The sequence below is a fragment of the Diuraphis noxia genome, unplaced genomic scaffold (assembly GCF_037042655.1).
Source record: "Diuraphis noxia isolate RWA-SAM2 unplaced genomic scaffold, SU_Dnox_SAM2 contig0001, whole genome shotgun sequence".
Taxonomy (NCBI): Eukaryota; Metazoa; Arthropoda; class Insecta; order Hemiptera; family Aphididae; genus Diuraphis; species Diuraphis noxia.
This window is the reverse complement of record NW_028301711.1, coordinates 6,523,043-6,594,482: the sequence shown is the minus strand read 5'-3', so window position 1 is coordinate 6,594,482 and position 71,440 is coordinate 6,523,043. Positions and strand designations below refer to the sequence as shown.

The 71,440-nt window shown below is 27.7% G+C and overlaps 5 protein-coding genes and 3 pseudogenes across 5 annotated transcripts; 3 read left to right on the top strand and 5 right to left on the bottom strand.

Moving 5' to 3' along the window:
• Positions 1-1,392: 1,392 nt before the first annotated feature.
• Positions 1,393-3,276, bottom strand: LOC149059380 (zinc finger BED domain-containing protein 5-like). Its single transcript, XM_089223905.1, has 2 exons — positions 2,172-3,276; positions 1,393-1,889 (listed from the first exon to the last, which is right to left on the bottom strand). Exons 1-2 carry the CDS (start codon positions 3,274-3,276, stop codon positions 1,393-1,395), a joined length of 1,602 nt encoding a protein of 533 aa, XP_089080031.1.
• Positions 3,277-17,501: 14,225 nt separating this feature from the next.
• On the bottom strand, positions 17,502-24,169 carry LOC149059379 (uncharacterized). Its single transcript, XM_089223897.1, has 10 exons — positions 24,030-24,169; positions 21,976-22,173; positions 20,602-20,944; positions 20,334-20,531; positions 19,694-19,896; positions 19,469-19,614; positions 18,513-18,749; positions 18,234-18,416; positions 18,064-18,132; positions 17,502-17,998 (listed from the first exon to the last, which is right to left on the bottom strand). The coding sequence occupies exons 1-10, from the start codon at positions 24,167-24,169 to the stop codon at positions 17,694-17,696; spliced, it is 2,022 nt and encodes a 673-aa protein (XP_089080023.1). The 3' UTR covers positions 17,502-17,693.
• Positions 24,170-25,238: 1,069 nt separating this feature from the next.
• Positions 25,239-26,943, top strand: LOC107171820 (uncharacterized). The gene is made up of 3 exons (XM_089223892.1): positions 25,239-25,526; positions 25,585-25,846; positions 26,291-26,943. Exons 1-3 carry the CDS (start codon positions 25,239-25,241, stop codon positions 26,941-26,943), a joined length of 1,203 nt encoding a protein of 400 aa, XP_089080018.1.
• A 3,382-nt stretch (positions 26,944-30,325) lies between these two features.
• On the top strand, positions 30,326-40,193 carry LOC149059377 (uncharacterized). Its single transcript, XM_089223886.1, has 4 exons — positions 30,326-30,466; positions 39,039-39,137; positions 39,227-39,461; positions 40,093-40,193. The coding sequence occupies exons 1-4, from the start codon at positions 30,404-30,406 to the stop codon at positions 40,191-40,193; spliced, it is 498 nt and encodes a 165-aa protein (XP_089080012.1). The 5' UTR covers positions 30,326-30,403.
• LOC149059378 (uncharacterized) lies at positions 30,952-33,910 on the bottom strand. The gene is made up of 8 exons (XM_089218087.1): positions 33,709-33,910; positions 33,414-33,629; positions 33,228-33,326; positions 32,819-33,034; positions 32,673-32,726; positions 32,325-32,557; positions 31,672-31,834; positions 30,952-31,132 (listed from the first exon to the last, which is right to left on the bottom strand). The coding sequence occupies exons 1-8, from the start codon at positions 33,908-33,910 to the stop codon at positions 31,002-31,004; spliced, it is 1,314 nt and encodes a 437-aa protein (XP_089074213.1). The 3' UTR covers positions 30,952-31,001.
• Positions 40,194-46,120: 5,927 nt separating the features above from the next.
• On the bottom strand, positions 46,121-50,887 carry LOC149059376 (uncharacterized; annotated as a pseudogene).
• A 14,495-nt stretch (positions 50,888-65,382) lies between these two features.
• LOC149059374 (uncharacterized) lies at positions 65,383-70,353 on the top strand (annotated as a pseudogene).
• Positions 67,891-69,591, bottom strand: LOC149059375 (uncharacterized; annotated as a pseudogene).
• Positions 70,354-71,440: the final 1,087 nt, after the last annotated feature.

Here is a 71,440-nt window from a genome sequence, read left to right as displayed (position 1 = left end):
TAATCTCCCCAAATGAATATCGATTAACATATGTGCAGCAGCTTATCAGGTAGGCAATCCACCTGCGGTGGATTGCAGACCCTCTGTTCCACGGCAATAAATAAAACTGCGCTAATTCGGTAGTAGATATATATCTATTTTGTTCACGAAAAATATATGAATAACAAAACGCATATAAATGCATTTAATCTGATAAACCAATAGCATTTGATCATATAGACAGTCAATTTTATAAATAACACGCAATTTTTATATTATAATATATGTGCACATAGATATTGTGGGATCATTTAATAAACAAAATCGAATTAAAATAATAATAGATAAACTAATTTACCGTACTACAAATTACAATTCACAAAGTAAAAGGCCTTAAGAAAATTCGTATGGACTTTGAAAAATTACGAAAAAAAAATCGGAAAAATGCAAACAATTCGGGCGGCAATGTTATTTTTATGGCACTGCACCGATTGCGCAGATCGGCGGCGGACGCCTATGAAATCGTTTATGTATTTTTTTATTATAATATAGCTGCCATCGGAAACTCGCTGTCCTAAAACTCGGGGGTCCGTGAGACTCGCTGTGAGTGATTGGTGTTGGCTGGAAACGATAATGTCGTAGTTTATTTTTTAACAAAAAAAATGAATTGTTGGTTGAAAAACAAAAATTGTCTATGTGATAAGGAGTTTTGATAAGACTCGGTGTTGGTGATCACGTTCCGAAGGCGGGAAGTTTGAATTTCGAGTTTGAGTGTCTAGATTTCTCACATTGCCCACGGAAGTCGGCAATTGAATAATACGGCCTCACGTCACATGTCCGGTGCTTTTTCGTATGTTAAAAAAAAAGTAATATTTTGAAATTCATTTTGAAGTGTCTAACAAGTCAGTCAACACAGATGAACATCGATTAATTTTAAAGTAAGCTACTCAAGTTGGACAATGTGCTACATCAATTCAAGTATGCAGACACGACGATAAGTGGAATTAATATTTAGTGAATAGGTATTTTAGTATAAATGTTATAGCCATATTACATCAACAGTAATATGGATCGTGTACGGTCACTCGGTTGTCAGTGCAAGGCGGATTTCATAGACATTCAAAAATCATGTTATACGTGTATAGTCGTGTAGATCAGTGGTTCTCAACCTTTTTTGTACGACGACACCTTAATTTAGATCCATAAAAATGGCGACACACTTAAAATTTTTTTTATGGATTTTTGAAAAAGTAAAAATTACAAATCTATGTAAATTAATACATTTAAGTTCATGTTAGCACTTTATTTGAAAAAAAAACAAATCTTTTAAATTTACATAATTAAAATATAAACAATTTAAATTAGGTAGTAAAAAAATATTATTATAAAAACAATGTAAGTTTATAATGGAAATTAGTGCGATACTTGTGATTGGCGAATTGAACATAGGTCTTCAATTCGTGGGCGAATTGTTGACAAACTTACGCGTAATTCGCTTTCAATATCTTTAAGCGTTGACCTTTTTTTGGTTTTCGTCACTTCTAATATCGAAAATGCTGATTCACACATATATGATGTTGAAAAAGGAAGCAAAATTTGCAACGCTTTTTTGCTCACTTCTGGGTATTCGTTTTGCAAAGAAATCCAAAATGAATCATTTTCAGACATATAAAATTTAGATTTTAACGTGGTATCTAATAAGTGTTCTTTTTCCGTAGAAGATAAGTTTGCATTTTTAATATTTTCTTCTCCACATGGACCATATAATGAAACTACCCACTGTATTTCAGTTGTTAGAAGTGATGGAAAATAACTCTTTAAATTTCGAGAAAGTGTCAATAAATGTTCGTACATTATATTTTTTAATTCCGTTTTTTGATTTATGCTTAAATGGATTTTTGATTCTTCAACTGAAGAAAAGCATGAAAAATCATCATTTTTTATGCATGATAACCATAAATTAATTTTTTTTTTGAAACTTTCCATTTTATCACTTGTTGAAATTATGTTTTCATTACGACCTTGCATACTCGAATTTAAAACATTTAGTTTTTGAAAAATATCAGCAAGGTAAGCTAATTTAGCACACCACATTTGATCATCAATTTTATTTGCATAATTATTTATGTTTTCAGCTTCAAAAAAAATTTGTAATTGATCTTGAAGTTCCAATACACGATTTAATATTTTACCCCTTGAAAGCCAACGTATTTCAGTATGATACAACAAAGTAGTGTGTTCTGTACCGATATTTTTACATAATTCTTCAAATATTCTACATTTTACTGGTCGTTTTTTAATATAGTTAATCATTTCAATGACAGTTTTGAGAACATCACTTAATTCTCCCCCATCCGAACTTTTTACCATAAGAGCTTCACGGTGTAAAAAACAGTGAATTGTTATTAAGTTAGGTTTTTTATTTTTCGCGAGAGTCAGAAATCCTTTAAATCGGCCAGTCATCGCCGCTGCACCATCTGTGCAAATTGAAATGCAGTTCGACCATACCATATTATTTTCTTCGAAATAATTATCAACAGCATTGAAAATATCGACTCCAGTTGTTGTAGTTTGCAATTCACGGCAAAACAAAAATTGTTCAATTATTTTTTTCTCATTGACTAATCGTATGAAAGAAATTAATTGAGATTTACCAGAAACATCGGTACTTTCATCAAGTTGTAATGCGAATTCTTTATCTTTTTGTAATATCTCATTTACATTTTTTACAATATCCTCCGACATTGTTATTATTCTTCGACGAACAGTATCATTTGACAGTGGTATGTTTGAAATTTGTTCAGCTGCTTCTTTACCAAACATGACATCAACAATTTCTTTACAAGCTGGTAAAATCAATTCTTCTCCGATGGTATATGGTTTTTTTTTCTTTGCAATTAACTCAGAAATTTTAAAAGAACATAAAAGAGATTTATCAGATATTTTTAAACGTTTTTCCATGAACGTTGAATTTTTTTTTTGTGGTGACAATAAACGCGTAAAATAGTCAGAACTTTTTTTACTAATATGACTATGATTTTGCTCTAAATGTCTTTTTAATTTATTTGGTACCATAGACTCGTTTGATAAAGTTACGCCACATACAATACACTGAGGTATTTGATTATTATCATCACCAATAAACGTAAATCCGAAATTTAAATAATTGTCTTTATACTTACGACGCTTTACTGTTTTGTCATTAATTGTTGATGAAGACGGTAACGGCAAATCAGTGGAGCCATCAGTGCTCGTGTTAACCGAAGTTGAAACTTTTTTAATTATAAATTTGTCCATACTTAATGTACCTTTTTTAATATGGTATGTATAAGAAAATATGAAAATATAACGAAATCACCCAGATACAACGCGCACAACACGGTGATCACAAATGAGAATAATGAGAACGTGCTTATTTACGTACCTACCTATAATACACATAATCCAAATTTACCATTTATCAGTTATGATTACGTCGAAATCATTACGAGGTAAGAATATCTTCATAATTGTTTTTCTTATCTCTGGATTTTAGTATTTCATCATAATGCCGAAATAATATCATAAATGTCAAATGAAACTATATGTAATATATTAATATATAAATAACATAATATTTTGCGACACACACCACGGTAATACGTGACACACTAGTGTGTCGCGACACACCGGTTGAGAACCACGGGTGTAGATAGTAAAGTTTTATGGTATAATAGCTGCCTGTGTAACTCGATTCTGGGCATTGTGGAAGCCGCCTCCGGCGCCTTCGTGGTGGTCAAGCGGAAATCGTGTGACCGGAAATTCAAAAAGAAATTAAGCCAAAACGAAATCTGTGACTTTGAGTGTCTAGCGGTCTTTCCTCTTCTGGTGTAATACACTAATACCGTGTCCTGTCGCATGCCCTGTTCTGTTTTGACTGTATAAGCAATTAGGAAATGCGATTAGTTGTATATCGAGAATTTTGGAATAAGATTTTTGTGTTCAGTGCTTTAAAACACACATTTGGGGGGGGGGGGGGGGGGGGGAAATCGCGTGGGAACTAAACTGTATTTATACCGACTGAAAATTTGTTACGTTTGTCTGCTGCATTTGGTTGTTAAAAATTGTAGAGTCGATAGCTGGATTTGATTGTCTAGCTATATCAGTAATCAAATCACTTAGGTAGGCAATCCGATTGCGTCGGATCGCAGACGATGTGCGAATCCTATAATATCCGGTAGGCAATCCACTTGCGATGGATTGCAGACACCGTTACGTGCGTAGGTATAAGTGAAGGAAGGAAATAAAGTTTATGGTCAATATATATTATATACCTAATAATAATGATAAAATCCGCGCGAAAACACGAAAAGTGATAGCGGTAAGAGAGAGAAAAGAGAGCGACGTTACGAATATAGTCGTGGTGGTCAAGTGAAAATCGTTTCACCGGAAATTCAAAAAGTTAAGTCATACCGAAAACTGTGACTTTGAGTGTCTAACGGTCTTTCCGCATCTGGTGTAATACCGTGTCCTGCTGCATGCCCAGTTATTTTTTGAATGTATATACAGTAAGGAAATATGAATAATTCAAATAATTGTAATCGAATGTCTAGCTATCAATCATCACTGTATGCAAATCTGTGCGGGATAGAACATACGCGTATGGCGGATTGGATGCATGTAACGTCGCATGCCCGGTTCTTTTGTGCGTGCAAAAAGAATACACGCATAACGTAAAGTACAATATTGTGTGTCTAGCTTTCAGTTATCAACTGGTAAAAATGTATACGTGTGCTGGGCATACCTCCTAACGTCGATAGTCTGATATAGTATTATTGTAGGAGAAAATGTTAAAGCCGAATCTCAAGTGAATAAAAAGGTTAAGGCAACCAGGTAGGTATGTAGGTGTCTGGTTGCGAACGACGTGTTCGTAGTAAGTGAAATTAAAATGTTCCATAAACTTGATAATAAATGCTATACATTATTTATATAGACACCTGGTTTGGTGTATCACAACATTATTATTGTTTATAGATAATTAAGTACATAGTTGTTAGATGCATATAATATGTGTAGCCTATAAAACATCAATTAAATGTAATGTATCCTATTGCTATTATATATTATATAATATTATATGTCAATCACAATCTTTTACAATTTTAGTTTTAATAAGTAGTACCTACTACCTAATAGAATAACAATAATAATAATGATAAATATGATCATTGATGATTTGATAGACATTTTGAACAATATTAAAATACATAAATTAAACGCTGTACTTAACGTTGCAATTCTTATACTCATTAGTTATATTTAAAAAAATAAATAATGATTCTAATTAATTAACCAATTTGTGCATTGACAGCAATACATAGAAATCAATCATAATATTAGACATATACAATGAAATTGAAAATCAGTTACATTGACCATAGTAGGTATGTGCTTTTGAAATTATAATAATTTGTGTATGAAACTTACTATATTTTAAGATAACAAAAATTAGTTATTTAATCAATTTGAATTTATATATATATGTATATGCATGTGTGTGACATCAGTTAGAAATTCACGATGAATAATAATAAAGTATTAAGTGAATTAAGAAATTAATGAATATCACAAATAAAATGGTGTGCATGCCGTGTAGAAATTCTTATGATTAACCGAGTATGGTTTAGTCACAAATTAGTAATAAGTATTAATACAGTGATGATTTATTTTATTGTGTTTCTGTTACATTTGCATTGATGAAATGAGTAATATAAATGATATTCCTTTTATATATGTGTTTTTCTTCAAGGTGTTCCTATATAGTAAATTTTTTTTATATACCTATATAATCGAACCTAACTTATATTACAATTATATATGTCATCATAAGTTTGAACAAATTACTGCTGGAAGTTGTGTAGCCTATAGGTTATTGAATAATACTGAAGACAACATATTGTATGTTTTAAGGAATTGGAATTTATTTAGTGTAACCAATGGCTTATTTTATATTATATACTATTTTGTATACTATACAGTATACACACACATAGCTTAATTAAATGGTTTTTTTTTTTCTTGAAAACGGTTTATTATGGAAGACGGTAAAAGATCGTAAATGGTTAGGTACCTATCAATTATCATTTGTCGTCGTTGTGGGATATCCAAATACCTAAAGGCATATAGCTCTAATTGGTGTTCAGTGATGGTGGAGCAACCTTCACTAAAAAAAGAACTAAGTAATAATATAACAAAAAATAATAAAATAAAATTCGAAAAAAATGCAAAAGATCTCAGGTGGCTATGTTATTTAAATGAGCCACCGTAATAACTTAGCTAGTCCTACAACTAACAATTTTATTATTAATAATAATTAATTAATAATATGATGTACACATAGATATAAGATGCGGAGTGATTAACGGTACTAAGCGATATCCAGAGACCACAGTTTTTCAAAAACACTTTTATCGATATCAATAAATAAAATAAATGCCTAACGCCTAACCTACTGGGACATACTACCGAGGTACTGGCTAATGGAAAAACTTCAGCATTTAAACCGTTTTTATGTAGCGGCGATTAAAATATTAATACTAAAAACGTTTAAACGTGTGAATTATGTGTCAGTTAACCTTATAATATAGTAGGTATGTTTGTTTTTAATTGATGTGTTCATACTATTTGTCCATCTATGATTCTGTTCATATTGTACTAAGTTATGTTTCTATTCACTGCTTAGTCATAACATTTAGTAAACCTACCATTATTTTATTGCATATTGTAATTAACAAAATTAATCAAGATTCAAGAAGTCATGTGAATACACAGCAATTTCTTTTTTGTTAGGTATAAAATAAAATAAAAACATATATTGTAATATATACAAAATCATTGTGTATATTTTAAAAATATATATACACAGCTAAATAATTAAGTTCTAGGTAAATGTTAAATAATTTACAATTAGTCGTTACTTCTAAATGTAGTGTAATATCAATATATTATTTTTTATTTATTTTGATAGTCTATGTTTGAATAATTTTATTATAAAACTATTGAAGTTGGTTTAACTAAATTTGCTTATTAATTTATTCTAATTCTAATGATTTTTACACAATTTGTCAAAATAAGGAAGTTTAACATATGCATGTATGTATACTATTTAATAAAAATACCATTTCATATTGTCAACACTATGTTTTGTGACTATACTATTATATTACATTAATGTACATTTGTGGGCTTGGTTAAATAATTAACCTAACCAATATAGATAACCTACTTACAGAATCTACCTTACCCATCAAAAGCATAATTTAATACTGTATCCGTTTCAGTACATATAGACTTTCATAACTAACACCGTCAATGAACTAAAGTGTTATTTAAATCTATCAAATATTTAAAAACAATAGGCTTTTCACAGTAGCTAACTTACCTATAAACAGTAATATTTAATAACACGCTGACAATAATAGAGCCGGCAATGAACCAAAGCGTTAATATAATTACCAAAATATGCTTTTTCTGGTAAATTTGGGTAGGTATTTGATTATCACAAATGTGCAAAAATATAGACTACTCATAGAACCTAAATTATTTATCAACAATAATATTTAATGTTTTATCCGTACCATGAATGACATTAATACAGCCGTTAATAAATAAAACTGTCCATATTATTACCAAAAAATATTCTACTACTGGTGTAATTTAGTAACTATTTAATTACCACAAATGAATAAAAACTACATTGCCTATAAGTAATGATATTTAATAATGCATCCGTAGCAGTACATACTCACTTTTATAACACCGTCAATGAACTAAATTATTAACATTACCACCAAAATATTCTTTTCATGGTATAACCGAGTAGTTATTTAATCAATTTAAACATAAAAACCCTAAAGAGATTACATATACACCGATACTACCGTTGTCGATTAACCGTAGTGTACCTACAGTACATTACGTTGTTGTACAATTTGTGTGCTCGATTAAATAATTAACCACCGTCGTAGACTACTCATTACACCAATCTCACCTATCGACAGCAATTAATATTAAACACCTTATACGTAGCATCATATGATTACGTTCTTTGAGCCGTCGACGAACAAAAGTGTAAATAATCCCACAAACAATAATACATATTATTATATCACATGTAGTCGCACCTTTTATGTGCTGTGTTAAATATTTGGCTACTAACCGAGTAGCCGTTTTTGTAATTTATAAAAAGTAGGAACACTCAAACACCGTCGACATGAGCTTAAAATAAGGATTTCGAACAGACAATAGACAGAATTAAACGTATTTAAAACAATATTTATTGAATCAAACAAAAACAGTATAATATTTATTATTATCAGTACAATAGGTATACATCAAACGCGATTTCGAAGCGTACGGACCGAATCGGTGCGAGAACCGCACGTCTACGGGTTCGAAAATAAGTATACTACGCGAAAAAAGAGCAGTCGGCGCTCTTAATACAAGGCTCCTAACATATTTTTACAATAGAAGTTGAAAAATAAAAGAAATACGTAGTCACAATTTTTTTTTATAAGCATTCAAAGTTTGAATTTTTACAACATATTATGTAAAAATCACGAAAATTCGTAAATTATTTTATGCTAGAAATTCATAAAAATTTTTCTTTTTAAATCTAAGATTTGAAAATTTAATACAAGGCTCATTATATATTTTTACAATAGCAATTGAAAAATAAAAGAAATATATAGTCACAATTTTTTTTTATAAGCATTTAAAGTTCAAATTTTGACTAAATACGTAAAAATTACGGCAATGTTCAAATTATTTTAGATAGAAATTCATAAAAGTTTTCCTTTTTAATTCTAAGATTTGAAAATTTAATACAAGGCTCCTAACATATTTTTACAATAGCAGTTGCAAATAAAAGGAATACATTGTCACAGTTTTTTTTAAGCATTCAAAGTTTGAGTTTTGACAACATATTATGTAAAAATCACGAAAATACAGAAATTATTTTAAGCTAGAAATTCATAAAAAATTTTCTTTTTATATCTAAGATTTGAAAATTTAATACAAGGCTCATAATATATTTTTACAGTAAAAATTGAAAAATAAAAGAAATGCGTAGTCACAATTTTTTTTTTACAAGCATTCAAAGTTTGAATTTTGACAACATATGTAAAAATCACGAAAATTCGTAAATTATTTTATGCTAGAAATTCATCAAAAATTTTCCTTTTATATCTAACATTTGAAAATTTAATACAAGGCTCATTATATATTTTTACAATAGCAATTGAAAAATAAAAGAAATATATAGTCACAATATTTTTTTATAAGCATTTAAAGTTCAAATTTTGACTAAATACGTAAAAATTACGGCAATGTTCAAATTATCATCTTAGATAGAAATTCATAAAAGTTTTCCTTTTTAATTCTAAGATTTAAAAATTTAATACAAGGCTCCTAACATATTTTTACAATAGCAGTTGCAAATAAAAGGAATACATAGTCACAATTTTTTTTACAAGCATTCAAAGTTTGAATTTTGACAACATATGTAAAAATCACGAAAATTCGCAAATTATTTCAAACTAGAAATTCATAAAAATTTTTCTTTTTAAATCTAAGATTTGAAAATTTTTAATAATCTATAATATATCCTAGACAGATAAACCGTCTTCGCTCAGAATCGTTTTTTGTATACTATGATATAATATCATTGGATTCAAATTTAATTCCATCCATTACAGTTACCCATTAGTAACCTACTGTACAGCAGAGCGACATACACGACTTAACAATGGTAAAGGCATTGGCTCATTGCACTCTAGTGGCTCAGTTTCGAGAAGGCCAGTGGCGGCCGTACTTTACCGCCAGAGAGCAGCGTACTAGACAGATATCACCGTGGCTATAGTTAGTAATTTTGCGTCTAGCTCTAATTAGTAATCACTGGGGCCGATCTGCTTTTTATATATACAACCAAACTCGTATACTTCACTGTGAGGCGCTCGCGGTAGTTGGCGTCAAACCAGCCGAATGGCAGACATCTAGTTTTAATAGCTAGATTAGTGAATTCAAATTGAAAATTTAATACATTATAAATACATACTTTAGTAAGTTAACTGCTTCACTGTGCATCATGTGGTTAATCATTGGCCGCGCACCGGAGTAGTCTTAACGTTTCAACTAACTGCATACCTGCCTCACAATTTTTTTTTTGATTTTCAGTGCATTTTTAGATGTATTTAAGATGGACCATTAGTTAAATGAAACCATTTTCAAATTGTTTATGATCAAAACATTTTGAATAATGGAGAATTAAGAGTCTGTCCAAAAATGTCAGCTTCCCATTTAACTCTGAATAGTTCAGCTAAAATGAGAGTTCGGTTAGCTGTACAGGTATCATCATTGTTGTAAATAGTTATGTAATATTATTCATCATCTAAATGTTATAGGTTCTAAGTAATTGAAAGACAAAAGGTTTAGAGTTTTATCGTCGTTATTGTTCTCGACTAAAAGATTCTTGTGCAACAGAAGAGTTTTGCTTAAAAATGAATATGACATTTGATGCACTCAACCGTAAATTAGTTAATGAAGGGATTTCACCTAATTCTAAATATTATATGGTAATTTATGGTTTTAGTTAAATTATGTAGTCAATTTTATAAAATTAAAAGTATAATTACATAGTAAATCAAAATTTTTTTTACAGTTATTGATGGTTTTACACAGGAGTTTTTAACCAGTATTAAATTCAATATCTACTATATTTTACTGGAAATAGCAATATTGCTAGTGGTTATGTATTCATAAGTGATTAGCTTTAACGCAAAGATAATTAGTTATATAGGTTTAAGGTATATATCATAATATATGACATAACTTCACACTTTCATATTGCTTATTTTACACAATTATATTCAGCTTTTTAATATTTTATTTTTGCATGTAGCAAAAAAATATTATAATATTAAATTGCCTTTTTTTTATACATATATTTTCTTTGCTACAAGTTTAAATTCAAAATTGGCACTTGCTTATATGATCAAACATTAAAAATAATTAACGTTTATTTTAATTTTTACACTCAAGTGCTTATAGAAAGGGGAAGCATGACTGATAGTTAAAATATTGAAAATTTTTTTGTTTTGAAAACCTATAGAAGCTTGCTTACTGCCTGTAACTAATATTTACTTTTAGATTGTGAGTGTTTTTTTGATTTTTAAGGTTTTACAAAGTACTTTGAAGTGGTTGGATGATTGGGAACAACGAGTTGTTGATAAACTTATAAAGACTGATCACTTTCTTACAAGCAACACAGCCGAAGGATTGAGAATAACTCTAACTTCTTCAATGCGAATTTGTTGTTATTTAAAGGAGAAATATGATATGAATTATGTTCTCACTGTAAAAATAAACCAAGATTCATTAGAAGTAATAAAAAAGCTTATTTATCTATTAGGTACTTTAAAAATATTTAATTATCACAATTTGTACTTTTAGAGATTCTTTGGTACAGTTCGGCAGGCAGGTGGTGCTAACGATCATCCAGCTACACCAACATTTTTACAACTGTATAAAATGTTATCAGTTTATAGTGTATTAAAACCCCCCAAAACTGGTAACTGCCCTTAGTAAAAAAAAACTACTAGTATTTAATAGTTAACTACTGCAATAAATAGTTTTTAAGTAGTAAACTACTTAATATTGTATAGTTAACTACAGTAATAAGTAGTTTTTGTATAGTATACTATTTAACAATGTATAGTTAACTATTATAGTAAATAGTTTTTGAATAGTGTACTATTAAACAAAGTATAGTTAACTATTAAAATAAATAGTTTTTGAATAGTATACTGTTTAACAATTTATAGTTAACTATTAAAATAAATAGTTTTTGAATAGTGGACTCTTAACAATGTATAGTTAACTATTATAATAAATATTTTTTTAATAGTGTACTACTTAACAATATATAGTTAATTATTATAATAGATAGTTTTTGAATAGTGAACTATTTAACGACATATAGTTTACTATTACTATAAGTAATTGTTGAATAGTGAACTATTTGGTACCTAGTATTTACTATTGCAAAAAGTATTTTACTATTGGGTCATATTAGGTTCACTATTGACCAAGGAAATGTTTGAATAATGAACTATTGGCCAATTATAACTATTACTATAATTATGTATATATATTATAATATATTATAATTTATAGTATTTATTTTTGTAGTTTTTGCATAGATAACTTTTAGTTGCCATGATGTGTGCTACTTCACTTCTAATAAAAATAATACTATGATAAATTACATTTATAAGTGTAGTGAATTGTTTTATTTATAATTTAAAATTAAAGAAAATTGTTGTATTATATATATATAATAGTAAAATATTTAATTATTGAAACTAAAAACAAATAATGATAAAAAAAATCTCAAAATTATAAAACCAAATATAATTTAATCCCGTTCAAATGAATTAACAATTGGTGTAACGTACATTTTTTCATTATGTATTATCCTATAACATTTAGATTTCAGTTCTTCTGGAAAAAAACATACAATGTTATTGCTTAATTCTGTAGTTACAGTAGCAGTTTTCAAAACAGGTGAAATATTAATGTTTGGTATTTGAATAAGTTGATGGCCCATCAAAATACTCTCAAAATTACAATTGGTATTAATTTTATATTGCAGCAAATGTGAGATATCAACAAATTCTTCATCTTTAAGCTGAACTGTACTAGTATGTCGTTTTTTTAAACGTTGGTATGTTGTAGTGTGAATTAACATACCCTTTAGAATAAAACGATGAAATGACTGAAATTCAGTTGTATTTGGCAACGTCTGGCCAAACTTATTTTCTATACATACTTTTTGTTGTAAAGTTAAACATAAGTCTTCAAAGATAGGTTTACCAAATGTAGTTAATGGCCCTGTTTGAATTGCGTTGGTGACATGAAGATATCCACTCAATTTCTTAAACAATTTATTAGCACAGGAATATTGAGTAAGTGACCTTGTAGTGGTTATATCTGAAATCATTACTCTTAAATTCCGCTCAAGTTGATAGTTTTTACAAATTTGTTCTGGTACACCTTGTGTACCCTGAAATAGTTTGTATAGACTACCATTGAAGTGTTCAAAAGGAAAGGCAGACCATGCCCACAAACACCCCCACATCTTCACATGTTTTGGTAAGTGTAGTAATAAGTGTACATTAAACTTTAGAAAATGTTCACCATACAAATTTGGAATAGAAAAAACAAATTTATTGAGGCATAACTCAGCATGATCTATTTCTTCATTATTAATTCTATTTTGTAGTAAGGTATATATTCCTATGATTAAGTAATGCCAATGTTTATAATATCTTGGAGGCAGTAATCCCTGGAGACAAATTGTAGAGGTATATAATAAAAATGTACGCCATTCTGAAGCTTTCCATTGTTTTCGATCATGAATACTCCGTGATGTCCTTGTAACTTCGTGTGGTGGTTTTGTGTTTAGTAAACGAGCATCAAATTCTCTAACTTTTCTTCCTAAATACCAAACACAAGTAGAATTGGAAGAGTCGAACCATGCTTCAACAAAAGTTTTTACCACACCAAGTAATACTGAATGCATATAATCTGGCACAAAACTTTTTATTATATGAAACTCGCCCAACAGTAATAGAACTGATGCTCCTTTTACTCCTCTTCTAATAAAACCATTTACGTTTACAAAGTCACAGTCATCCAAATGCTGCTGTAGAGTTCTTTTTGGGCCAAGACCACCAATGTACATGCGTGATTGACCTCTCCCTACATTCCGAATGGCTCCTTCATTAAGACAAAATGGACATCCAAACTTCCCATTGAATTGTTTTATATTTTGAATCATTGGCCTAGCAACCGAATCAACAGATGAAATTATGCTATGTACTTTAATATTATAGTAAGTAATTTACTAGATTGTTGAATAAAGTCTATTCCATTATTTTTCAAATCACAGAGTTCTTTAGTAAATGGATCTAAAAATGTATTCATATCAGGTTTGGTGGTTGAATACCATAATCCAACTAATAAAATATTTTCTCTTCTATCATTATACGATAATTCGTTAATCATTACTTGGATAGGCCATACTGATATTTTGGAAGACTTAAAAACCTGTATTCCATTGCAAACTTATCCATTTTGTTGTATTATACTTAGCTTTAAGTTTTTTATACATTGTTCCACTGATAACATCATTGATTGTGCCATCATCACTGTAGTCCCAACAAAGTTTGGTTCCAATATTTGTTTCCAATAAATTTTTAATTTGGTCTTTCAGTGGAAATGTTAAAAAATAACCTAATGATTCTTTTAAGCTTTTCATATTATTATCTTTTGAACAATGGGGACATTCAACTTGAGTATTTAATGTATTCATTTCATCTAACAGTCCATGACAATTTTCACAAAAAAAATGTTGTTTTGGAGGATTATTTTTATATTGCTTTAATAAATAATATTTGGATAGATGAACAATGCAAGGTGTATGGCAATTTACTAGATCAATTAAATCATCCAATGCTCTTGCTGTAAGTTTATGTCTTAAAGCAAACATTAACAACAAAAGTTCACTTTCACCCAGTGATATTCTGCACCCTTCATATAATGGCTTATTTCTGATATTAACTGGGGTTTGAAAAGTCTCATCAGCTTCCTAAAAAAAAATTATCCAATATTCATAAGTATGTAATAGCTATAATTTGTTTAGCAGTTCATTATATCAGCTGGTTGTAATATATTAATACTGATTTTATTATTATTATTATTATTATTATTATATTATATCATCTATATATAAGTAATTATAATTTGGCAATATTATAATTGTTAACTACATAATAACAATTAGGTAGTTAAACTAAAACATACGTTTAATATGATAAAGATGATAAATATAATACTATTATGTACTGTTGATTATTATATATACAACCATTGAGCCATTTTATTGAAGATAATAATAATTTTATTACTTACCGGCAAATCTACATCATTGTCATCATCTGTGTAAATATAATCTTCTTCAACATTATCTCTATTATTATGTTGGAGAGTATCATTTTCCTAAACAAAATTTTAAAATTATTTTTATAAATACAAACGTTTTACTGTGTTGGTTAAATGTAACATTGTAAATCAATTTATAAACGATTAAAGTTACTTAATTTTGAATATTCAGTATTACAATAGTAGGTAGGTTGGTTTATTTATTTTTATTTTTTTAATACATTTTTTGTTTTTAAATGTTTTTTAACTAAATAATTAATTTTAAATAGTATAGGTAGTATTTATTTAGTTTTAGTTAGTAATAATATACAGTTATGTAAATTTTCTCAATTGTTTAAGAAATATATAAAATTAAATAAAATTATAGTTACTTAATTACTTTGACAGATTATTAAAAAAAAAAGTAAATAATTTAATAATTTAATTTTTGTAAATTATCTTATATAATGAATTGAAGTTACATATTTCATACAGTATGATATATATATACAATATACCAATACATAACCTTTATATAGGTTTAATTCGAGGTTTAATTTGAAATGGTTAATATACCTACTAATATGAATTAAGTATAAAGTATATAATACATAATTTCCTACCTATATGGCTATATAAGGTGTATTAGCTGTATTACACCTAGGCGTAATTGCACCTTTGGACTTTGGTCCTTAAAATTATTTAATTTGGTTAAAAATTACCTCTTCAACTGGATCATTAATGAAAATATCATGATAATCATCATTAGATTCACTATTTATTCCTTCAACTCTTGAAATGTTCACCTATATTGATCATTGTTTAAGATATAATTAATCAAGAATAGTACCTCCTATATCAATAATTTATTTATTATAATATTGATTTTGAGTTAACAATGGGTGAGTTAGGTAAACAAATTCATATTATGTACCTGTTGTGATTGAGACCATCGTGTCTGTCTAGAAACGATTATTGGAGTGTCAGCAGGCTCTGATATATTATGTGTAAGATATTTTTTATATCTTCCTCTTGGCAAGCGTCTGCTGCTATTATTTTCTGACATTGACATAATTATTTACTATATTATATTTATTTTATGAAATATTGTTCCTAATATACTAATATTATATAGACTGTTAAAATAGCACAAAATGAACAATAAAAATACATAATATATATAACTATTAGTCCAGTGCCGGCGCTAGGGGAGGACAAATGGGACATTTGTCCAGGGCCCCGCGCTTGTTAAAAGGCTCTGTGATTTTTAATTATAATCTTAATACCGTGAGACACATTGGCATTTTATAACAACAAATTATAAATCTATATTATGCCTATCGGCTATCACCAGTTTTTTGGAAAACGATATATAAATTTAGCCATAGTACCAACTACAAAGTAAATCGTTATCGATACGACGAAAGCGTAGTATTTTGACGATACCCGTCGACTAGAATTCTTATAATAAAAAATAAATAATAACATAAATATTTATTATCTCTATAGTTATTGCTTTCTCTATTCTATATTTGGAAAGGCTTTCCGCGTATTGTCGTATGCCCGTATCACCGAATTATAGAAGGAGGATTATCTAAAGTCTTTTTATTGTCTTTTGATAGTTTTTTTTTTCTTTTTATCTATTTACAGTTCGACATTAATTGAGTGTTAACCGCAGTCCACTTTGCACGTTTTTTTTAACAATTTCTGCATATCACAAAAGTAAGTTTTCATTTTATGAAATTACTATTACACTTTAGTTTAGAGTATAGCCGTATTAAATATAGGTACTGCGTGAGTATCAGGAATCAGGATTTTTTAATATTTGTTGTCTACCGTCGTATATTGCATTATTCTGCCTGCCCATTATTATAATATGAGTAGCATCTTCTTAAAAGGAATTTGCACTCGCATGTGTTGTCTCCGTCTTACACACGTATGGTATACCAAATTACCAAATTTTCGTTCGCTAATTTCAATAGTATGCTATTAATTTTGATATTAGAACGAATTTACTAATTATCAAACTTTTAGGTAGGTAACAACATTATGTGTGTAGTGAGTTCTCTCGTTTGTTTTTTACGATATTTTAATTTTTAAGTGAGTTATATGTATGTTATATGTATGTTGTAATGATTTTATTATTATTATATTATTATAATATGTTTTTTATATTTTTTATCGTCGTGCGTCGTGTAGAGACAACGGGCCCGCGTAAAAATCAGGATAATAATTACTGGGACCCGTACTATTCTGGACAGAATTTATATAGGAATAACTTTGATGAATGAATGATAAGTCGTGGGAAGTATCATTTAAATGAATTATATAAATTGGGATACAAAATTGTTGGGATTAATATTGGGAAGGAACTGTACTTTCCAGGACAGATTTTCTCAGGAAATTACTATTACAGAATGGTATTAATCGGGAAAATATAATCAAAAAACAGCTGCTGTACATTATCAGTATATTAAATACTGATAGCACATAATATAAATCATATTTACTAAAAACTAATAAACAATAATAGTTATTAATTGTTAAATAATAATTATTAACTAAGTGGCAAATATGCAACAAATATAAATATGTTTACCACTTTACATTGAAAATCTCATCATAATACAAATTGTACTATAATTTGTCACTGTAATACAAAAAAAAATCCTACCAACTTAATTTAATTAACTTAATTAATCATATACTTTCATAATTAGAGTGAGAGGAACTGCACAAATTGGACAGTTATTTTGGATTCCAGCCAAACATTCTTCACTTCCACATACAACTTTATGTCCGCAAGGCACTATAACATGTGTACTTGCTTGGTTACAAATTATGCAAGTTTGGTGGTTTGGTTGCAATGGTTCATTATGATTGTATTGTGCATAATATGATAAATGCTGTCTGTCTTCCTCCCTTTCTGCAGCTATTATTTCCACATATTCTGTTTCAATTGGGTCCATATCTTCTGGAATCGCATAGTCATTTTCATTGTCTATAATACAATACATTTCTTGAATATAAGTTTTATGTTTTAAAATAAGTATATTAAAACTATACCTAACAAAACAAGTGGTTCTTGTTTCTGCTGGCCTGATACGTGACTCAACCTTTCTGAACCATCTGAATCTAAAAAAATTAAAGTTTAATAAAATTATGTTATGTAATATTACATATTTACTAAATTCAGTTATATAAATAAAATAAGACTATTTAATTTTGTATTGTACCATTGCTATAAATTGAAATATTATTAAAATCAACTACAAAAATCTCATCTCCCGTTGCATCACTGTCCACCATGTTATTAGGGATATGTTCATTTGTCACATTATTATCCATGCTTGTTGAATTATTCAATTGATGAATGGGTATAGCATCATGGTCATTGTCATCATTTTCCGATGTAACTTCTATACATATTTTATAATATATTATTTACAATACCAATAAGTAATAAACAAGGTTAGTTTCCTTCATTGTTCTCAAATTTGTTGAATTAAATATACCTCCTAACACATTTATCTGCCAATTAAGCTCTTCTCTTAAGTATCTTTCAGTTGTGTGACAGCACTGGAAAAGGAACTCATTCACTTTTAAAATACCTAGGTCTAATTGAGATGAAGCAATTCTAATACGTTGTGAATTCGCTATGTATTTAACTTTTATTGGCCGAGTTACTGAACGCCCTTGTTCCAATTGATCAATTATAATGTGTGATTTTTTACTTAATTCATTTAAATGTGCTATAAACAAAACAGAAATTACTTAATAAATATTAGGTAACATATTTCATAAAAGTATGCAAACTTAGATTCTTATTAGTAAAGTAGTAAATATTTTAATGTTAAAATCAGGGGCGTCGTTTCAGTTTTTTTTCTGGGTGTGCAAACTTTTAGGCAGGCCAATTTTGACATTTCACCAGGCCATCAAAAAAAAATAAACTTATTTATATAAATGTAGGAAACCTATGCAAACCTATGTAAATATTCTTTCCTTCCCTTTTATAATTCTAATTGAAACTCATAACGACTAATGCAACTTTTAAATAGCTATCAATTCAAAGAATTAAAAGCTTATAAGCAATTAAAGCAACCAGCTAATTTCACTATTATTTGGGAAAAAAAGGCAAATAAGGTACCTATAATGAATATAAAAACTTAAAAAATATATATATTTTATTTATATTACCTATATATGAAAACATAATGTATCAGTTAATTATGACGGCGCTTGGAGTATTAATGGTGGGCAAATTGTTAAAATTTTTTAAGTTAGTGGTGCCATTGCACACCTTGGCCCCCTCAAATGATGCCCCTGGTTAAAATAGACGAATAAAACAATTAATAGAGGTATTATTAATATAATTCAGGTTGCACTAATTAAATTCTAAACATTTCATGGAGTAAATTATATTATTTTACAAAAACTTCATAATTAAAAATTGGAATTTAGTCATGCTTACTCAAAAATGTCCAAAGGTTTGGATGCATCACTTGAAATTTATCTTTTAGACGTCCATGAAACGATTCAATATTATTATTGGTACGCCTTGCTATTCCGTGTACTGAAAACAAATACTCACCTCCATTTTGATTATTTAACCAATACCTAAAACAAAACAACATCAATTTAATTTAAGATATAAAATTTATCTATTAACATATTATTATACACATAGGTGGCACACCTTGAAAAATAACTAAAAAATGGTGCCATATCCATGAATATGTTCTTATCCCTGGCATATTGGCGAATTACTGTATACCCTTCATCAATTTTATTTGTAGGCAATAATGCCAATGCACAAAACATCTGCACACAAAATTGTGCATTCAAATTAGATTTAACAAAGTGCGTTAATCCTCTTGTTCTGATATTTTTGACTAGTGCCTGAAATAACAAGTGAAAATAAACAATATTGTTTAAGATATACCATACAAACAAAATAAAAATAATCTAATTAAGAAGTTTAACATTTGGCAATGAATTATTTATAGATTATTTATTCAATTTTTTTTTTCCATTTATCCATTAAATGCCAGTAATAAATATGGAAAAAAAAATTGTAATTATGAATATACAAGGTGATTTTTTTATCATTGTCACTTATTGTTTCAAAAAGTATTAATGTTTAAGAAATTATTTTTTTACATAGTTTCAAGTTGTTAAAAAACAACATTTTTATTAAAAAATTATATTTTTAAGTTTTTTACTTTTTTGAATGACAACATGTAATTTTAATTTAATTTTCAAAAACAAAATATTTTTCTGAGCATTTCAATAAATAAATAAATTATGACTACATGTTTAAATTATCATTAAAATACCTGTACATAATGGAAAAAACAAGAATGCTGATCTGCATCTGGATAAACAGATTTAAAAGCATTCAGCAACCCAGATTCAAAATCAGTCATTATATTTGCTGGCATTATAAACGGAAATAACTCTTTGCATTTGCTTAATAATATAGTATATGCCTCTTCAGTTTTTGATTCCATCAAAGCATAAACAATCGGTATGGACTAATAAAATATTAGAAATTATTAATGTATACTTACTAAAAAATGGTTAGCTTTAATTAACAAAACTCACGTGGTTTTGGTATATTAAATGCATAATAAAAAGTTGACGGCTTGGTGGAGTTGAAGGCACAACTTTAAAAGTTGCATCAGCATGCAACTCATTACTACCAAGAATAACAATTTTTCTAATGAGTGTACTACATGCAAAAATGATTGAACATTTCCCATGTGTATCTGTAACCTTATCTTGAAAGAAGGGCTGTTGACAGCACATATAACGTTGCACATTGAAATCTAGGAAGTTTGCTAATTCACTCAATGATGACGGTAAAACTGGCATAGTTGTTCTCCTAGCTTTTCTCATCGAGATCTCAGCCACTGGCCAGGGGTATAGGGTTGCAGCAGCTGCATTTCTAATAAAATTTATTTTAAATATGTATTATTATTTAAAAGTTTAATCTTAATTTATATAATTTTACAATTTTAGATCAATATTTTAATTTGTTTATTTTATGTCTTTTCTTTATATAAGGGGTGCAAATAAATATAAATAGTATGAGAACAAATGCAATTTAGCTCCCAATCAAAAAAAGCCGGTCAAACTTTTATTTTGGAAGTTATAGTAAAAAAAATCGCGTTTTTGAATTTAAAATACCAAAAATTTAAGTTTTTAGAATTTTTTTTTTTAGAAATGTTTGTACCTATTTATATGTTCGACATTTTAGTGAAATCAGAATTTGCCTATCGTACTTACTTTTTATGTTATTGTTAATAAACCACATAAAACTGAATTATAAAGTTATTTCAAACATTTGCATATTCGTCGCCGCGCCAAAATTACGTATGGTTGACAAGGGCGACCCGAGGTACGTTACAAAGTAATATAAAAAAAACCCTGATGTGGGGGCATGGGTAAATTAATAGAACGATTACAATGTCTCCATACATATCCGTTCAAACAATATGCTCTCAAACATAATTTAAGAATTTAAGATAATGCCCGTGATCACATTTTAATATATTGTTTTTGGCAATTAATGTCCAAGACTGCAATTTTTCAATCACTACTATAGAAACATCCCCTTGACGTTTTGACGTTTTCGCCCAAAAAGCTCGTAAATTTCAATAAAATCGAGAGGCATGTTATTATAGGCATAGTACACAAGACACAAGTTCGCAACTATTAGGAAAATTCTGATTCCACAAAAATTTTGAACATGTAAACAAACATTTAATTTTAAATTCAAAAACACGATTTTTGAATAAGTTTTTTTACCATAACTCCAAAAATAAGTTTGACCGGCTTTTTTTGAAAGTACCATCAAATTAGGCATGAAATAACACACACTTTGAAAAAAAAAAATTCCAAAAAACGCTTGCAGGGAGCTTAATTGCATTTATGCCAAAAATATAACTAATAAATAATATTTAAATTCATGTTTACCTAATCATTTCTTCATCATATATGGTCCGGAGTCTTGTTGTCTCGTTTTTAGAACGGTCTTTCAGTATTTGCCTGAATGCTTTTTTCAAAATTTCGTGATTGTGGTCATCAGGGTCATGTTTCTCCAACTCAACAATTGTCCCATTCGCTAACATTTTAGCAGAGCCTTTGCAATATTTGGTTTTGGAGATCAAATATCTGATTAATATTAAAATATAAAATCATAAAAATTGAATACAATAATAAGATGATTTTATTTAAACTTACCGAACACTCTTGTTTTTATGGATGCCTCCATTATTTTTATATACAAAACCGTTTTTATTCATATTTTATTAATTTCAAACAAAATTAATCGAAAAGCTTGATCTAAAAGTCTTCATACGTTGAATAAAATATAAATACTAAACTCATATAATATATTAGCAGTTACAGTTACGGTTAGGTTAGTACTTATTTAGACATATTAGGACTGAATAATATTCTTTATTGAATAGTTTATTGATCCATTATCGATATCGTCTATTCAGCAGCAATTATTGGAAAACACAATTTAAAAATATAACCTATAGTTGATTTTTCGCGATCAGGCACACGGTCTTTTGGACCGTATATTAAGAGAACGCTATACCCGCATGTGTTGTCTCCGTCTTACAAATGTAAAACATTGCAAAAACTTATTTGCGCGAGAGAAAAATAATAATTTCTGGTAATGAACTTTGAACACTTAAATATTACTATTTACTGACATCAGATCGTATGACTTCCAATATAAAATTCCCAAAAATTGAGCGTATTGTTCGGTGTTCTCAACTTTATTAACAATACCTACATTAAAACACAATATTAATAATATTTTGTCTGTGGCTTTGACTCCCTAATTGCACCTATGTTCAAACTAAAATTAGAACACAAATTAATTTAAACCGGTAAATTTAACACTAATTGATAAGTGATAACAGTATAATGGTTATAACCTATTTACTACGACCATGGTTTGTTGGTATATTGTTTTTAATATCATCCCGATTCGTACGATTCTGTAAAATACTTTATTTTTTAATTAATAAATTGTAATTACAAATCGTTGAAAATAATTTTTTGTTTTTACCGTACTATAAAAAACTGTCCCGATTCGTACGATTCTGTGTAGTATAATACTATTATATACCATTCCTTTGTAAACGGTTTTCGAGAAAATAATTTCCTGATAAATATATTCCATGGTATTATTGTTCCAAAAAAATAACATTCTGATAAAAAATAATTCCATTAAATAAAAGTCTTGTTGAATAGTGTTCATGAAAAATATCGTTCATACAAAATAGCGTTCTGATATTAATTTTCCTGAAAAATAATTTCCTGTTTTTACGGCCCTCCGAGACAACGACGATAACAATCTTTTGTTATACTTATAATATTTTTGTTTGCGTTGTCGGCGTGCGTCGACCGACGATTTCAGCCGACAACGAAGACCGTTTTTTGTAATTCGTATAAATATTATTCATGTTTTAGTCTATCTGCCGCTTTTCGTCAGTTCATTGTTCAGCGTGCTGAGACTTTTAATAAATAAAGACATTGTGTTTTTTATTATTGAATGTGTTCACTCGCCCCATCAATGTAAATTATTGATATTTTAAAATGCACATAAGTCTTAACTGACTAGCACAGATAATGTTCTTACCTAAAAGTTTGATTATAGGCGGCCAATTCACTCTAATTTATACTCATAGTCGTGCGCAGACTTTGTCCACAGGGGGGCCCTTTAAAAAGTTCTAAACCAAAGATTTTTGCACTTATGACTATTAGTATAACTAGGTAAATGTTTAATCGTTAATTGTACAAAGTATTTATTTAGTTCAATATGCAAGTATATAAATAGATACTAATAAAGATATTAAAATACATAATAATAAAAATATAAATGAATAATAATTAATAATAATAATTTGAAACAGTAAAATAAATAATAATACCTATAAAAAAATAATTTTAACTCACACAATTTATATATAAAAAAAAAAATCCTTTTTTACATATACCTACCTATTTACAAATTACAATACCATCCTTCTGTCTGCGGGAATAATCTTTTTAATGTATCAATTACATCATCAATTTTTATATTATGGTATGCAAGTCTTTGCTCATTTTTACATTCGATAGACGTGTAGTTATGACTATTTTCGTTCATAATTCCTAATTTATTTCAATTATTTTCTTAATTTTTTAACAAATTAAATGAAATAATAATTAGTCATTACCTTATAGTATTATCATGATTATTTATATATTATAATATTATATGATATTATATTTTATAACAGTATACTTATTATTTATACAAAAGTACAAACTAATTATTTGAATATTTCCTTTCGTGGTATTATTTATAATTAAAAATATAGGTTATTATGGCTGGTCGAGAACGAGATATGTTTAGAAAGTATGAATCGGGTAGTGCTAAAAGACAGAAAAAACGAAAGATTGAAGAGTTAATAAATAAACAACGTGGCTCCATTAATAGATTTATTACAATGAAAAGATATAATTCAGATGAAGATAAGTCGATTAAAAGTAGTAATAATAATGATGAAGAAAATAACTTAAAAAATGACAAGGAAGGCGAGTGGTCCAAAAATGAAAAAGATAATTTTGATGAAGATAAGTCGCCTAAAAGTAATAATAATAATGAAAAAAATAACTTAAAAAGTGACGAAGAAGGTCAGTTGACTATTTACAATTATTCGGATGAGTTGAAAGACCCAGGAAATTGGCCTAATAATATAAGCCAAGAAGTTAAATACAAAATTGTTAAGTTAGGACCTACACATTTAAAGAATTTTGACTTTCCAGCTACAGTTCAAAGCGATGGATCTCAGAGAAAATGTTCTCCCAAATTCTTTTACCGAATATTAGCAAATAATGAAAAAGTAGATCGTGTCTGGCTTGTATACTCTCCAATCAAAGATTGCGTATTCTGTTTTTGCTGTAAAATGTTTATAAATAAAAAATGTCACAGTGATTTGGCAACAGTAGGTATAAGTGACTGGAGACATGTGTCAGATAAGTTAATTTCACTTGAAACATCGCGACACCACGTTCAGTCAGTCAAGTCTTGGTTCGAAATAAAAACTAGAATAGAAATGGATGAAACAATCGATAAAAAAACATCAAGCGGTTAATCGAAAAAGAACAAAATCATTGGAGAAATGTACTTATTCGAATTTTGTCAATAATTCAATTTTTAGCTACAAATAATGATGTCGGACGTTCTGTATACTAAAAGTAATGGAAAATTTCTCGGCATGATAGAAATGTTAGCAAAGTTCGATCCTGTTATACTGGAACATGTAAATCGAATTAAAAATAAAGAAACCCATGTTCATTATTTAGGGCATGAGATACAAGATGAACTCATAAAAATGGTGGCAGCTGAAGTAAAGAAAAAAATAATCAATTCAATAAAGACAGCTAAATATTTTACAATTATAATGGATACAACTCCAGATATAAGTCACAACGAACAACTTACAATTCTTATTAGAATTGTAAATATGGATGAAAAAAATACGAAAAGTGCTCCAACGATAAATGAATATTTTTTAGATTTCATTAAGTAAAATCAACAACGGGATTGCATTTATCAGAAATACTTATTTCACAACTAAAATATATAATATAGATCTTAAAGACTGTCGAGGTCAGGCCTATGACAACGGTTCTAACATGGTCGGACAATATAAAGGAGTACAATCTCGAATTTCAAACATAAATTCCAGGGCTTTTTTCACACCATGTACTGCTCATAGTCTTAATCTAGTTCTCTGTGATGCAGCGAAAAACTCATTAAAGGCCATCACTTTTTTTGGTATATTACGTCGCGTTTTTACTTTATTCTCTGCTTCTGTTGGTCGTTGGGATATATTAAAAAATAACTGTAAACAATTTACAGTAAAACAGTGGTCCGAAACTCGATGAGAGAGTCGTTTAAATAGCGTTAAAGCATTGCGTTTTCAGCTGCCATTTATAATGAATGCTCGAGAAGAAGTTTCTAATGACACTAATGATTTGGTAGCAAGAAGTGAAGCTCTTTCGTTGTTAAAAGAAATTTCTAGTTATGAATTTATTTTAAGTCTGATCATTTAGTAAGATATTTTAATGGAAACGAATATCGTAAGTAAAAGTCTACAGAACCATAATATAGATGACATATGTGTTTCAACTAAATTGGTTATTGGTCTTCTTGAATATTTGAAAAATTACAGAGAAAATGGTTATAAATCAGTCAAAATCAAATCAAATGACTTAGCAGATTTAGTTGGAACAGAATCAATCTTCAAAAAATGTAGACTTAGAAAAAAAAAGAAATTATTTGATTATGAAGCTAATGATGAAGTTATTGAAAATGAAGAAGAACATTTTAAAATAACATATTTCTTCGTCATATTAGACCAGACTATTAAATCGTTGGATAAACGTTTTAAACAACTGGAATCATATTCAAATAATTTTGGTTTTCTATACAACATTGGTAAATTAAAAGAAATGCAAGACGATGAACTAATGAAGTGCTGCAAAGACCTACACTTAGTTCTTTCGGACGAATCTTCCAAAGATATAGATGGACAGGATTTATTTGCGGAAATCATAATTTTTCGAACTTTAGTTTGCGAAGAAGTTACACCTCTTCAAGCTTTGGCAGAGTTAAAAAAAATTGGCGGGTCATTTCCAAATATTACAATCGCAATACGAATAATGTTGACGATACCTGTAGCATCGGCTTGTGCAGAAAGAAGTTTTTCAAAACTCAAAATAATTAAGTCGTATTTAAGAAATTCAATTGGACAAGACAAATTATCAGACCTTGCATTGCTTTCAATTGAACAAGAGATATCAAAATCGATAAATTATGAAGAAGTCATCAACACTTTTGCTCAGAGTAAATCGAGAAAAAAAATATTTTAGTATAAAATTAATATGTTCTTACTTCAATTATATGTTGTTGTTGTATGTACCTAATTAGTTATTATTTTATTATTTGTAATTGTAAATCATTTTGTGTTAACATATTATAATAAAAAAAGGATAAGAATAACCTAATATTATTATTTCTATTGTTTAAAATTCGAAGAAAATCAGAATTTTTTAAAAAATTCTGATTTAAAAAAAGCTTGAATTTCGCCCCTCTTTGGGAACCTATTGGATATAGGTCCAGGGCCCCGCAATACCTAGCGCCGGCACTGACTATTACCATTGATTAAATATATGTGTATTTAATGAATGGTATTATTGGTATTAGTGTATTAGTATTACACTATTTAACTATTACCACTGACTATAATATTATAGTCTGTGCTATTACTTTTACTATTATTATATATATTATATATAATATATATATACACACACGATATAGGCGATAAGCGCGTTCACCACATGTCCCATACGCCACAAAATAGAATAATATGCGTTTAACGAATAACGATGGTTAACGGTTAACCTCAAACTTTTATTATTCATTGTCCATTGATCGTTATTGTATAATATGCATTTCCGCATCGCATCGCGACTTCGCGAGTCACGACTCTTCGTTTGACGATTGTGAATTGTTATTTGTTACTGTTTTAATTTCTATTTTCTTTCGTTTATATTTCTTGCATAATAACAACATAATTTTTTTCGAGTTAGAGTGCCGTTATTAACTTAAAAAATGTCAAATTCTAATAATTCTATATTACACAATGATCCGAAACGCGTGGACATTTTTGACGACTCAAAATGCGGTTTATTCGAGTTCCTAAATGAAGGAAATGCCGTCCAAGTTGGATACTTAGGATGGATAACTGTAGACTCATCTACTATTACAGATTTAAGCTTTTACGAAGCATTAATTAAACAGAATACAGATATTGAAATGAAATGGCCGAAATGCGACGTGATATACAGTTCAAAAATGGTGAGGTTTGCACAAAAAGTAGAGTGGATAAATGTACCAGCCCGGCTTCTTGCTTACGGAAGTAAGTATTTATATTTACCTTAAAGTTTGATGATAATAATCAATATCTAAATGTTACTCAATCATTGCTAGCTAAATTCAATAAAATTCAATTAATACTTAATAGTCTATAGGTATACATAAATTATGCATTTAATAATAGTTTTAACAATCTATATACCTACTTTGTACATACATATATATATGTATATATATATATATATATCATACTTAATCATAATTTAGTTTTATAGGTATACATATAGCATGGGTTGAAATGTGTGACAAGAGCAACGATTTAATTAACTTTGATGAAACAATGTTGACACGTAGTACAAGACGTGTACGTCATGCAGCTGACAATGAACACAACACCAATAAGGTACATGATATTTTCACATAGCAGTAGGTATTTTCATAGTAAAAATAATTACAAATTATTGATAACTATAACAATAATAAATATATTAATATTGTAGCAGGACTTTTTAAATGTTTAATTTTATAATATTTATTTATGAATGATAATTTGTATAATTTTGTATATAATATGTGTAGAAATATTAGGTAATATTGTGATATTTAAATGTAATATGTTGAACCTATTTTTAAGGTTAATATAAAAAAGATCAACCGTAAAACATTGTTTAAGAAGAAAGATGTTATATCAAATTCTTCAAAGTCGTCTATCCATATTATGAAACAGATAAGAAAGGGTAAATCCCAAATACCAAAATCTGCTATGTCAAAAAAAAGGAAGAGAAGTAGTTCAATTGAGAGTAACATTGGAGATTTACTGGTAAACATTGTAAAACTTATGTTATTAGTTATATTACTTAGGTACTATTTTATTTATTATTATAGTTTATAATCTATGGTGTAATAAGTAATGCATATTAAAAAACTTACACAATAAAAACTCTCACACTAAAATTTTGAATCAGTTGTCAACACTATATATATTATCTAGTTTGATAACTGCTAGGGTTATAACTGTTATAAGGTACCTATTTCAACAACATTTTTATTATATAAGTAGGTAATTTGAATTTTGATGCAAAAATAATTGAATTTTCTTTTCATTATCTCAATTTGCATTATGTTATTTATAATTTTTTTGATAACATTAAAATATAACAATATTGTTTATATTTACTACAGCAAAAAATTGAATAATTATTAGTTATATAGCCTGTATATAAAATTTATTATTATATAGAACATCTTGGGTTATTTGGATAGGATGATATTGATGATGATGATGATGATGAAGACTACTCTAAGTCATCTAAAGATGAACTTAATAACAAAATTAAAGTTTTAAACTATGAAAACCGAAAATTAAGGACTCAAGTTTCACAGCAACGAGCAATTATAGAAGCTTCTAAATGTAGGATATTGTCTTAAATAATCTACTTAATATTCTTATTTAATTAATTATACATAAAAATATAACATTATGGTTGTTGTTTACATTATAATACAACCGAGTAATTCATAATTATGTATTGAAGTTTAGTGTCTATTTATTTTTAATTCCTATGTATTTATGTCTTAGCTATATCTGATATCAATAAAGTATCAAATGAAATATTATCATCACTTAATCAGTCTCTGAGTATTATTAAAACTAAAAAATTAAACCATGATATACATAACAAGACTATAACTACTTGTCAGAAACTAGTTAAAGTTAATAATAAGACATGGGATACTGTTAAACTAGTACGTAACATTAACATTTTGATTACTAATAATACAATACTCATACATTTAAATGGTTCATTATTTATTTTAGCCAGTCGTATCAAGTAATTCTCCAACAACTCATCAAAAAAGTGGAGAGTCAGCCAGTCATCAACCTATTGATGAAATGAATGCTTCTACAGATATAACTAACATTGCAGAAACATCAGCTACTTTGCCCAAATTCCAAATACTTGAGGATATCAGTATTAATGAACGTCAAATTAATAATAATTTGGTACAAATACTAAGTGATAATATATATATATATATATATATATATATTATGTCTATGTGATGGCTATATGTAGTAGTCTATTATTATAGATTCACAGTTTTACTCTCAAGCTTATATGTATATTATAATATGATTACAGTTTTCAGTTTTTTATTGATTGATTAATTTACCACTTGAATTCTTTCAACTACATAATAAATAAGAATTATTCATTAGGGGTTTAATCCTTTTAAAGATATATTATGTATTTATTCATTTTTTTTTTCTAAAAACTAGCCATTAAATAAAGTACATACATTTATAGCAGTTTAACACCAAATTTATTAATTATAATATAACAAATAAAACAATGTATATATATTATGTTAATTTATACTTTATAGCTGCCATCCCATGATTTTGGTCAAAATGATTTGTATGACTTTTGTGTGTCAGCTGCAGCACTAATGGATAAACCAACTGCAACATTAGTTAATACCTTGCAGAGCCTTCCTTCCGAGCTTCCTTTGGTAATAAATAATAATATATTATCTTAATAATATTATACCCAGACAGCAAAATAATATTAATTCAACACGAAAATAATATTTTAAAAAAAATGTCAATATTCCACTAACGTTTCATCATAGTTACCAAAAAGTTATTAAATGTTTATATAATGTTCTGTTATGGTTTTTTGGCCACAAAATTGATATTACAATAAAATTGAAATAATAATGTTACTGAAACATTAGTGCTATAATTATATAACATTATTTTAAAGAACGAAATAACCAGAGAATATTTTTATAAAATTTCATTTATTTTACTTTTATAATGTTATTAAAAAAACTTTTATTGAATATAAACTAATATTTTAATTCAGATGAATTGTAAATATATATATATAATACAGCCATATTGTATTATAAACAATTCATAATATAAATACTTAATAATGGTATAATGTCTACTTCTTGTCTTCTAAGTATTATAAAGTATTGCATTTAAAAAAAGTACATGGAAATTAAAATTAGAAATAAGACCTAAATTTTTTTAATAATTTTATTCAGCTGTATTTGATTTCTCTTCAACTTTTTTCAATCTGAAAGGAGCATGGGAAAGCCAAGTACCTAAAGGTATTTCAATTTCTTTTTCTGTTGCATGTTTGTACTTCAGATGTGTTCTTAATGCATCTGGAAAATAACAACATAATATAATAATCATTATAATATATGTATCATTATTCAAATATTAACATTTTTAAATTTATTTTACAAGATAAATAATTTGTATAGCTCCTGAAAATTGTATTTGAAAGCAAATTAGATATATCATATATATAGGTATGCAAACATTCTTTCTTAGATTAAATACTATACATTTTGTCAGAACTTTTTATTTATTAACACTTGATGGTTGGATACAGTATAAATAAAAAACATTAACATAAAATTTATAATAATATTTAAACTTTTTTCTTTAAAGTGTAAGGAAAAATGTTTGTAAATATACATGTTTTTATAGATGAACTTTGAGTAATGATAGTCTCATACAATTTTTTACACTATTCTAGATGGAATTATAATAACTAGGTAGATTAAAATTTGTAGCATTTATTGTTGTAAGTCCTAGCATCCTCATCAGTGTGATACAAACATATATTCTAGTTACATTTTTTAACAATATAATAGTATATACTATAGTATGTACTAGTATTTAATGTAATTCTCACCTATAATTAAACGACAGCATGACAAACATGAAAATGATTTTTTCTTCTTGAAGCCAAACAATGAATAATTTGTAAGAAATTTATCATCAAACATACGGCTCATAATTCTTCTAACACTATTACCTAGATCTTTGTTACCGATTAATAATGAAATCTTGCGAATCTAAAATTAATAAAAATTAATAATTTTTATACAATTTTATGTAGGTAATTAAAATATATATATAAAGGACATGAGTAGAGATAAAACTTCAATAAATATTATCATTATTAATAATCTTAAATATAAAAGTTATAATAGCAAACAAATATTTTCATTAGTAAAATGTTGAATTAATTGTTTGAATTATTTATATTAAAAAAGAAAAAAAGGGTTTGATTATTATTGTATTAATTTTTTTTAAGCTTATTGAATGCAGATAATTTTAACATCAACTTATATAAAACACAACTTAAAAAATAATAATGATAATATAAATAAGTACAGACTAATATTTGAATCTGAAAATATAATATTGCTACTCAAAATGAACTAATATAATTGTCACAAATACAATAATGAATAAATTGAAATTCATTGAAATGACTATTATTGTACAAATGAAGTTAAGGGACTTTTAAAACATAAAATACGTTTTAATTAGTTTAGTTACCATAGAGGTTCTAAAACTACTGTCTTTCATTTGTTCTTCTAATATTTTTAATCCGTGTTCATCTGTGATTGGAAACATTTCCATGCCAACATCGTCATTTTGTACTGGAATAAAAGATGATTTCTCTTTCATCAGTTTTTCAACATTCTCATTAGTGGTTTGACACAAATACATCATAGCTTGTAATTCGTGTTTCATATATGCATGAGAAGTTAACATCACACTTTTAAAATCTAAAATTAAGTTTTTACAAATCAGGTAGGTAATTATCGCATCATATTATAGTAGTTATAATATTATACCTAATCAATGAGCTTTAATAACTATAAGTGATTTTCAAAATAATACCTTTTATAGCAATTAAGATATCTTCATTTGTCGAGTTTTCTTTATTATCATGACCTGGGAAATTAAATTATTATTATATATAGGTAATATATTAATGTTGTACTATACTACTATAACACATTCACATATTTAAACATATAAGGTACCTGTAATTTTTCTAGAATAATTGTCCTCATAAAACAGTTTTCTTTTGACGGAAATATTTGTACTTGATTTATTGTTAGTTGATGAAGTATAGACTTTGGGCTCAATATCTTCTGATAATGCGGTAGCAGATATTGATTGACTAACTTTGCCAATGTCAGTTGGCGTAACTTTCCAATTTCCAACTGGAGAATATAATATGTCTGGAGTACTTAAAGCTGATTTTGGTGTATTTTGAATATTATTATCAGTTACATCTAAAACATTTGAATTTTTGTATAGATAGGTAAAAGATAATAATAAAGTAATTAATCGTTGGGGAAAATTTGTTTTTTGTTTTTATAGTATGTGAAAATATGTTACTATATAATAGTTAGTGTCTTTAGGTATCCTTATAAAATTAAACTATACCTTTATCATTTTCAAATTGAGATTTTTTAGTAACTTCCCAAGGTGTATTATTATCAGAGTCATCACTTGTATTTGATCCTTTAATAACATGAGTTCCATCTAATGAAACAAAAATCATATTCTTTATTAATTATAAGTAAAATTATTTAATTAGATTTGAAAATTAAAAAAAAATTATCATAAAACCTTTAGATACATAGCGAGGTGGACACATATTACTAATATTTGTTTTGAAATGATTGTGATTGTTTTTTTTTAATTTGTTGGTATTCGGTGAAAAACCATCATTATAGCGTTTTAATGTTTTCTGTCTCTTATTATCACAGTTATTATCTTCAGCACTGGATAAATCTGATTTGAGAACCGCTTTTGGTAACTTTAATCGAGCTTCAGCTAACAAACCTGAAAGTTTTTACATATTATATTAAATAAACAATTAATAAGTATGGGTAGACATATACAAGTAAGGTAGATTGCTCACTGTATGTTTTATTCCAGAGTTGTCTCGCATTATAGAAATTAAAGTCAATTTTATTTGGTTTTATCCTTTTTTCAACAATTTTTTTAGCTTGTTTAGCTTTGGGCCAAGCACAAGTACCTTTATTCAACCAAGAATGTGGTACTACCTCTACACTATTATCTTCACTAAATACAACTATTATCCAACCACATTGAGTGTCCATCTGAAAATAATAAATTCAATATCTCTCATTGTTCCCTAATGTTTTCATACACATGCATGATATTAATTATTACCTTATGATTTTTTTTTTTTACAACAGCTATCATTTAATTTATCTAATTTAACTAATAATTCTTATTTTAAAATTATGTGAACTATATTTATATTTATATTAATTATATACATTATATACATGTTATAGTACATATAGTACCTATTGTAATAATAATTGTAAAGATATTTATGAATGAATAATAGGCATAGCTATATTCTTGTTATTATGGTTTAATACCATCATTTTTTTTTTTAAATCTGGCATGGGCCAAGATTTTATTAGTGATGAAAGATTTTGAACTTCAAATATTTCTAATATTGCAGAGTCCATAGGTTCTTCATAAAACGGTTTTATAATTCTGAATCTACATCCTATAAGTAAAATATCATCACCTCTTTGACAAAAGTTTAAGCATTTTACAACTTCCTTATTCTTTGTAAGGATAAAACTATCTCTTCCCGGTTTAATTTTAATTTTTAAACTTTTATATAATAATGTATAATACTGTGAACCTGCAGTAACATTCTAAACTAATGGTCCATTGGCATGCATATGTTTTAATTCAGGTTTCTGTATAAATTGTTGATTATTTGTTCTTAAATTGCTTATATTTAATGAGTTAGCATAACATTTTTCATTATATCTATTCACTACTTGCTGTAGTGGCTTTTCGTGTTTCTTTACAAATGATTTCAATTCTTTCATGTAATTTTCGAAAATAAACGCAGAACAGTTATGAAGAGGACCATATAGTTCATAGTCGTCGCATAGATGTAGTAAACCATGAACATTATGGGATACAAACTGTGTACCATAAATATTCTGGAAACTCATAACGAAGAAATCTAAGAGTTGTCGTGCATAGTTGAGAAGGAAACTATAATTAGGGCTTAAAAGGATTATCATTGAAATATTTAATGCCATAAAATTTGTATAGCACTCTTCATTAATAATATTTTTCAAAACAATTGGTCCAATATACAACAAGAATAAACGGAACTCAGTCGCTTTCCAACGACTTAATTCTTGCATGGATCTACATTTTCTGACAAAGTCAGATGTAATGCCCACATTAATGTTTAATAGAGATGTAGATAACTCATTAATTTTAGTAGATCGAATACGAACATTAACTGGACCTTTGTTCACCCAGAGTATCAACATTTTTTTCATAATGCCCAAACAAACAAGATGCATATAATCAAGAGAAAAATTTGATACAGAATTAAAATTTGGCAACTCAGCAAGCAACATGATAATCTTCATCTGCAAGATTAACATAATCCTGGTGACTTCTCATGGTTGATTTAATTTGTGAATATGGAAAACAAACTCGATTGTTCATGTATTCACCTTCTATTTTACATCTCGTACAAGAAGAAAATCCGCTGTGGCCTTTGACTTTTAAAAGAAAAGATTTTGCTGGTGCGTCACAGCAAAACACATGAATTGAAACATTCATTTTAATATTATTTATTAAAATTCCATTTGAGGTAAGATCTTTAGCTTCTTTTACAAAATCTAAAAGATAATCATTACTATTGTAGGGTTTCTCTTTGCCATAGTAAAGTCCTACTAGATAAACAACTTTAGCTAATGGAGGTTCCACTAAATTAAATGCAAGTATCGGCCAAAACTGATTATTACCACTTTTAGACAGTGGTAATCCATCAATACCTATGACCACTTGAATGTTATCAGTATTATGAGGGATATGATTCAAAATACCATTAGCTAAGCCAAAATGATGGTAAATTCCCGGTTCAACTGTACGAATTTCTTTTGAAGTATTATATGGAATTTTTATCAGTGTACGGCTGTCGACTGGAAGATTACTAAAACATTCATGTGTTTTCAAGCCTTTTAATAATCCATTCACTGCATTGTGAGAAATATTGTACTTTACAGCCCATTCAGACAAAAAATCAGAAATTGGTATTGGGAGTGAACAATTTGTAGATAAATCTGTGCATGAAAATGAACTAATTTCCACTGGTGTTACAATAACTGCTGATGAATCGACTACAAGAGATTTAGATGAAAAAACAATGTCATTATCAACCATCAAATTGTTATTTTCAGTTATAATAGTTCTATTTTCTTCCAATAGTGGTGATTTTTCTTTAGATGTGTTGGAATCACATTTGCTCAATTTATGGTTGGAATATATTTTATCTAATAAATTTATTTCCTGTCTTGTTTTTCTTCTTGTTGACCTGCCACTTTTAATCATTTTATCTGTATTAATACATAAATAGGTACATTAGTACCAATTAAATTAAATTAAAATAATAAATTGCTATTAATGATGTAATTAACTATACAGGATGATTTCTTAACATTCTCAGTGTATTCACTCAATTTTTAAATAATAGAGAATTTGTTTACTAGATACTTAAGGATGATCCTGTAACAATACAAACTTCTGTTTTTTAAATAGAAATCCTCATTTTTTACTTTTAATTAGGTATTCAGCATATTTTTTTTTTGAGAATTATTTTATTGTATCACATCTAAATCAAAATGTGAACTAGTAGCTTTTGCATTATATATAACTTTGTGTACTAAGGATAATATGTCTATATGATGGGTTGAGTATAAATTTTAGGGGCTTAGATGATTTGAAAATGTTAGTAATTACTATATTGACCTACCAATATAAATAATATGTAAAAATGTTTTATGTATAATAAATACTAGGTACATCTAATATTACATACCTATTATAGTTTATATATTACTATGTTAGTAAAACCATTTTTAAGGTTTATTATCCGTAACATAAATAATAATACGAGTAATAATATATCATATTATAGGTATAGGTATGTATAAATAATAACTCAGAAACTATTCCATAGAATTTCAAGTATAGGTAAAGGAAGGAGAAGGGTCTCATTTAAAAAATTGAAGTTTGTGGGACACTCCATAAGTGTACAAAATATATCCAGAATTTGAGTAAATGTGAGCATATTTAAAAAATCACTCTGTACCTATATTATAATAATACTTTTATCAGTTTCATCAGTTAAATATAAGTTAGGTTGGTATAGGTACCAACTGAATTAGCAGTAATGTTTGAAATTAAATAACAATTTAAAAGAAACTTTATATTCACAAAAATGTAAGTTGAAAAAATTATAAATATACAAGATTTTTTTTAAAACAAAAACTAGAGATACCTTACCTAGGTACCTATACGTCTATGCACTATTCCTTATTAGTTTCTTGATTAAAATGTATAACTGTATTCTAACTATTATAGGTATAATACACCATAATTTGTCAATTTATCATACAATACCTATATAAGTTATGAATGCAATAATGAAATAGCTAGGAAGGTATTATAATTATTAAAATTAGGTAGGTATAGGTGCCAACTAAGCATAATTGATAATTATAATTATTATATATTAAATATAATGGGTACCTATAAAATATGTTTCGTAAATTGCATTAAAATAATAAAAAAATAACTGACTAGAAGCAGCATAAAATTTAGTAATAACAAGAAAATTCTGAATATGGATCACACAGTTACACAGGATACGGTGACAACTGACAGTGATGTAATCACACCTTTAAGCATTAAGTTTTTATTATTTGGAATGTACCATGGACACCTTATTATTTTTCATGCATCCATTATATTTTTATATACCCATTATAATATAATGTAATAATTAATAACAATTCTTAAAATTAATTTTACCCAAATGCACTTAAATTGCATTAAATTTTTATTTTTTATAAATCCCAAATAGAATGTAGTACACTAAAACCTGCCTACATGGCTATTACATACTTATCGTACAATTATCTAAATAGCTTAATATATAATAATTTAATTGTAAATAATACTTACGTTGCAAATATGATTGAAGATCGTGACGTTTAACGAAACTAACGAACAACAAACTAAAAAAAATTATAGACACAACCACACGAGTATTGAAGTACACGCCACGGATACGACTGAACGAATCAGAGATTACCACACATAGAAACAATGAAGACGCACAGGCACGACAACATTAATAACATTTGTCTTTTTCTTGGATAATAAATGATAATAAATGAATAGTTTACCAATATTAAATTTATATTTATAACTGTATAAGTATAAATAGTATGTAATACCCTGCTTTCGAGTAATCGCCCGTATGATATTATCATGCTACCACTCCCCACCCGTCATAAGTCATAGCTACCACCACACACATACGCGATGTCACGAAATCGCTACTTCTATTTTCCATCGTTGAAGCCGGGTGCCTCGCGAGTACGTGAAATTTATTCTAATTTAAATATTTTTAATGATTAATATATGTTATAATTAAAATACTAATCTATACGACACATTATACAAGATGAAAATTAAAAATACAGCGATTGGCCCGTTGGTTTTTACTAAATATACTTGTGTTCTATAGCTAGTTCAAGGAATGTAATATGACAATGATTATTGCAAATTCATACAAATACAATAATGAATGAGAAAATAGTAGGATATAAGGGGAGGGGGGAATTCATAAATAATTTTAAAAAACAAATAAAACGTATATTATACAGTATTATATATATTAAGCGTTTAAAAGGTTAATTTAATTTTTCATTATAGATTCAATAAACTTTAATGTTTTCTTGTAGTTAATTTGAAAACATTAATAATTTCATCGTCGTAAAAGCCGCATAGAACATTCACAGCTAAATATTATTTAAAATAATTTTTGTAATGTTCTTTAAAAGTTTTGTACTAATTGTAACTAAAATATTGCAAATTTAACTAATTCAAAACATACCAAAAATATTTTCAAAATAATTTTATAATAAGTTAACAACATAATGTTGTTATAATAGACTTAGGGGACTTAAAATTAAATATTATAAAAAAAACTTTATAATCGTTTTAAAGAAATGTTATGAATAAAATATTATTTTTTTAAATTCTGAATAGTGTTATAACAATGTTGAACTTGTAATATTTAAGATATAACCTAGTTCAAAAGTTATCATAATATTGATGTTACTAAATTGCTGTCTGGGTACTACAATCTAATTAAATTTGTAGCAAAAAGAACATTTTCAAATATCTGGTGAGAACTGCAGTGATCAGCTGATGGACATTTTAGTGGCTGACTTGCCGATAAGCGACTATAATGATGATAATGTTAGTACAATAAATAATAAAATAATTTGTATTTCAAATGTGAATGTTAATATCACAATTATAATAATTCATTTATTTCATGTCTATAGAATCTTGAAAACTTGGTGGAATTATGGCCTAGAAGTGGTGTACGGGTTAATGCAAATAAATTGGCATTAGTAAATAGAAAATCATTTGCTAAACTAGTTGGTGATCTTATGCTAATTGTTTTCTGTGAAACAGACCTTAAAACTGGATCAATATCAGGAAAAAAATGCAACTTCAAAAAATCTAATGAATCTCCGAAAAAAAAGTTTAATGAAACTAAAACCCGTGTTATCATTGGTAATTACTCATAATATATATAAATTATTAATAACACCATGTCACCATTTAAATATTAACATCTTACCTTAAACTCATATTCAGTATAAACAATAAATATACCTAATTATTATTAAAAATTGTATAGATTACTTACAGTCTGTATGCTTCAAAGAACCATATAAATTTATTTTGTATCATTCTTTTATTTTACAACTATTTAAAACTTGAAATCTATATACTAGTTGCTAATAATACCTATATATATGTATTTTTATGTAATTTTTATTATCTATAGGCTCATATTATATAATATGTACATATATGTATTAGTATTGATTATATAACTTTTTGTTGTACCATTGATTAAGACATATTATACAGTACCTACAGTTTTATATATAGTATACCATTATACTTCTAATCTATGATAAGATTAATATCAATCAATAAACTACGATCTATGATTCCAGATTTTATTTTAGTTATTATTTAATCTACTTTATTCAATATTGGTTTGAAAATTTAACTATTTAAGTATTAAATATTTTAATATTAATAATGTATAAAAAAAGCTGATAAAAAAAGAGAAGACAATCGACCCAGCTATATCTACCGTTAATCAGTTATTACAATGTTATTAAAACTGCAGACCGTTCACAATTATCTCCAGACACAATAATAGATAGTCTCTACATTAAATTGAATATGCCAACATTGAGTGAATTCAACCCTCATAATGCAGTACCGTAAAACGGGGTGATTAGGGTCAATTTCAGAGGTTTTTTGGTTATATCTCTGTAAATTTTTTAAAAAAAGTTCAATTTTTTTTTCCATATGAAAGGTAACATATCTCTTGATTGTATTCAATGTAAAAAAACCCATTTACTTAAGTAGTTTTTTATATATATTTTTTAAAAAATCTGACCCTATTCATATTGTTTTGGGGTGAATAGGGTCACCTGTTTATTTTGCCTTATAAATCTATTCATACCACAGATGGGTTGAATAGGGTCACCATATATGTTTTAAAAAATGTTTTACTTCAACAGGATAAAAAAAAAATTTTAAAATATAATTATTTTATCACTAATAGTAACACAATAAATATATACATCATTAATATTATGAATAAATGTAATTTTATTACTGGTTCTAATAAAAATTATACTAATTAAAATAAACTTTTGAATCATATATATTTTATAACTATAAAAATAAATAGATAGGTAAGTAACAAAAAAAAAATTAACATTATCTGTGTAATAACTAGGTTAGGTACCTTTAATACAAATTAATAACCAATTAAAAATAAAAACATGAATTAAAAAATAAACAACACCCTGATTAGTCCTTGGTTCAGTCTTGAAATTAGTAAGGAACTTATAAAAAAATAACATAACTTATACAATTACCTGCCTTGGTAATTGCAAGTAGGAACTCTAATTAATATTATACAAAAACAAAATAAAATAATAACTGTTCACATATAACTAAAGTTTAAAAAAAAAATATCAATAACCAGGTCATTTCATTGTTTCAATAATATTATCAATGCTTGTATCAAATTCTAATACACCTCTTCTTAAATATTTTGGTGGAGACACAATTCTGACAACATCTTCAATCAGAAATTCACAATAATCTTCAACATCAGGAAATACATGAATTTTTGGAAGTGTGCTTTTTTTTTGTCTAGTGAAGGAACCTTCATAAATACAGCCTTTTCTTATTACATTGGTAACTTTTCCAAAAAATAATTTTGCTTTTTTTCTTCCATAATTAACAGCCACCCAAGTGCCTTCATCAATATTATCTTTAAGAATATCTAAAGGCATTTGACCAGCTTGGTTTGAGTTTGAATTTGAACATTGCAATTTCTCTTCTCTTATATAACCTAAATTGTTTTTTACTATTTCATTTTCATTGTCTTCATTATTTTCACACTCATCTGGGTCATCTATATCACTGGCTTCATCTAAATCATGAGATTTTATACTTTTACCAGGTAGAACTTTCAAACGTTTTTTTCTTTTTTTTTCAACATTTTCTTCAATTCCATACCTACATTTTTTTTAAAAGTTAGTTAAATTTTCAGATATTTGACTAGTATTTGTATCATTTTCAGTCTCATTTGGTAGCATAGACAAAACTCTATTCCTATTTATAGGATATATTCCTGTTTTTTCAAATCCAGATAGAATATTTTGAGTTTTTTTATCATTAAGTTTTGATACAGTAGATTTTAGCAATGCTGGAAAACAGTCTTTATGTATTGTAGCAGCCTTCATTCCCCTTTTAGTAGTTGATTTCCAATCATCCAATACAGCTCGCCATGAACCTTTTAACGGTCTAAAAAATGCAACGTCTAATGGTTGGGTGATATGTGTAGAATTTGGAGGAAGAAAAATAAAATCTATGTTATATTTTTCACTGAGTTTTATTACTTCAGGAGACAAATGAGAACTCAAATTATCCCCTATTACAACTTTTTTCCCATTTAATCTTCTACAATATGGAATAACTATAGTGGAAAACCATTCAATAAAACAATTTCCATCAATCCACCCTGAAGTCGTCCTATTATATCTTGTTCCAGGAGGTCCTCCTACTGTCCATGTATCATATAGGTGAGCAGCTTTATATATAACATATGGTGGAAGTAATGTTCCATCAGCTGCAGCTGCAAACATAACTGATGTTGATGATTTGGTCTGATTCATGACCCTTTCAGGGTATTTGGTTCCTCTCTTGCATATTATTTTCTTTCTTCCAGGATCGTCACTTAAATTAGTCTCATCATAATTTATGATATTGCTGGGTGGCACATTTTCAAGGGATATTGTTAAATTATCAAAATATTTATTGATATCATCAGCAGTAACAGCTGCTCTGCTTCTTTTGATATTTTGACACATGCGCTGAGAAATAATATGTTTATATCTGTTCATAAATGATTTAATCCACTCAACACCAGGACAGTTATTTTTAAATGATTTGACAGTACAGCCGACTACAGACAAATGATACTTTACAAACAACCTAACTTCAAATTCTGTTATTGGATATCCCCATTCAGAACATTTCAAGATATTGCTTACAATAGACATTTCAATATCTTTTGACAACACTGTTTGACCCCCTATTTTTTTAACTTTAAAGTCTGGATTTATTTGTTTTTTTCTGTTATACCTTTGAAGAACACTATATGGTATCCCTGTACTTTTTGCAGCAGATCTGATTGAACTACCTTGTTCAATAATAGTAAGAGCATCTTGTATTTCATTTTGGTCGTGATGTCTATGCCTCTTACTTCTTGGATCAGGAATGTATTTACGTGCCATTTATACTAAAAACACACAAAATTGTATCTTTTAAAAATTATTTTAAAATTAGTATGCATATACAATTGTAATTAGTAAGTTATTTCATTAGTATATGCTATTAAAGTGTGGAATTGCTCCGTTTGTACAATTAAATATGCACAAATTGTATTGACCCTAATCACCTCATTAAAATTGAAAAAATGATTTTTTTTTTTTTTTTTTGCTACAATAAAAAAAATATTGCAAATACGAATTCGAAATTTGTTTAATTACACTATTGATACCTCGTATAATAATTATAAAATATATTTGATGTTTTTACTTACGTTTTAAGTGTAGAGCCACGATGAGTTTTTTGAATTTGGCTTATAGTGAAAAAGTTGATAACAGTTTTGATGTTATTAATTAATGATAAAACCAGTGCAGCAATATCTTGTGCAATATAAATTGCACAGAGAATGTTCCGGTTTATTAAACAGTGAAGACTAAAATTGATAACGATAAATACATAATTTTCTATAATCAATAATACGATAAAAAAAAGTTTTTGACCCGATTCCCCTCAAAGACCCTAATCACCCCGTTTTACGGTACTAGAATGGCTAAAGGCAAAAAAAGGCATAATAAGGTACCTATATTATAATATCACTGATGAAATAAAATATAAGTAAAAAAATCAAAAAATATCAATTTTATTTATTACAATTTTCAGGTTCATATTTATGCAACCAAACAAAAATGGTTTGGGGGAGTTTTTCCAGAGGCATCTGAAAAATCTACTATTTCAACGGTTGATGAAACTAAAATCAACTCAAAACTCATACACTTTTAAATTTATAAATGATGTGATGTAATCTGTATTTTGTATTTCTGCACATAAATAAAAATAGAATTGATAGAATCACCCTATGTTGGATCTATGTGTATGGACTAGATACATTTTTGGGTGGTGTGGGGGGCGGAGCCCCCCACGGTAACTTGAATTATAATATAAAGTGTGTAGTACGAAAAAAAATATATTTTAGCCTCTGACCGCCACTCAAAAAAATCCATAATAATATATTATGCTTTCATATTTTTATTTCATATATATATGCTAAATATATAAATAAAACATTTTAATTATGTACTTATATTTGGTATTTTTTTTTTTTAAATACATCCCACAATAATGTATAAAATAATATTTTAGTTAATACTATTAACGTCTTCTCCTTGGTATTTCACAAACAAAAATCTTCACAAAGACCTAAAAATTCCTACACTCAATCAATTAGCAAAAGCACATTACTCTAAATTTCATTCCAACTTAAACTCTCAGAGTAATCCATTAATAAAGCAACTTTCTTCCACCTCACTTCCTGGCAATGTTCGCAGAAGACTAAAAAGGCAGTGGCTCAGAGACCTGCTAAAATAAAAAAAAAAAAACAAAAAAACCCACGACATCTAAAATGTTCTCGGTCGGGTGGTGCTGCTGAGTGTCTGCCCCTAAATGTTAAATTCTTCTATTTTCATATTATATTAGTTATGAAATTTGCCCATTGTACATAGTTGTATAGATTGTAAATTACTTAAAAAAAAAAAAAAAAAAGTTAATACTATTTTGTTGACAATAATATAATATAAGCAGTAGTAGTTAAACTACTCAAATCTAGTAGTAATTAGTAAGTAAAATTATTCAAATCTAGTTGTAAAACTACCAAAATCCAATAGTAAAGCTACTCAAATCTAATAGTAAAACTATTTAAATTAAGAAGTAAAACTATCTAAATCTAATAGTAAAACTATTTAAATTTAATAGTAAAATTATTAAAATCTAATAGTAAAACTATTTAAATTAAGTAGTAAAACTAGCTAAATCTAATAGTAAAACTATTTAAATTTAATAGTAAAATTATTAAAATCTAATAGTAAAACTATTTAAATTAAGTAGTAAAACTATCTAAATCTAATAGTAAAAATATTTAAATCTATTAGTAAAACTATCTAAATCTAATAGTAAAACTATTTATATCTAGTTGTAAAACTATTTAAATCTAATAGTAAAACTATTCAAAACTATTTAGATTTTTAATAGTCTGTCCCAAATGACTATTGGAAAAATTTGAGTAGTTTTTCAATAGTATTTTTTACGAAGGGTGTATTGTTGAAAACAATGAACCTTCGCAAAGTTTAATTAGCTTAGATAGCTTATCCTTATCATTTTTTATGTTTTTTACTTTTTTGAATGGCAACATAGAGTTTTAATTTCATATTCCAAAGCAGAATATTTTTCTAAGTATTTTGATATATAAAAATCGAATTTGGGGCTAGTAGTTTATGAGTTATAGGTATTTAAAGATTAGATTGGCAGAGTGGAGTGGTACGGGGTTACCCCTCAAAATATTTGTCCACTACTCCGCTTGTCTAAACTTTAAATACTTATAACTCATAAACTACTAGCCCCAAATTCGATTTCTATGTATCAAAATACTTAGAAAAATATTCTGCTTTGGAATATGAAATTAAAACTCTATGTTGTCATTCAAAAATGTGAAAAACTTAAAAAATGATAAGGATAAAAAATATTTAAAAATATAATTTTTTAATAAAAAACGTTGGTTTTTTTATAACTTGAAACCATGTAAAAAAATATTTTGAAAAAAGTCAATACTTTTTGAAATAATGAGTGTTTTATGATAAATCAATCACCCTGTATATAAATAACTTAAGGTACTATTTAAAGCAACACTCAATTATAAGAAAATGTTCAAATAATAATTATTTATTAAGAACATCTTTTAAATCATGATGTATTATAAGCAAGGCTGGGCAAGTTAATGAAATTTTTTAACTCAGTTAAGTTAAGTTAAATTTTTTTCAATTAAGTTAATAGACTTTTTTAATAAATCAATTAAGTTTAAATTAAGTTAACAAATATTGTTAACTTAACTTAACTTCAATTAATAAGTTAAGTTAATATAAAAAAAAAAATTCATCGAAAAGGTATTAAGATGACTAATAAGTGATAATCACTTGAATATAGTAATATAGGTAGCATATACTTATGATAAAAGATGCATAATAATATATTATTATGTATATAATTTAAAACCTGTTATAGGGCTGTACAACCTGTGTAATTTTATAATTATATTTCACTGTTTAACATTTACAATTCGAAAATAAATAACTCAAATGTTTAAAAATTAGGTATAGAAAAAATTACTACTCGTATATTTTTACTTATTAACTTATAAATATTACATTTATATAATATATTATATATATATGTATTTATAAATAAAAAAAATCATTTGTATTTTACAGCAAGGTTATTCAAAATATTTATTGAATTTTAATAATAGTGTCATCTCAAAATTGTGATCGGCCATTGATCCCCTCCTCTTGTTTAATAACTGTCCTCCAGCACTAAAGAGCCGCTCAACATGAGCAGATGAAGGGACGGCAGTGTTATACTTTATGTATAATTCTTTAAGGGGATTTGGTAACTCTGAAGGAGATTTAATATTTTGATTTGATAAATAATTGTCAACAAGAAGTTTAAAATCAGTATTTGAAATTATTGAATTATTTTCCTCAAAATTAAAAAAATCATCCTCAATGTCACTATTATGATGTTCAGTAGATGTTGTGTTAGGTGTAGATTGTAGATCTTGGGAATTTGTTAATCATGCGTTATCTATTATGGGTCCAATGTTTCTATAAGTGAATTTTTTATGTTGTTTCGATCATCTTCTACAGCCCAATTGAGTTTGAATTTTGGTATCAAACAGGCAGCCACTTGGCACATATTTGACTCCATATATCTTGTGAATCTAATAATAAAAAAATGTTCATAACATTATTTGAGTTTAATATGGAATAAAACAAAATATAACCGATTATGATATTTATAATCTTTACAGTTAATTTGTTTTTTATTTTATCATGTTTAACATATTCAGTATTTTAGTTTTATATAAAATTTATATTTTATACAACAATACATAATCTATTTTTGATCAGATGATTTTTTTTTTTAATAATTAAGTTATACATATTTTTATTTAGATATTAAATAACTAATTTAAGATTTAATTTCTTAAAAATCATTTGGCCAAAATACAAATTATATTTTTATTAGAAACAGTATAATAGATTATAATTTTATACAGGTCAGGTTATGTAATATTCTATAAATTTAAATGTTTGCTATTTAAATAATTCATCAATTCAATCAGAAATATTACCTTTTATTTAATCCTATTTTAAGTGCAATAATCAATGGTCTACAGAAAACTATATTCTTCATATCGTTTAATGATTTATGAACTGCATTAATAGTAGGGAGCAAATATCCCAAAGATACCCATATCACCCTGCAATATATCCAATGCTCTAGATATAGGTTTCATGACCTAAAAAACAGTATAAGACAACTATTAGAATATATTATAAAAATATTAAATATGCATATTTATATATAAAATTTACATTGCAATATTCTTGTAAAAATGAGATTTCACGAGGCCCTGAAATGGTACTTAGTTGTAAATTATTACACACATCTTCAATTTTATCAATATTTTCAAGAATGCATTTCATCGCATCATAATATGAATTCCACCTAAACATAAGATATTATAAGACATTTTTCTTTTAATGCATAATATTATTTAAAATAATTAGGTAATACCTTGTGGCATTAGGTGTAATAAGATATCGACCAAGATGATATCTGCACTTAATGTAGATTGCTTCTGTTTGTTAAATATTGCTTGGCACTTTTTAAATACTTTATGGCTGATGGTTTTATATGCAAGGTCTTTTTCCGCATCTTTAATGTCAACTGAAGCAATAAGGTTCATTTTGTGTGCTGCACACCGTTGGTGAGGGGGTAATGATATACTTAGGTTATCCACATTAGATGGTTCACCTTCCAGAGTGTTTGTGATTTCTATAGAGACTTCAATTTCTTCAGATACTTCAGATACACCAATGCATTCATTTAGATCATTATCATTACTATATATTCTATAAAAAAAAAAAATGTATTTTTTGTTTAAATTTACCAAAAAAAGTAATGTTATAATTTATAAGTTATAACTTATAAGTATAACTATAATTAGTATTCACTAAAAAGCTGCAGTAACTATTTTATATTATATTAATTGTTTATTATTTAAATATTATAGAATATAAAATGTAGATGTCTCTGCTATTAATGAATCATTGAAAAAAAAGTGTGGATGTAGAAGTTATAATTTTTTTTTGAGTATAAACTGACAATTTTTTACTCATAATTTATAAATTATTATTCTGAGTTATAAGAAAAACTTTTTTATAGGAATATAAATACTAAAATATTAAAAAAAAAGCACTTGAATATGATTTTTAAATACTTATTGTATAGATATAAAACTATACAAGTATTATAGTACATATTGAATAGTATAAAAACTGTAGGTATACAATTGTTTCAAACAATTATCAATATCTATAAATGAGTGACTCTAGCATAAATTAAAATATTCAATATTTTTAAGTGATTTATTAACTAAAATATGAATTAAACATTGTTTATTGAGCTCATAATGAAGTTTAATTGGTAACTATTAACATCTAATTAAGAAAAGGATAATTACCTAAAAGTTTTGACAAAATTTGCTGCATTGTCAGTGACAATTAATGTTGTTTTATTCTGAATTTTAAATTCATCGAGTACTTTGTCTATTGATTCGGCAATATTATCGTAAGTGTGTCTTCCTATCATTCGTCTGCAAGCCAGTCCTTTAGAACATCTTTCAAGCGTTTCAGGATTAATCCAATGGATAGTAAATCCTATGTATGATCTAAAATAATAAAAGATTAAAACTTAATATTATATGAAATAGAAAAACTTAACTGAACCAAAATGTCTAAAATATTTACTTGTGGAATATGCTCCAGCAGTCTGCTGTAATACATACATATTTAACTGTATCTAATTCGCTGATCATTTCGTCTATCATTTTATTATACAAATATTCAACATCACGCATTAAACTTCTACGTGATGCAGGAACCTTATTTGACGTAACTTTACAATAATTTACAAACGCTGGATGCTCGATAAATGAAAAGGGTGACACCGTATCAATTATAAGTCTTAAATTAGCCTTATCAAATTCAGCTTGATTCAACTTTTTGATTGGGTAAACTTTACCAACATCGCTTAATTTAAGTTGCTTATGAGACGTTGTTGTAGAATTTGTTGGTCTTTTTTTCATACAATTGTTGAAATCATTTGGATGCATAATCTGAAAAAAAAGTATAAATAAAATATTTTGCATGAGAGTATACTAAAACTTGTTTATTTTTAATAATAAACAACAACAATCAATAAAAATTATTTAAAAATATTAGCATTAAAATATAATAACTATTATTCCATAAAATTTAACAAATAGTTTTAGAACCTATGGTCAAATTATATGATTAATAGTTATAAAATTACTTATAAAACAAAGGCAATTATTTTTATTATAGTTTACACCTATATATTTAAGAAATCAGGCATCACCGTCAACTTAAAATATAAACCACACTTATAAATACAGATAGGTACATACTTTGATATTTGTTCGAAGATTTGAATTTGATAATTTTGAAGTCGAAATGTGTTTTTCTTTTGAACCACATAAAATGCACTTAAAAATCAAATTATTTTTGTTTGCATTTAAACCGCTTGATTTAAGTTCTTCAAAATAAGAAATCATTGTTGGCCATTTTGGTTGATCATTATTGGAGCTATTCACTTTTTGGTGTTCTGGTGCACTAAAAACTGAGAAAAATATTTATTTTTTTAAATTAGAAAAAAATGTAGGTACAATAAATAGAAATATATTGAAAATAAATAAAAATATTGAAAATTTCAAATTTGTATATTATACTAACAATTCATTGGTTTAAAAAAGTGTTTCGTGTTTTTAATACCCATAATATAATCATTATAGTATATTCTATAGGTACATGTTTATATCTATATACAATACAGTATAATATGAATACATATAATAATAATATATAAAAATATTACTTACTTGGATAATTATTATTATTCATGTTTATGTCCAGTCCAAGTTACAATACGTAGGTACAAAATACGCAATAAATAATTAAACTAATAGTGAAAACACTGAAAACGTATTAGTTATTACTTATTAGTTTATTACTGACTAACTGCAGCAGTGTAAGCGACTGATCAAACTTGAAACTAGTGAGGAACTGAGGAATGAAAACTATGAACTAAGAATGTATAAATGTATATTACACCACTATAATAGGTAAGTAGGTATTTTTGTAGTACAATTACTATAACATATTAAATGTTAAATATAAATTTATATAATTAACAAATAAATAGAAATAGTCACAATTCATGATAATCGACAATTTATATATAATAAATTATAAAATATAAAATAATAAGAAATAACTATAATGAGACCTAATGGCTAATAATAAGCCATTAAGCCCGCAATTATTACGCTATTTTTATTACGCAATTATTAAACGTGACTTCGTGGGCTCGTATAGCTATTGATAAATCTTATATTACGGTCATAGGGGCTACAATGGTCTAAATGTCACATTGTGTATTATACTATTATTATTTATTATTTTGTTTTTCATTAAACCTTTTTTTTCTAATAATATTCTATAATATTCTACGAATTAAATTAATTAAAACGACGAAAATTCAAAATTAACTTAATTGGGAATTTTAAAAATAATACAAGTTGATTTTAAGTTAACGGATATCCTAATGAGTTAAGTTAAAGTTAAGTTAATTAAAACAGCGAACTAGTAAGTTAAGTTAATAAGTTAAAATTAACTTAACTTTTAACTTATTAACTCGTTAATGCCCAGCCTTGATTATAAGATAATACGTTTTGAGTGTTTTGACAAAAATATTATGTTTGTTAACTTCTCCAGGGGAAATAACGTCAAAAATCTAGCCGCCGGACCGGGAATCGAACCCAGGGGTCCTATTCTCGAAATTTGTCGCATTCGACAAAAATAGAACTCGATCGATTCTGGTTTAATGGTATTCTCGAAATAAGGTGTGACATTACTCGCATGAAAATCGTTCGACATTTTGTCTATTACCTATTTCGACTTCGACATAATTAACTCGAATGATTTTTATTTGCTTGCGCCATAGATTCAATAATTTATTAATCAACATTCAACTGCAGAATAGCCGTTCGTGATTAGTGACTTGTAATTTTTCGTTTACATTAGAATTTATATTCACATTTCGACATCTAGTTACTAGTGAGTTTTTAATAAAAGTTAAATAATTAAATAATAATAAAAATGGCAAACGATTACGAACAAGCTGTAATGTTTGCTATGCTTAACGTTGAGAGACTCGGAGCTCAAAATGTTAGACAACCGTTTGGGGTTAAGGTAAATCCATTCTTAGCATTGTCGGATACAGCATTTGTCAAAACTTATAGGTTGAGTAAAAACTTGACAAATTATTTAATCGAGTTAGTCACTCCATTTATAGAACCACCAAAGCGTTTGTCGTCGTTGAGTGTTCAAGATAAGGTACATATTATGTTCGGACTTCGACATCCTGCGTTCGCGCTGCCCAGTCCCACTGCCCTAGGTTGGCAACACTGGTCAAGAGACGCTCCTCTTCATCCCGGTCGTCGGCATGAAGCGCGCAACGGTCACGACAGTGTGTTCGTAGTATACGTATGTGTGTGTTGTTGTTGTCGCTGATTATTATTATATTGCCGTTCGCAACAGTCTTTTTACGACAACGTTTTTTGTTGTTGTATATAACGCGTTGGTTTTACTGTACAACCGTCCGTTATTGTGGAAGATCCTCCAGATTCTGTCTTCCGTTATATTGGCGATAGAAAACAGGCTCCAGTAGCTCGCTGTCCATTGTTCTGCAGTTCGCAGCAATATCAGTGAGATTATATTCACTCACACCGTCCAGTTCGGACCCAAAACCTCGTGGTTACAAGCTCCAGCTCAAGTCGGATACATCAGCTCGTTTGCAGTTCAGCATCCAGGTCCCTCTTACGTATTGTGCATTGAGCAGCTGTCTCATTCACCTTTGTTGTATAATTGTAATATAATATAATATCTATCTGTATATATTATAACACTCATTGTATTAGAGGTACTCTGGTATGGGACAGAGTATCTAGCAGTCTTATTTGGTCTGACTGTCTTATTAATTGTATTTATTAGTCTGAGACTGATCATCTCAGCTAATGTATTGTTTCTTTTATGTATTAACTATAATAAATTATTTTGTATTTTTATGGTTATAATTAGCTTGTATATATATATTTATATCAGCTCCTAGTATCTGGTCCAGGGTGTGCGAGTTCTAGGTGCCAACCGCGGTGACAGGAGCATCTAGTGCGATCATATTATATATAATAAATCTATATAGGACATCGCCACATCGGTACCTAATATAATATATATATATATATTATATACTTTTTTATATGTTACGTTAAAATGTTCTTTAGGTTTTAATCGCATTGCAATTTTTTGGAACTGGGTCTTATCAATTACCTACTGGAAATAGTAGATATAGTGCTGTATCTCAGCCTACTGTATCACGCAGCATTAGTGAAGTAACTAATGCACTTAATCGACCAACTATTTTTAATAGTTGGGTCAAATTTCCTAAAAATATCGAAGAATTAAGAAAGTTACGAAATGAGTATGTATAGGTATAAATCTATAGAATATAGTTAGGAATGGTATGGAAGTATAGACATAGTTATGGGTAAATTAAAATTGGAAGGTCGGAGCTTATACAGAATATTGCACAATAAATGTGTCAAACTTCATGAGATATTTATAAACCTCAAATGCAATAAAAAGAGCAAGGGCGGATACAAGGGGGACAATTCCTATGCCTCATTATTCCTATTAATTAATTGGTATATTTATAATTAATTAATATTCATGTAATCATATACGTATATATTATAGCCAGATTCCCCCCCCCCCCCGTTTAGGATTTCTGTATCCGCCCTTGAAGAGTTCTTATGATTTATGAGTTTATGACCATTATCGAATTCTCTATAATAATTTACATCATTTTACCAACTTTGCCATCGGTTTTGTACCTACCTATTTTAGTTTAGTACCATAATAGGTATGTTTTTATAAAATAGAATACATAACATTCCAATATATACTATATCCTCTTTGACTGAGTTCTGCCACTGATTATAATACACAGTTTGTGATACTCTTCACACACTACCTACTAATTAATATTTTTAATTTATTAGATTTTATATGAAAACAGGATTTCCTGGAGTATGTGGGTGCATAGATTGCACTCATATTGCTATTGTAGCTCCATCAGGAAATCTAGGAGCAGAACATAATTATCCTGAACATATTTATGTAAATAGGAAAAACTATCATTCAATAAATACACAATTAGTAAGACATTTAAATAGCATACATAATATATATATATATATATATATATATATATATATATATATATAGGTAATACAATGTGTCCCAGGGGGAAGTGACGCTTATAATAATATATTTTTTAAATTTAGAGTTTAATTGTAAACATATACAATATTATTGGTTGATAGTACAATAGAATAGTTTTAAAAATTAAATTATGTTCATAAGTTGAAAAAAATATAAATTGCTTTTATAAAAAACTTAATAAATAAAAATGTTTGATCCCCTCCCCACATTTCTCTATTATTTTTGGTGTACTTTCATATGTTGTTGGCCGGTCACTTTCCCCAGGATACAATGGATTTTAAAATTTAAATAAATATTGTGATCCAACTATAATATAATTGCTAATTAAAAACAGATTTGTGATGCCAATTTAAAAATATTAAGTGTGAATGCACTGTATCCTGGTAGTACAGATGACAGCCACATTTGGAACAATTGCAATGTACTACCGATAGTTCAAGAATTAAGCAGACGCAATGTTTCTATCTTTTGGGTATTAGTTCATTGTAAAATATAATAAATCTTGTACAATTTTTATATAGATATTTATATTTTATTACTTTATAAAAAAAATAGAAAATTGTATTGGATCTAATTGAAGGATGGTATATATTATATATAGGTGATTCTAGGTATGCACTTAGACCATGGCTATTAATATCATTCCAAAATCCAGTAAATGAAGAAGAAGAACTCTATAACACCAAACAAATGCGGGCTAGGAGTTTAATAGAAAGGTGCAATGGATTATTAAAGATGAGATTTAGGTATTTATACATCATTTGGTTTTATATGCCTTCATATATAACTATATCATATTTTATCTATATTACATCATTTAATAGGTGCTTATTGAAACACAGAGTGCTCCATTATGCACCTGAAAAAGCTACAGCAATAATAAATGCATGTGTGGTACTGCATAATATGTGCATAACATATAATGAACCTGACCCTGAACATTTGAATGATGGGGTAGAAATAGATTTTGGCATGTACAGACTGACAATGGAATGCCCCAGATAAATGTAAACAATGATTTAAACAACGGAAGAAGAGTGAGAGCAAGTGTTGTACAGCATTTTCAACATATTTAGTAATGCAATTAAATAATTTTTAATTATGAATTAATAATATATATTTATAATTTAATATAATTAATAAGTTAGTCATAAACTATAAATATTAATAGTAATTAATAAGCAGAAATTTTTATTTTTAAGAATTAATTTTGAAATATGATATTAGAAACAGTTAGTATAAGTTAGTATAAGAAAAAGATTTAATAAAAATAAGAATAATATAAAATAAAATTTAAAAAATCTGTTAGGTGTAGATACAACAACAACATTAAACCAAGTTATAGTATAAGAAAAAGAGAATGAAGGATTGATGAGAATGAATGTTTAAAGAGAATGAAGGATTACAGGAAAAGAACTCCATTACCATTATGCTAGAAAAAATAAATCAATTAAAAGATTAATACAATTTTGTAAAAATTAGTATTGGTATATGCTTTGGAAATAAATAAATATAAAATTGTTATTACTCTTTTCGTTATTGTGGTTTGTAAGAAGGCTATCTCTAATAGATTTCAAATAGCTATTTTGTTCAGCTAAAAGAGACAGTTTTTGGTCCCAATATTTTTGTTTTGCCAACAATTTTCGTTCTCCCAAGTCAGCCAATCTGTCACCAATCAAATTGCCTTCATCCAATCTAGCTGCAGCTGATGTGCGTTTATTCAGCCCGAAAAATTCAGTTTAGCACTAGCACGTTTTGCAGTACCACCCTTCAATTAGTAATTAGTAATTTTTTAAATTCAATTATTTCAAATATTTCTATTATCTATGCTTTTTTAATTGTAATCGTATTGAGTGCTGTGATTTTTAATATTTCTACTTTCCAGTGTCTTTAAAATGCCCAACGTGTGTTGTGTGCTGTATCATTTCATCGATTTCCTAAACATCTAATTCAGTAAGCACTTAAAGTTTATTTTTTCAACGTTTTTGAAAATTTATGCCATGTTTTTACCTATATTATTTGTAATATAATTGTATGGATTATAGTTTATAAATGGTGTAGCCTATGTGATTTACTATTCATGTTTTTTATATATCTGGTACATCTATATTAACCATTTACCTAAACTATTACTATAAAAGATTATTGTATCTAATATTATATACATCTAACTAATTATAGGAGTGATATTTGGCTTAAAAATTGTAAATTGAAAGATACAGATAGAATTGAACACAAAACCGTATGCTCTTGCCATTTCGATGCATCTTGCTATATTAGTAACACTAATAGGTTGTTGAAGAATGTGGTACCTACAATATTTCCTGGTAGAGCAGAAAATCTGATGCCTGAAATCGCTGAGATTTTAAATCAACCAGCAGAAAGTGCTCATGAGTTATCAATTTTTACTCCAATACAAGACACTGAACCATTAACTGCTGCAGCTATATTAATTTTCTCCTAACTAATACCTATCAATAACATTAATATGTTTGTATTAACAAAGCATTTCTAAAATAATTTCCATATCTAAGAAATTTGTATTATACCTTTTTGGTAAACTTTAAACATATTATTAAATTACATATAATGTAGTCTATTACTTATAAATTATGAATTATAAATTATAAATATAAGACTGTAAAAGAAAATGCTAAAATTTAAGTTCAAAGTTTATAATGTGAATTGTAATTGTAATATTTATAATAATATTTCACAATACTATTGTCCATATTTTAGCAGTTTTCAAAATAGTATAAAAACTAATAAATATGCTCTGTATTTTTAAATCTAATTTTCAAACTCTAAAATAGAATATCAATTAATAATTTAGTTGTTTATTTTAGATTTGATCTCTAGTCCACTTACTATTTTTAAACCAGTCAAATTATTTTCCGAAACACCATTTATGAATTCACCTTTGTACTCAGTAAGCTGTTCAACACCTATCTCATATAATTATAACTATAGCTCAGATTCTTTGATTTCAACACAAACTGAAAGAAGTTTGACCAAAAATACTCCGAGAAAAATCAAACTAAAAGGGACACTTGCAGAAATGAAATCAAAATTTAAAAGAACTGTAAGAGAGCGTGATAACCTTAAGTTAAGTAATGATAATTTACAGCAAAGACTTGATGCAACACGACATTATCAGACTTTGAAAATATGTGCGACACATTTTTACTGCTAAGTCAATATCTGATTTTGTCAAAAATCAAGATTGTTTATGTTCTACATCAAATAAAGGAAAGAGGTACACAGCAAAAAACAAGCAATTTGCTTTAATGATACATATTTATGGACCCAAGGCTTACAGATTCCTTAAAAAAACATGGGTTTACCTAGCGTCAGAATGTTACAAAGGATAACAAAAAATGGGAAATTGGCATTGGAATCAGTGATTTTGTTTTAAATGTACTGTCTTTGAAAGGACAAACTATGAATGTTAAAGGGAAGAAATGTGTTCTTTCTATGTGCCGACGAAATGTCATTAAAATCATTTCTATACTATAATTACACTAAAGATGAAATAATTGGATTACACGAAAAAGAGACTCATAAAGTATGCGACATTGCAAAAACGGTTTTGGTACTTATGATAAGAGGTTTACATGATTCTTGAAAACAGCTTTTAGGATATTCTTTTGTTGGTACATCCTTTTTCATTGAAAAATATAATTTTTAATTGTGTATTAAAATTAAGAAGTATTTTTTTCAATGTCAAAGTTATGATTTCAGATATGGGTGCAAATTTTAAGTCATTCTCTGGCAGTGTAGGTGTGACACCTGAACACCCTTATTTTAATGTTGGATCCCAAGGAGTTATTTATATGTTTGACCCTCCTCACTTGCTGAAATCGACAAGAAATAACTTTTATAAATACTGATTTGTATCTGATGACAATATTATTGAAAGCAAACATTTAAAGTTATTTTATGAAGCTGATAAACAACGCACTCACCGCCTGGCACCTAAATTAACAGACCTACATATTAACTCAGGCGCATTTAAAAAAATGAAGAATAAGTTTGATTCACAAATTTTTAGTAAAACTGTTTCCAGTGGTGTGTGTATCAGATAAATCTCTTTCAACCACATCGAAAGATACAATTATGTTCATAGATTCAATGGATAAGTTGTTCGATATCTTTAATTCAAGACCTACTTCAAAATCTACTAAATCCGACATTGAAGAGGAAGATGAGCCAACTGGCCAAAAACGTTTTTGTTATCCCTTAAAAGGTTATCTCTATCAAAAAAAATTCTTACTTTCTAAGCTCAATTTCTTCAAGAACCTGAAAATTCAGAAGTTTGATGTTGTAAAAAACGAATGGGTTGATGTTGTGAAGAGTTACATTATAAAATTTTTAAAAGGTTGGATGATTTCAATTGGTGGTCTTATACGCTTGCATAAAAATTTATGTTTAATTTATCATGATTTGAAGTTATTTACCAGAAAGTTAAATCAAGATTCCCTGGAAAATTTATTTGGCAAAATTCGTATTCAAAATGGTAATTGCATAAATCCAACAACTATACAGTTCCAATGTACTTTAAAAAAAATATTTAGTCTAAATTATTTTGAACACAATGATGGAGTAAATTGCATAAAAGATTTAGACAGTGTTTTAACCAATATAAGCAATACACCAGTAGAACAGTTGAAAATAATTTTTCAAATGAATAATTTAAGTGTTGATGATAGACATTATAGGTCTTTGACATTACCTGAAATAAATGCATTCATATACATATGTGGTTATTTAATTAGTAAATGCTTAAAAATTCATTCTTGTGATTTATGTTTGGAATACGCTCGATCTACAACAGAATTTTCCAGAGAACACTTTTTCACTTACTTAAAGACACATCAACAGGATTCAACTTCAATATTTTCTTCATTAATGACTCCAGATTCAAATTTTTTCCAGTATGTGTATGAGTTGGACTAAATATTCAATAATAACTTTCCAATTTTGTTGCCATTACCAAAAGTTGGAGAAAAAATAAAAAACTTGATGAGTATTCTATATTTTGAACATACTTGTCTTCAGTTTCCCAAATATCATTTGTTAAATTTATTCATTAGGTTTAGGATTTATACTACATTAACCAGAACCAACAGATCTTTTATAGGCCCTAAGCCTAAAAACAGAAAACTTTAAATGTTGTGTAATTTATGATGTATTTTTAATGTGATACTTGTGTTGACCAAACTTCTTAGTCTTTAAGATGATTTAATATTATTATTTATGTATCTTTTATTATTATGTATAAATAATTATGTTAAAAAGTCTATGTCTATTTTTGATATAATAAAATATTATTCATGATAAATTATCTAGGTGTTATAAATTAAAACATGCTTTTCTTTGTAAAGTAGTATGGGCTGCTGTGTATATTGATATTGTATGGTCATTTACATACTTAATCAACAAAAAATAATTATGCATTAAAAGGGTTGCATAAAAGGGTTAAAATATTTTTTGCTCCTACTAAAAGAAATAAATGCAACAAAAATTATATTTTATAATGTAAAAATTTTATTGTACATTCTTTCTTGATATCTCACTCAAACAAAATTTATTCAAATTATTTTGAATGACGGGAAGTTATAGAGATGGGTTTGATAATATCCTATGGTTGATGTTGTGAACACGGCGGTAGAACATGAACATGCACCTTATCAGTTTATCAAATTGGATGAACCATGAACTAAGATAATATGGACTGGAAACGACGATAAAATATGCGGTCAGGTTTTAATACTGACTTTTGTGGTGGGAGAAATTATGAAGCTGAAGCGCTATTTGTTGGAAAATACAATAATAAAACAAAAATGAACATGTAGAATATTGCAAATGACGAAATAACTTGTTAAAATCTGTATTAAATCTGGTCTAAGCTTGTCATGAAATTATAATAAAACACATTATGAAAGACTCATATTTTGTTCTTATTACTTATTAGTATACACTTGCATCTTAAATATAAGGTATTCATTTTTAAAAATGTCCTGAAAGTGCTGTATAATTAGTTGCAAAAGTTTAGTATTCCAAATGCATCTTTTTCTTCTTGGACAGAAATTATTAAAAAAATTAATGGATGTGATGCCAAAATTATTTGTGAAAAACATTTTCTCCCTAAAGATATAATAAAAACTTATGCTGGTGTTGAGGTATTGTACATAATATTATAACTGGAGTTAATATTAATTAAATATTAAAAATATACAGTTTAAAAAAACAGTTGGTAAAATTTAAGAGGACATCAGCACACTATTTGTTTCCTCACTCTGGGTTTGAGGGAAAAAAATATTGCACAGATATCCTCTTAACTATTATTTGAACTTTAATGTACGTACATAAGAAACAATTACAAACTAAAAAAGAAATACTTTACATAATTTAGGGTTTGGACTTTCCTCAAAAAGTGAAACCTAGCTTAGCGGAGGTGCAATTCCTCAAATTTTTAATATGGTTGAACATGGAATTTTTAATGCTGATGTAAATTAATGTAATACATTTTGGTAGGATACAATAAATATGTTAAAACCAACGAAAAATATAATTTAATAGCAATCTACACAAAGAGTTATTGAAGAAAGTCCTGAAAAAGTTGTTAAATGTAGGAAACAATTGTTGTGGCCAGTTCAAAACCACTCGGCATTGAATAGTATGAAGAAAGTTATTTACTTTTAACAATTAAAAAAAGTTACTTCAATTTTAACTAAACAATATAATTATGCAATGTTCATATAAATTGGTAATAGGTTTTGGATAAAACAACTGACTGTTCTTTTTTGGAAAATATTAAAAATAATATAACGCTGTCAAATGGTTGGTACCATTATATTAATACCGAAGTTCTGATATTTTTTTTGCACTAAACTCGATATGATGAATACTTTTGAAAAAATTGTTGTTGAAAAACAAATTGTCATAACCAAAGATCAATATGTAAGATGCTATATATATGACAATATATTTAGTGAAGAAGATATGCTATTGCCTAAGATATTGAAGTTTTCAAACCTGGAAATAGAAAAATTAATACATTTATCAGATGTAAAAGGTGTATGTACAGGTGGCCCGAGTGCATTGAATTATAAAGGTAAGAAATGTGTTGGTTTGAAAAGGAAGAACTAAGATGTAAAACAATATTTGTGTTGCGCTGACAAGTCCGTATGAGGGATGTTGTCAGACGCTCGGTCCTCAGAACCCTTGTGAGAAGGAATGTTTTTAAGGAATACACAATTATTGTGATTAATTGACAATAAAATATATTATATATTTCTTAAACATATATGGGAGACGGGGAACACCGCTAGGCTGGACGACGAACAGCAACGTCGTGGTATGGCTTGAGATGATGACCAAACTGAAGCTGCACATAGCACGTTCCAAATTGATGCCAATAATAATAATAATATAATAACGCGTTCCCGAGCCAGTGACTTAATACGTTAATAACGGCAAGAGCGGCCGTGAGCAATAACAAGTATAAAATACGTAAAAGCACTAAAAGCAAAGTGCATAAAACATGGCGACGGAACAGACGTAGAAATAAGTGAGAGCACACTTTTTCAAAAATAATAATAAAACAAACGGTCGAGCTGCACGGAGATCACGAGCGAACGCAACAACAACGCACATACACACACACACCGCAGCACGGTGGCGTCGGCAGACGCGTCGTTACCCGAACCAAGGTGACGAGCGCATCAGGCTGACCAACATTGCGGGTGGCTGAGCGTGGTCACCACTTGCCGCCAAACAGTGGCGGGTTTAAATGAACGAAAAGATCGAACAATATTTGATTGAATAAACATTTTTTTTTTTAAATATTTAGGTATTTAGGTAAAACATGGCATTAAAAATAAAAATGATATTTGGAGACATGAAAAATGTTTATATTTATTACACAATCCTAATGTAAAAAGGTTTACTTAGTGTGAATGGTTAAGTACAGGTTTTCGTGTAAAAAAATATGAAAAAACTATAAAAAATAGAGTACAGCGAATTAGTAGCACATTAACCCCAAATCGTAAAAAAACATTAATGATTTTAAAAAAAGGCTGAACATAATATACAAAAATCCAATTTAAGGTAACATTTTTACACACGCAAACATTGTAATTTGAACTTCAAAAATTTTTAAATCTATAAAGGTACAAAGAGAAAGTAGAAAAAATACGGGTTCAATTAGAAGGCTTACAATCTGAAATGAAAAAGATGTCTTCTCGTGCATAAAATGACATTTTAAATAATAATAATATAAATGAATCACAACAAACTTTAATCAGAGATATTTTAAACAGTTGTTCAGTAAAGCCAACTAACAGGCGGTATTCTGAAAATTGGATACTTCTTTGTACTTTGCTTCACATAAGGTATTATTATAAATTATGAGTTATAACATATATTAAAATTATACCAATAATTAGTAATATATTTATGTTTATCCAATAATTATTACTTAAAAGGTCATCATCAACATACATTTTTTAAGAGACCAAGATATCTTGCCCTTACCTTGTTCTCGCACAATTCGCAACTATTTAACAATGGTGAAATCAGATTGTGGCTTTGATGAAAAATTTTTCAAATTGTACAAAACTAAAATGAGTCTTTTAAGTGATACTGAAAAGCACGGCGTTCTCATTTTTGATGACATTTTTTTACGTGAGTGCATTGATTAAATATACATAGATAGCCCATAGCTATACGCAAAATGGAAACCCGTAAATTAGTACGGATTATGTGACAATAGATAGCGTTGGTAAATACTAAACTGTACACAATACACAAACCGGTAGAATAAAAATAAACCGCGATAAGAAGAATTCCAAGAATATAAATTAAATTGAATATTGTTATTTACTAAATCCACAGAATATTACATATATATTTAATCAATGCTAAATCTGAATGGCTAATCATAATGTTATTTTATTTTCGAATATTATGTTTTCTCATGGCACTACTATGATGATTGCTGAATAAAGTTAAGTTTAAAATGTTAATTTTAAGTAAAATAATTATTTTTTTCAAATAATAATTATTCAAAAGCAACTCAAGCACACTAAGGAACATTATTGATTTATTTTATATTTAATCAATGAGAATACACGCACCGTAGTTAATTTATTTTATATTTTATCAATGAGAATATAGGTACCATAGTTGATTTAGGATCTAGCAAAATATTTTTATTTTAAATAAAACAACTTTAAAACTTACATATCCATCTAAAATTATTGATAATAAATTTTAAAAAGGCTGTGATTTTACACTTTTACAAATTAACAAACATACATTATTTTATAACCAAAGATTAAAACAAAAGTAAACACAGGTTGGAACAGATCTAAAATATTAAAATTTAAGACAATAACAATTATAAATAAAAGTATTGTATAGATAATATAAATATAATTATTACATTTTATGTACTTAAGAGTTTAATGATAATCTATAAATAATAATAATTAAACACTAATAAAACATAAAAAAAGTAATTAAAAAATTACATTATAATAGGTAGGTAGTTAGGTACTTAATAATTATACACAAATTAGAGAAATGAGGATCAAACATTCTTTAAAATCTTAAGTTTAGCAACTGTTTGGTTTTTATTATTTTTAGACTTCCAATTAAAATCTCTAAGCAATTTACAGTTGATCAAATGTAAAATAATGAACTCTAGATGAGTTTGACACGCAGCAGAACGAATAGGGGTAGCCCTAAACGCAGACAAAACAAAATTAATGGAACTATTAGACATGGACACATCGCTAGATGTTTTAGAGACGTTACCATATGAAAAAAGTCGAACAATTTCAGTATCTAGGTACACTACTTAATACTATAAATGATTGGTCCTATGAGATCGGGTCGAGAATAACAAAAGCAGAGAGAGCGTTTTTCGCCTTGCTAAAGTTTTTTAAGTCTAAGTTATTTTCAAAACGAACAAAAATAAGACTATATACATCAATCATAAGACAGATACTAACATATGGTTGTGAAGTATGGACTATTACAAGTACCTATAACAGAACGACGACTAAAGACTTTTGAAAACAAAATATGGTGAAAGATATGCGGCCCGGTAAAAGACCCAAAGACAGGTCAGTGGCGTAGGAAGTTCAACCAAGAACTGAAGGAGGAATTAAAAATAGTATCAATAAATGGTTTCATAAAGAGTCAAAGGATACAATGGCTAGGACATGTCATGAGGCGGAATTCTGATGCAGTAACCAAAATGGTACTGAATTGGAAACCAGAAGGAAAAAGGCCACGGGGTCGTCCTCGGAAGAGATGGTTGGATGTTGTAGAAAAGGATTTGGAAGATCTTGGAGTGCAGGATTGGAGGGAGATTGTGCAGGATCGTGATAAGTGGAGTGATTTGGTGATGGCGGCGAAAACTCTTGGAGAGTTATGAAAGCCAGAAGAAGAAGAAGAAGAAGAAGAAGAAAATATTCATGGATGAATAAATATAATGTAAATTGTGATCAGGGGGTGTAACTCTATGCAGTGGAACTGATACACACGTTTACGACTCGCGGCATACCAACATATTTGTACAATCGGTTGTACTGAATATTTTTTGATTTTATTGTACCGACGACGTTGGCATATTCATTTTTCACTCATAACTCATAAGTCATAACAAACGTTAATTATGAAAAAAAAAAAAAAAAAAAAACTTAATATAGGAAGTTGAGTGTTATACATAACATATTATATGAAATAAATAGAATAATACTTTAATTTTTTATATTATTTAATACAATAGCAATTTGCAGTAAAAAAACAATCTGAATACAAACATTACAAACTTATCATGTTCATATGATCTATATAAATATAAATAATGTAGGTACTTACAAATGTAAAGAACACACAATTTTTTTCACAGCGTATGATTTTAAGTTTTTTACATAATATACAGTTATACTGATTTAAATGTAAAAAAAATCATCTGAAATATGAAATATCTAATATAATAAACTTAATTTTACATTATAAATAATATTACACTGAATATATGAAAATAGTTAAATCAAATTTGGACTACTTATAATTTTTGTAAACAGTCAATATAATATATAACAACACTATCTTCTCAATTAGTACGAGTCACGTGTTTTTGCTGCCAACTCATTGATCCTGACCTACTGTTAAAATAATCTTTAAAAGTTTCCCTCACTCGAAAAGCTTCATGTGTTGCATTTCCTCCAACTGCACCAAATTGTATCATGATCGTGTTCGTTTGAACGTCTGTTATGGGATCTCTGTCTATCGATTCCATAGGACACAACATTCGTTCTTCTCGTAACAGGTTATGGATAATACATGCGGCCATTATTAAATTGTCGACTGTGTCAGGCAGAATATTAATTGGCGTGAAAAATACATGAAATTATTGACACATTATGCCAAACGTATTTTCTGTGGTTCTTCGAGCGGTAATTAAAAATGGCTTTCTTTGGATCTAGTTTTGATTGGTTTCGGGGATAAGGCCTCATCATTGTCTCCATCAATTTAAATGTTTTGTCACCGACAAATACATGTGCAAAGACTACATCAGTGTTTGGTAAACATTTTGGTTCTGGAAATTTGAATTCTCCGGCTGATATTGATTTGCCCAAATTAGATTTAGGGAAAATTCCTGTATCGCCTTCTTACCATACGATCCTATGTTTACTACCAGAAACTTGTTATTCGCGTCAACTAAAGCCAATAACACAATTGAAAAAAATGACTTGTTATTAAAAAACAGCGATCCAGAGTTATCAGGGCAAACGATCTGTATGTGCTTCCCGTCTATGGCGCCACAGCAATTCGGAAAATTCCACATTTCATAGAAATCGTTGGCTACTTTCGACAAACTACATTGCGTTGGTTCAGGTATAGCTATATTTTTTAAACGATGACAAATAGCAACTAATACTTCCCTTATAATAGTACTTATCCAACTGTGAGATATTCGGAATTGAAAAGCAAGGGATCTATAACTTTCACCGGTTGCTAAAAATCTGTAAAATATAAATAATACACTAAAATTATTTTCAGTAAATGATTGAAAGACAAGATGGCGCACAATAAGAGATTCATATAAAAAAAATTTAAAGAAACGAATATTAGGTACCGGTTCAGCAGCTACAACAAAATCGAAGTACAATGACGATTCATCGAGTTTTTTAGATAACATCGAAAACGAAAAAAGGTAAAAAATTATAAGTCGTATATTATTATGTATTATATTATATTGAATTTTTAAACCTTAGATAAGGATTATAAAAATATTATGAATTTTTAACTACAAGGTATTACTTGTACTTACATTTTTTTTTTGAAAATAGAAAAAAATTAAAAAACGCAGTTTTAAAATCAATACATTTTATGTTTATGTGTTATTTAATTATTTTCAGAACTACATCGAACATTTCGGTAGAAAAAATAGCCTGCAATCACAGATTAAGTAAAACCAGATCGTACACTCCGGGATAGAACAATAGTTTTCCAAATAACAGTATCTGATTGGTGACTGCGCGTTGCAGTAGGACCAAGAGGAAGTAACGTAAATATTGTAGACAAAATATACAATAATATTGTACACAGATAAAAACAGTATTATATTCTTAATATTATTATGTATGTATTGTTTAAAAAAACACAAAATATGCAAACATTATAAGTACATGAAATATATATATAAAAAAGTACTGTTAGATTATAATTAGGCATAAATGCAGTTTATGTAATTGCTTGAAATATTTTCTTAAAAATGTATGTTTTTACTTGCTTAATTTTATGGTACTTTTATGTTATGGTCAAAAAACTTCCTAACTTTTTAGTTTGGAACTTTTGACCATAACATAAAAGTAACATAAAATTAAGCAAGTAAAGAGACACTTTTTCGGAAGTATTATAAAATTAATCATGAACACACATTTAGAAAAAACAATTAAAAAAATTGCCGGTAACTATACTGCATTAGTTCCTATAAATAAATTATTATACAAAAACTAAATTTAGACATAATATACTTATTTTAATATTGTGATGCGCTAATAATCCACTATTTTCAGTCAGCTCCAAATTGTGTAGACCATATTATTTATCCATATTGATACATAAAAACACAAAACAATGATAATTAATAATCAATAAATAATAATTATAAATGTTTTAATGTTGCCAATTTTCTATTTTTCTTAACCTTTTCAGAAACCATCTCTTTATTTAAAAATTTAACTGATGAAAAAATTCTGAATCTTATAAATAAATTTAAAAGATATTCTTTCTTAAAATTTTCACATGGATGAGAATAATAAACTGATAGCATGCTTAGTTTTAATTTTTCACCTACCTTATTTTCAGCTGCTAAAATAAGGAAACGATTAATAAAAACTGTTTCTAAACTGTTTATGTAGTTATAAAATTCTGAATGAGGCATCATTAGGTTTCCAAAAGTGGATTTTTCAGAATTTCCATAGGCTTTAAAATAAGAAAATAAAAAAGATAGCTCTACATTTTTTTGAAATTTTGCATAATTTATACAAATGTCACAAACATGTGTTTCCAAACATTTTTTAATCAAATATAGGTCAGTACATTTTGTTCAGGCAATTCCTAATCCCGATAATCAACAGATGCTACTGGTATTGAAGTTTTAAATTTAAATGGAGTTTTATCTGGAAACATAATATTTTGTACCTCGGTATTGGTAGGATCTGAAATTTCTGATAGAATGTCATCAAAATCTTGTAAGCAATTAGCATTGTCGGAATGTTTAAAATAATTCAAGCAAAATATGTTTTTAAATGAATAATAAAATTTTACAGGAGTTGGGTTGAAATTATTTCCTTGTTTCTGCCTAAAGGTACAAAACAAGTTCTCAAGACAATCTTGATTTATCCTATTTGTGAATAAAACATAATTTTGTCTGATATTTATAGAAGATAAGGATTGCTACAGTAAATTATTAAGCTAGCAATATAAACTAACCATCCTCTTATAAACTTCATTTTGTTAGTTACATTTTTATTATTTCTATCTAAAACTATTAAAGATGTAAAAAAATTTTCCATAAATAATAGGTGTGATTTTTGAAGTTGAGAATTTATAAATGGTCTATTATAATCTTTAGAATTAGGCCTTTTATAAGAATTAAAAATATCAAGTAATTTATCCATATTTTTAATAAATTCAATTGTAGGCCTTGAATCAGAAGGAAGTTTATTCAAGTCTAAATATGTTTCCAAGCCAGCTCCAACTGTGGCACTAAACAACTGGGCTGCCAGATATACACGCATCTTCTGGAATGCATTTGGATAAATATGTTGGTTAGTTAATTTGGAAGCTAACTTTAAGTTACAATTTCTATCTTACTTATAAAATGACACGACATATTTTTTGTCAATAATATTTTGGCCTACTTTGAATGTATGCTTAAAAAACATATTTCTAGTAGATTTTAAAAGGTGTGGTGGATCAAAAATATAAAAAATCTTTTTATTATTGATTTAAAAATATGGACGAGAAGGAGTAATATTAAGATTATTACTTAAGCCTACAAAATTTGATCACGTGTCTGTAATGAAAGCTTTAACATCTAATGGTGTACTTTGTAGTCTTATTAATGCTGTAAAAATTATGTCTTGTAAATCATACCCAGTACAAGTACTTGAAACTAAATAATAAGCTATAGGCAACTTCCAACTCACATTAATACCCCTACGCATTAATACCAGTGCATACTTTGCAGATTCATATGTCTTGCGACAGTTCGTTATATTGAATCCCATAATTTCATCTTTTTTTATCAAATAATAAATGACTTTTTATAGACATTTCGTCCGCACAAAGTATGCACTGTAATGCTTCTGCAGAATAATTTTTGGTTTTAAAGTTTATAAAAGAAAACAGGAAATCATTAAAACCGGGTTGCATTTCAAATTTTGAGGTAGCTCTCTTAAGTGTATCTGTACTAGGTAATGATAAAGTTGTTTTCATAAAGTTAGACACTCTGGGAACTAAAAAATAAATTGTTAAAGCAAATTGTTTTAGTGATTTTGAATATCTATAACCTGGTTTTTTCCTAGATTTACACATTAAATGAGACCTAACAATCAAAAGTAAAGTAGGAGATAAAAATTTTTGACATTGCTATAAAAAAACATCTATGGAATCATTTTCAGCTAATAATTTGTAATTTTTAAAATAAATTTGCAACAGTTTTTTCTTAACTCTTAATTTTTTCCTTCGCTTCTTTCAATTGTGTTCTTAAAACAACTTTCCTAGGTGTAGAATAGGATAAATGGTCTGGTGTCTGAGAAGATGAGTCGGAGGTAATACTTAAAGATAAGCCTAAAATGATAACAATACAAATCAATAATATATTTATAAAAGAAAAAAGGTTCGCCTGAATTATTAAAGTATTTTATTTTGAAAAAAAAAACTAAAAATAGGTTCCTACATATGTGTCTTAATATTACAAATCTATAATTCATTATTTAATTAACTTACTTGTACTAGTACACGGAATAGGACTTGAGCATGCGATTGGTGAAGAAAGATCATGTGATTCGTTTCTTGTCAAATCACTATTCGATTCTCTTTTAGCAAGAATTTCATCTAAAATTGGTGAGAATTAAATTATTAGTAAAGGGTACCCTTTTCTTCCAAAAACCAGCCAGTACTATCTACAGAATAAATATCATACCACTGAATAATGTAGGAACTGCAAAATCTGTCAACCTGTTTTTTTTATTGACATTAAGGAACATTTTGTCCTCAAAGAGTTGAGAGTTCACTACATATTCTAAGGTTCTGAACAAATGCATTTTTGTCGATATATTCAGGCAAACATTGCTCAATCCACTTAGAACGTCTAAAGAATAAAATAAAATAGGTATAGCAATGTAGGTAATGTTGAAATTTATATTATTAACTAGTAAAATGAATTATATACAATAAACATTTTTTTTACCTTTCTTAATTTTTTGGTATAGTGAAATAACTAACACCAACAGAGGTCCTCTACTTATTGTTGCAGTATTTCACTGCATATGAAGAGCCATGCCCTTTTTTGCTTCCATAATACTTAGGATAGCAAAACAGAATGTACAAAAACACCAAATCAACAAAATTGTTAAAAAAATTATAAGAAAGTTTTAATTTTTAATATTTAAATGCTTTAAACTTAAAACAGTTAAAAGTTAAAACTCACTTGTTACCATGTAATAACAAAACAAAATGTTATCACGAGAAATTCTTGATAACATACAGTTAAAAAATATTACCAATTCATTAAAAAAAAAGAAAATTTAATTTTTCTATCAATGGCACACTGATTTGAGAAGTACTATAATTTGTTGACATTTTTACGATTTCGAGAGTGTACTATCTGGTTTTACTTAATCTTTGTTGCAATGACAACACAAACTACTCAGAAATTGCCGTAAATGATAGTTTTGACCAAGCTGAAGAAATCGAGCCAGAGAAACAGTTACTTAAAATAAAAGTTCTGAACCATTATTAGATATGCCCATTGATGACAAACTACCGAATACAGAAATAAACCATAGTTTGATAGATTCATTTAGAAAACCGTGCGAAAAAAAACAACACGAAGAGCTCAAGATAAGATATTAGATGAAATTAAAAAAGGACGAGAGGAGCGATTGGTCGCGTTAAAAGAAATGAAACAACAAGAATCTATTGATCCAATTCAAACTTTTTTTAAAAAGTATGGCGTCAACGGTTTCAACATTTCCTCCAGAATCAGTTGTGGAAGCCAAAATGAGGATATTTAACATTGTTCCGAAATGGAATTACGCTTATTAAAAACAAAAGCTACTACGAGTACACCACCTGTAGAAACAATGACATCAACATCAACATTTTCATCGAATCTGCAAGTTCCTACAATACTTGCCGATGAATCTTCGTGTTCCATTACGATGTCAAGTGTTTCGGACATTTCAAATCCTACTCCATCTGCGAAATTCAATTTTTCTTATTTACAATATCTCAATGAATATTAGTTTTTTTTTTTTATTAAGCAAGTTTAAAAATTTTCATGTAGTTTTATTTTATTTTGAGAAAAAATTATTTTTTGATATTTTATAGTTTGAAAATTACCAGATTGGTACGAAGTTAGTATATATATTTTATTTTATTAAAATGAAATCTCCATATAACATTGGTGTAAATTTAAATATTTATTTTTTTTTGTTCCTTTATTTTAATTACTATTAACTCTCAGTGGTTAGGACTTAGGTTAGATATATTCCAAGTTCTAAATAGATAATATGTATTTATTTTTTATATGAATCATTCTAGTAAGAATAATATAATTGAAATGGAAAATTACTTAAATATTTATTGTCCCTTTCTTATTTTGATAAATATACCTATAGTACAATAATTTTACTTACCTTAGAGTGACGCTAAGTTTCTCTTCCGGTGATATTGGTTTCTTAATCCGATTACTTGGACGCCTTCTTATATCTTCTTTTAAAGCATTTAGCATATAATTAAATAATTCAAACGACACTAAAATATTCCCTGAATCTAGTTTCATTGTCAATTAGACGCCTTTGAATTAAAGTACTGAAACAACCCTCCCTGTTCCGTTGACTAAACATTTCATCATTTTCATTACGGAAATGATTCGCAAGTAGCAATAGTTCTTCATCTGCTTCATCCTCCAAAATATTATAAAGCATAACCACGTCCATTTTGATGTAATACTAAACATCAACTGACGACAATTTTCTAAACTCCAAATCACGCAGTCGTAAACATGCATCGTAGCAAAACACTTCCATCACGCATCACGCAAGCGTGATCGCGCAAACACGCATCGCGCGCGTGATTGTAGGAAACCACGGCTTAAATTGACTCAACAAGGAAACTAAAGATGATTATTTAAAAGTAGGGAAAGAATATGGCGAGCTTAGATTTGAGATCAACAACAATAAAATTATTCCTCTCTTTGATGTCCCTCATTCATTAAAAGGCCTTAGAAATAATCTCATTATAAAAGATTTACATTTCACATACAACAATATACCGAAAAAATCATCATGGAAACATTTAATTCAATTTTATGAGTTGGAGAGAGAACAG

Bases quoted from the DNA above. Each gene is read 5' to 3' on its own strand.
- LOC107171820 (XM_089223892.1), top strand. From the start codon at position 25,239: ATGTCGGACGTTCTGTATACTAAAAGTAATGGAAAATTTCTCGGCATG. The intron at 25,527-25,584 runs GTAAATATGGAT...AATATTTTTTAG, and splicing joins TTACAATTCTTATTAGAATT to ATTTCATTAAGTAAAATCAA. The intron at 25,847-26,290 runs GTATATTACGTC...ATGACTTAGCAG, and splicing joins AAAGGCCATCACTTTTTTTG to ATTTAGTTGGAACAGAATCA.
- LOC149059379 (XM_089223897.1), bottom strand. From the start codon at position 24,169: ATGAACGAAAATAGTCATAACTACACGTCTATCGAATGTAAAAATGAG. The intron at 19,615-19,693 runs GTGTGCCACCTA...GTTTTGTTTTAG, and splicing joins TTTTTTAGTTATTTTTCAAG to GTATTGGTTAAATAATCAAA. The intron at 18,133-18,233 runs GTACAATACAAA...TAATTTTTTTAG, and splicing joins TATTTCAATTTATAGCAATG to ATTCAGATGGTTCAGAAAGG.
- LOC149059377 (XM_089223886.1), top strand. From the start codon at position 30,404: ATGGATAAACCAACTGCAACATTAGTTAATACCTTGCAGAGCCTTCCT. The intron at 39,138-39,226 runs GTTAGTACAATA...TCATGTCTATAG, and splicing joins GCGACTATAATGATGATAAT to AATCTTGAAAACTTGGTGGA. The intron at 39,462-40,092 runs GTAATTACTCAT...TTAAAACTGCAG, and splicing joins TAAAACCCGTGTTATCATTG to ACCGTTCACAATTATCTCCA.
- LOC149059378 (XM_089218087.1), bottom strand. From the start codon at position 33,910: ATGGACACTCAATGTGGTTGGATAATAGTTGTATTTAGTGAAGATAAT. The intron at 33,035-33,227 runs GTATAGTTTAAT...CACCAAAATCAG, and splicing joins TCAATTTGAAAATGATAAAG to CTTTAAGTACTCCAGACATA. The intron at 32,727-32,818 runs GTACCTTATATG...TTAATTTCCCAG, and splicing joins TTATTCTAGAAAAATTACAG to GTCATGATAATAAAGAAAAC.
- LOC149059380 (XM_089223905.1), bottom strand. From the start codon at position 3,276: ATGGACAAATTTATAATTAAAAAAGTTTCAACTTCGGTTAACACGAGC. The intron at 1,890-2,171 runs GTAAAATATTAA...GCTTTTCTTCAG, and splicing joins AATACGTTGGCTTTCAAGGG to TTGAAGAATCAAAAATCCAT.